Raw genomic sequence first — 72,089 nt, forward strand, 5'->3', positions numbered from 1 at the left:
TCCCAGCCGCGATATCCCCGGCTTGACGCAACTCCTCCTTCTTCGCTCTCATCGCAGAGCGGGTGTCTTTGGTCGCCATCGTGGCCTTTTCCAGGTCCGTCGCCTTCGCCCGGTTTTCTTCTTCAAGAAGCTAGCAACAGTCGGCAGTGTCTTTTAACTTTACAGCCATCTTGGCCATTTTCTCTTTGCTCTCACAATGCACGGCCTTTTCGGCTCTTAACTCTTCGACCGCCTTTAAAGCGGCCGCGTTGCTACTCCTGGCTTGCTCCTTGGCTCGGGCAAGCTCCGTCCGAAGGGCCTCCACGGTGGCAACTCCATCTGCAGTCACAACATATTAAAGATACTGGCATCATGCTGCTCTTATTATGTGACGATCATAGGAAAAATCACTTACCCTGTGCCTCGTCAAGCCGCTTGTTGACAAGCACAATGTCGGCATCTGCCGCATCCAGTTGCTGCTTTAGTCCGGCTAGCCACCAGAGCTTCAACCACCTGCACATAAAGGCGGTCTGGTCATTACCTGGGACTACGATCCTCTGTTTGCCGCCGTTCTCGATGACAACCAGAGTCTCAGGGGCTACTATCTACACAGGGCACACCTTAAAATGTGCTGTACTGTCAAAAATGTACATCATTTCACGTACCTCAAGACCAGCCAGTAGACTCATAAAGGCTTCATGCAACCCGCTTTCGGCAGACGAAATCCTTTCAATCACCGTACCCATCAACGTACGGTGCTCTTCTGAGATAGTCGCTCGCTCTAGCAGATCCCTCAGTATGTCTGGCCGCATACCAGACGGTGCCAGACTCTTTCGGTGGCTCTCTTCAAGAGCCGGATACTAGGGACTTCGGGTGTCCATAGGACTGTCTTCTGGCCTCGCCGGATCCGGAGAGACCCTCCGCGACGACACTTCAAGGTCGCCCGCTTCTTGAGCTAGGGAGTCCGGGGGAGGCGTTTCGCTCTCCATCATCTCCAGAAGAAGATCCCCCGAAGATGAGCTCTGCTGGGAAGGGCTAAGATCTGAACTGCAAGATAAAGGCTTCGGTTATTTTCCTTAGAAGTAAGGTAGGATACCTTTACTATTAAGTACTTTTTGATTACTTACAACTCGTTAGAGGGCTGATCCCCGCGCGGACATTGTGCGGCAAGAGCACCCTCCGAGGCAGGACCCTTTGGTGGAGATTTCTTCTCCCGTTCGGAAACCCTGGTTTCCGGATCTTCAGAGGTAGTCCTCTTCCTTCCCCAGGGCGAGAGAATGTCAGATTCTTCCCCTGGGTTGTCCTCCCTCACGGAGACGCTCATTCCCTCGGTTGGAATAGGTAGTGGTGGAGGCCCGCTTTCGCCCTCTTTATTCCCCCTTCATCTTCCTTTGAGGGAACCAGGCAAGGTGCTGGCTCGAGCATCTTTTCCAGCACCGGATTAGCCAAGCCTTCAGGAAGGGGGGACGAACACCGGATCATCTTCGCCTTTGTTATCCAGTCCTGGTCAAAGAGCGATTCTTCAGAATGATGTCATGATAAAAAAAAAAGATAGTGTGTTCGGCCATGGGGTTACTTACTTGGGCCGCGGTGCGGTTGCTACTCAGGCCCACATCCTCGGTAGTGTCCGGACACTCTATTTGGGGTCCGAAGAACGATTTGTACATCTCCTCATGCGTCAGGCCGAGGAAATTCTGAATAGTGCGCGGTCCTTCCGGGTTGAATTCCCACATGCGGAGGGGCCGGCGTTTGCAAGGCTGGACTCGACGAACTAGCATGACTTGCATTACCATAACCAGACTAAAATCTCCCTCGAAGAGATATCGGATGCGGCTCTGCAGTATGGGCACGTCCTTGGCCAGGCCCCAGCTCAGCCCCCTGCTGATCCATGACATTAGTTGTGGTGGAGGGCCCGAGCGGAAGGTGGGGGCGGCTACCCACTTGGCACTTTGGGGAGCTGTGACGTAAAACCACCCCCGTTGCCACAATCCGGACACCTATGGAAAGGAGCCCTTCGGCCATGGAGAGCAGCAATTTTGCTTATTAGAGCACCTCCGCACGCTGTGTACTGCCCCTCGACCATCTTCGGCTTCACGTCAAAGGTCTTGAGCCACAGGCCTAAGTGAGGGTTAATGCGGAGGAAGGCCTCACAAACGACAATAAATGACAAGATGTGAAGGAGGGAATCCGGGGCTAGGTCGTGAAAATCCAGCCCGTAATAGAACATAAGACCCCTAACAAAGGGATCCAGAGCGAGGCCTAGTCCTCGGAGGAAGTGGGAGACGAACACAATGCTCTCGTTGGGTTCAGGAGTAGGGATGACCTGCCCTCGGGCGGGCAGCCTATGCGAAATTTTGGCGGTCAGGTATCTGGCCTCCCTCAACTTCTTGATATCCTCCTCCGTGACAGAGGAAGGCATCCACCGGCCTTGAAGGCTGGATCCGGACATGATTGAAGGTCTGAAGCACCTAACCTAGGCTTTGGGTGTTAGAACTCGAGGCGGGGGAAGGATTCCAATGAGCACAGGAGGGAAGAAGTAAAAGCCTTGTCCCTTTATAAAGAGGGTGAATATCAAGCGTCCTCCTCATGGCCGTTTGGGACTTGCCTAAAATCTAGGAGTCCTAGGCACGGTTGGGTTACCCACGTCAGTATTGATGAGAATCCCATAATAAGGGGAACACGATCTCTGCTTTGACAAGACGTGTCAAGAAACCACCTCGCGTTATGTGCGGGGCTGGTTAAAGAAAAACGGTTTGAATAATTACCGGGCCATGGCATAATGACATGCTGCCAAAACGTGTCAGCAGATTGGATTTGTGGAAATATTATTCTCTCTACGGTGGTATGTGGAACTTATTTTGCAGGGTCGGACACTATCCTTGTATTCAAACTCTTCTGTGGTGTATTCGGAGGAGGAACCCGCCTTGCAATGCCGAAGACAACACTGCACGCCGGACTCATCATCATTGAAGCCTGGTTCAGGGGCTACTGAGGGAGTCCTGGACTAGGGGGTCTCCAGACAGCCGGACTATATCCTTTGGCCGGACTGTTGGACTATGAAGATACAAGATTGAAGACTTCGTCCTGTGTCCGGATGGGACTCTACTTGGCGTGGAAGGCAAGCTAGGAAATACGGATATGTATATCTCCTCCTTTGTAACCGACCTTGTGTAACCCTAGCCCCCTCCGGTGTCTATATAAACCAGAGGGTTTTAGTCCATAGGACAACAGACAATCATACCATAGGCTAGCTTCTAGGGTTTAACCTCTCCGATCTCGTGGTAGATCAACTCTTGTACTACTCATATTATCAAGAATAATCAAGCAGGACGTAGGGTTTTACCTCCATCAAGAGGGCCCGAACCTGGGTAAAACATCGTGTCCCCTGCCTCCTGTTACCATCCGCCTTAGACGCACAGTTCGGGACCCCCTACCCGAGATCCACCGGTTTTGACACCGACAGCCATCTATTCGGACGTGACAAACCTAATCACGCCCGGGCCGAATGCCGCAGACGGACTCCATCCGAGCTATGTCGCGATATGGCCCGATATAGAGGCGCCGCACACCCTCTTTGCTTCACTGATGAAGTAATGGGGCATGAATTCCCCGAAGGGTTTAAACCCGTGAACATCAAATCATATGATGGAACAACAGACCCCACGGTATGGATTGAAGATTTTCTTCTCCATATTCATATGGCCCGCGGTGATGGCCTTCATGCCATCAAATACCTCTAGCTAAAACTCAAAGGGCTAGCTCGACACTGGTTAAACAGTCTGCCTGAAAACTCTATTGGCAGTTGGGAGGACTTGGAAGACGCCTTCCGCGACAACTTCCAAGGTACATACGTACGACCTCCGGATGTGGACGACTTAAGTTACATAGTTCAACAACCCGAAGAGTCAGCTAGGAAATTTTGGACCAGGTTCTTAACTAAAAAGAACCAAATCGTCGACTGTCCGGATGCCGAAGCCCTAGCGGCCTTTAAGCATAGCATTCGCGAGGAATGGCTAGCCCGTCACCTTGTCCAAGAAAAGCCGAAGTTCATGGCAGCCCTCATGGCACTCATTGTAACGCCCTCGATGCGGCTATATCTCCCACGTGTCGAAGCACGACTTAGAGGCATAACCGCATTGAAAGCAATGTCGCAAGTGAGGTAATCTTCACACAACCCATGTAATACATAAGGGAAAGAGATACATAGTTGGCTTACAATCGCCACTTCAGACAATACATGAATAAAGCATTACATCATACAGATACAATCAAGGTCCGACTATGGAACCAAAATAAAAGAAGAACCCCAAATGCGACACGGTCCCCGATCGACCCCAACTGGGCTCCACTACTGATCAACTAGAACGAAACAACACAAAGGACAAGATCTTCATCGAGCTCCTCCTGAGCTTGGTTGCGTCATCTGCACGGACTCATCGGCACCTGCAAGCTAGTTTTGGAAGTATCTATGAGCCACGGGGACTCAGCAATCTCGCACCCTCGCGATCAAGACTATTTAAGCTTATGGGTAAGGTAAAGGTATGAGATGGAGCTACAGCAAGCGACTAGCATATATGGTGGCTAAACATACGCAAAAGAGAGCGAGAAGAGAAGGCAAAGCACGATTGAGAAACTATGATCAAGAAGTGATCCTAGAACAACCTACGTCAAGCATAAATCCAACACCGTGTTCACTTCCCGGACTCCGCCGGAAAGAGACCATCACAGTTACACACGCGGTTGATGCATTTTAATTGAGTTAAGGTTCACGTTATCTACAACCGGACATTAACAAATTCCCATCTGCCCATAACCACGGGCACGGCTTTCGAAAGTTCAAATCCCTTCAGGGGTGTCCCAACTTAGCCCATGACAAGCTCTCACGGTCAACGAAGGAATAGACCTCCTCCCGAGACATTCCGATCAGACTCGGTATCCTGGTTCTTCAAGACATCCTCGACAATGGTAAAACAAGTCCAGCAAAGCCGCCCGATGCGCCGGCATCCTGATGGGAGCTGCACATATCTCGTTCTCAGGGCAACACCGGATAGGTCAAGCTACGAGTAACACCAGCCCTCAAGTTTCCCCGAGGTGGCCCCGCAGGCTGCCCATTTCGGACCAACACTTAGACAAGCACTGGCCCGGGGGGTTAAAATAAAGATGACCCTCAGGATGCGCGACTCCCAAGGGAAAAAGGCTAGCTGGCGAATGGTAAAACCAAGGTTGGGCCTTGCTGGAGGAGTTTTATTCAAAGCGAACTGTCAAAGGGTTCCCATTATAACCCAACCGCGTAAGGAACTCAAAATCCGGGAACATAACACCGATATGACGGAAACTAGGACGGCAAAGAGTGGAACAAAACTCCAGGCATAAGGCCGAGCCTTCCACCCTTTACCAAGTATATAGATGCATTAATTAAATAAGATATAATGTGATATCCTAACAAGTAAACATGTTCCAACAAGGAACAACATCTCCATGTTCCAACAAGGAACAAACTTCAATCTTCACCTGCAACTAACAACGCTATAAGAGGGGCTGAGCAAAGCGGTAACATAGCCAATCAACAGTTTGCTAGGACAAGGTGGGTTAGAGGCTTGGCTCAACAATTCGGGAGGCATGATAAGCAAGTGGTAGGTATCACAGCATAGGCATAGCAAAAGAGCGAGCAACTAAGCAAGCAAAGATAGAAGTGATTTCGAGGGTATGATCATCTTGCCTGAGATCCCGCAAGGAAGAAGAACAAGTCCATGAAGAAGACAAACGGACGTAGAAGAACGGTTCCTCACAAACACGACGTTATCGGAACCAACTCGAAGAAGCAACACCGGAAAGAAGCAAACAACAAAGTAAACAACCATCACATAATCACGGCATGATGCACAATCAAGTATGATGCATGTCCGATTTAATTATGCATGGCATGGCAAAGTGCACAAGCAAAACTACAAGTTAACTGGAGCTCAATATGCAATGAGTTGCATATTGACGAAACACCTCAACAATTATTTAGTTCTCTCCCATTTGTGTACCCAACAATATTAAATGTTGATTAACATGGCAAGGGGTGAAGCACAACAAAACTACGCAAGTAGGCAAGTTTAAATGAGGCCAGGACAACAAACAACAAGTCTGGAAACTCCTCATGTGCATATTTTAGGTTTTGGTACTGTTCTTCCCTAAACATTATTTTAGAGTTGCTAAACATGCAAGATGAGTGCACCAAGTAAATCTAGGCATTTTTCTACGCCATTTACATATAAAGATTATTTAATTCGGAGCTACGGTTATTTAGTTATGAAATAAAGCATTTTAGCAAGTTATTTAAACAAATTTAAACAAACAACATTTTAAACATTTTAAACATGGATGAAAGTGGCATATTATGAAACTAGATAAAATTCTAAGCAAGTTTCATATATTAAGTTTTTACATGTGATGCTTAGTTTGTGAGTTAAAACATGCATGAAGTTCAAGGGTGTTTCTGCAAAACTGTTTTACTCGAATAAAAGATAAATTCGCAGAAACTGAGAAAAAAATGTAGAAGCGGGCTGAATCTGGGACAAGCCCAACAGCAGGAAGAAAAAAAAGGTGGGGCGCTGGGTGGCCTCACCCATGGGCCTTGGCCCATCTTCAGAGCAGCCGGCATAGGGACAGCGGGGGTGGGCCTCCCAGGCCGATCGAAGCAGGGGGGCGCTGAGTCTGTGCGTCGCGGTCAACGGGCGCCGCGCACGTTCTCATCGCGTGGTCGAAGCAGAAGGGGCCGGGGCGAAGCAGAACAACGCGGCAGGCGCCGGTGACCGGGATCGGAACTCCGGCGAGCGGGACGAAGGGGCGGATCCGGGTGCTGGATGGCGTTGAAGGCCGACGGAGGGGAGTGCAGGCAGGGTCGAGGCAGAGGCGGCGTCCTCTGTCTGGACTGCTGCCGTTCGATGCAGCGGAAGCATAGGAGCGGCGACGGTGGGCTATCGATGGGAACGTGGCCGGAGAAGGTCGTGGGGGTCGGGAAAAAGGCGCGGCGGCGGTGATCCCCTCCAGATCCGGCACGGCTTGGGGCTTGGCAAGCTCGCACAAGGTCGGAACTAGAGAACGACGACTCCTGTCCATGGCGTCGGGGCAGAGCTCCTTTGGGTTCCTGTGGAAGCCAGAGAAGGGGAGAGAGGGGGGATTAGAGCAGAGGAGGGAGGAGAAGGAAGGAAAAAAGAAGAAGGGCGCAGGTGAGGGCGATGGCCTGGCCATGGTCGTCGGCGTGATGAGGTCTTGGGCGCGAGGGGACTGGCGAGCGGCGCTGGTTGGTTGCGTACAGAAAAAGAGAGGTGGGTTGGATGGATCCCGAGGGAGAAGGGACAAGAGTGGCGGCAGCGCTAGGAATTAGGGAGTATGTGACAGCTCTCCTCAATTTTAGGGTTGGTCTGATTATATAGCAGACGGAAGGGGTTTTTAGGTGCGTCTGATTGTCATCGGACGGCTCCGGGTCAAATGGGTAGTCAAAAGAAGAAACGAAAGAAGTATCGTGGTATTTCAGGGTTGATCCGGACTCAACTGTTACGACTGAGCGGGCCGGGTTAGGGGGTATCTCGTCCCTCCGATTAAAATCGGACGTCGCGAAAAAATATATATATTAGGAAGTCCAATTAACAAAACGGAGACGTTTTGTAGATGTTTAGGGATGATCCGGACACGACGGTAGCGACAGTCCAGGTCGGGTCCGGGACAGCTTTCGGGCGCGCGAGGGGGTCGATGCACCGTGCAAAGAGGGTCTGATGGACAAGGTCAAGTGTGTGGTTGGACTGCGAAGAAAAAAGGAAAGCAACCCGGCAACCGTTTCCGGAGACCGAAAACGTCCGACGTTAGACCAGCTATATTGTCGCTATGGTTAACCGTTGGGGCATCAAACGATCTCCGAATGCGATGAAACTTGGCGGGCGACCTACTAACACTAAAACAACACCACATGCCAACTTTCACCCCAATCCGAGAACATTTTCCGGCCACTTATAAAATAATATTTCGAAGGTGCCGCGGGCGCGTGCAAGAGTGTCTGGGCTCAGAACAAACAACGGGCGGAACTGGGGAACCCAGATGGATGCAAGTTTTGAAAACATGATGATGCAATGCACATGATGACATGACAAGATGCAATACGCAAGCAAATGACATGGCAACAACAGCGAATAACAGGAAGACACCTGGCACATTGGTCCGGGGCGTTACACTCATGGCCTATTTTTGCGCGGGCGAGATAGCTGGCTAGCCCGTAGCAAAAGCACTGCAAGCGAGGCTGGCACCTCTGAGACCAAAAATAGCAACGGCAAGCCCCGACGCAACAGGCACAAGCGTCGAAGCAACGGTGACAATACCGACGACACGGCGGTCAACACCGGATTGAGTGGCTCCAAGTCCGTCCAGCGGAAGAAGCCATATAAAAGAAACAATCAGGGCCCATCCAGCTTGGACCGCATACTCGGTCGTCCATGCCAGATCCATGGCACCCCAGACAAAGCAGCCAATCATACCAACAGAGACTGCTCGGTTTTTAAACAGGCCGACAAATTAAATGCCGAGAACAAGGAGAAGGGGTTGCAAAGCAAGGACGATGACGAGGAGTCCCGTCCACCGAACACAGGGGGACAGAAGAAGTCCCCCCCCCCCCAAGTTAAAGCAGTGAACATGATATACGCTACCCATATCCCCAAGAGGGAGCGCAAACGCATGCTCAGGGACGTCTACATGATGGAGCCAGTCGCCCCAAAGTTCAACCCATGGTCTTCATGCCCGATCACTTTCGATAGCAGGGACCATCCGACCAGTATCCCTCATGGTGGTTCAGCCGCACTGGTCCTTGACCCAATCATTGATGGATTCCATCTCACGCGAGTCCTCATGGATGGTGGCAGCAGCCTGAACCTGCTCTATCAGGATACAGTGCGCAAAATGGGCATTAATCCCTCAAGGATGAAGCCCACAAAGACTAACTTTAAAGGAGTCATACCATGTGTAGAGGCCCGCTGTATGGGCACAATCACACTAGAGGTTGTCTTCCGATCCCCAGACAACTTCCGAAGCGAAGAGTTGATCTTCGAAATCGTCCCCTTCTGCAATGGCTATCACGCACTGCTCGGACGAGCCACATTTGCTCGATTCAACGCGGTGCCACACTATGCTTATCTCAACCTCAAGATGACCGGACCACGCAGTGTCATAACAGTCAATGGAAACACGGAACGCTCCCTCCGTACCGAGGAGCACACTGCCGCTTTATGATAATCCCCAAGTGCAAGGAATCATCGTAGAAATTTCCAAAGGTGGAAGTGATAAGTATGGAGTGTCGAACCCACAAGGAGCTAAAGGTAAGATCAATATTCTCTCAAGCCCTATCTGCCACTGATACGACTCTACATACACCGAACATTTGCTTCCAACTAGAAACGAGAAATAAAACTATGTTGTGGGTATGAAGTGGATAACTTTATATGATATCGGAGAGCTAAAATATGAAAGTAGGTGCTGTTATCATGAAGTTAGAATATATTACTAAATATTGTAAATAGCGAGTGTGGAATAATGGTGGATCGATGTGTGGAATTGTCCTAGGCAATCGTTAACAAGACCGGTAATCACTATTGCAGTTTCATATGAGGGAGAGGCATAAGCTAACATACTTTCTCTACTTGGATCATATGCACTTATGATTGGAACTCTAGCAAGCATCCGCAACTACTAAAGATCATTAAGGTAAAACCCAACCATAGCATTAAAACATCAAGTCCTCTTTATTCCCATACGCAACAACCCCCTTACTCGGGTTTGTGTTTCAGTCACTCACCAACCCACTATAAGCGAATCATGAACGTATTGCAACACCCTACAGCAGGAATCCCTCACGCTTGCGCGACACGGAGGGCACCATAGGACAGCACCAAAGTAAAACATACAACTCATACCAATCTAGATCATCAATCAACCCAAAGACAAAAGATATCTACTCAAAACATCATAGGATGGCAACACATCATTGGATCATAATATGTGGCATAAAGCACCATGTTCAAGTAGGGATTACAGTGGGGTGCAGGAGAGTGGACCGCATAAAAGAGATGAGGATGGTGATGATGATGGTGATGTTGATGAAGACGATCACCGCGGTGATGATTCCCCTCTCGATGGCACTCCGGTGCCACCAAGAGAGAGGAGGTGAGGTTCTCCCCCTTGTGCTTCCTCCTCCATGGCCTCCCCCTAGATGGGGAGAGGTTCTCCCTCTGGTCCTTGGCCTTCATGGTGATGATGGCCCCTTCGAGATCCTCCTCCATGCCCTCCGGTGATGATGGCCCTCTCCGGCAGGGTGCCGAAGAGGGTCTGGATTGGTTTTCGATTGCTACGAAGGCTTCTGGCAGCGGAACTCCCGATCTAGGTTAATTTTCCGAGGTTTATGTATTTATAGGAATTTTTGGCATCGGTCTCACGTCAAGGAGGTGCCCGAGGCGTCCATGAGTCAGGCCCATGCGCCTGGGGGGGGCCCACCCTCGTGGATGCCCCGGGACTCTCCTGGCCCAACTATTTTACTCCGGGGTCTTCTTTTGGTCCGTAAAAAATCTTCAAAAATTGGCACGTCAATTGGACTCCGTTTGATATACTTTTTCTGTAAAACTCAAAAACAAGGGAAAAACAGAAACTGGCACTAGGCACTAGGTTAATAGGTTTGTCCCAAAAATCATATAAAATAGCATATAAATGCATATAAAACATCCAAGGTTGATAATATAATAGCATGAATACTTCATAAATTATAGATACGTTGGAGACGTATCAGCATCCCCAAGCTTAATTCCTGCTCGTCCTCGAGTAGGTAAATGATAAAAGAAATAATTTATGAAGTGTGAATGCTAGCAAGTGCATAAGTTTCATCAATGATAGTTCCAATCACTTTTTCTAGCATCATATATATCATAACAGTAGCTCATTTTCATAAAACTTTTCATGATCAATTAACAAGCTATTCACATGTTAAAGTATAGATCATAAACTCTCTTGAAACCAACAAACTATATTCTCAGTCATCAAACAATTGCAAGTCATCTTATTTTTAGGAAGGGTCTATGTCAGAGCTTTGATTTAGCAAACTCCACATACTCAACTATCATTTAGTCTTTCACAATTGCTAACACTCACATGATATTTATGGATTCAAAGTTTTAATCGGACACAGAGAAAGATAGGGGCTTATAGATTCGCCTCCCAACTTTTACCTCAAGGGTAATGTCAACAATAATAGTTCATGATAACTTACATCCAATTGGATATATATATATCATGATCTTTGCAACACAATGTTCTTGCTAAAGGATAAAATGTAAAAAGGAAAGATGAAGATCACCATGACTCTTGCATAAGGTAGAAGAGAAAAGTAAAAGATAGGCCCTTCGCAGAGGGAAGCGGAGGTTGTCATGCGCTTTTATGGTTGGATGCACAAAATCTTAATGCAAAAGAACGTCACTTTATATTGCCACTTGTGATATGGACCTTTATTATGCAATCCGTCGCTTCTATTTATTCCACATCACAAGATCGTGTAAAGCTTATTTTCTCCACATTAATAGATCATACATATTTAGAGGGCAATTTTTATTGCATGCACCGATGACAACTTACTTGAAGGATCTTACTCAATCCATAGGTAGGTATGGTGGACTCTCATGGCAAAACTGGTTTAAGGAATGTTTGGAAGCACAAGTAGTATCTCTACTTGGTGCAAATAATTTGGCTAGCATGAGGGGGAAAAGCAAGCTCAACATGTTGGATGATCCAAGACAATATACTTTATTTCAGATATAAGAAAACATAACCATTTGAAGGATCGAAAGTATGTCTAGAGGGGGGTGATTAGACTACTTGACCAAATAAAAACTTAACCTTTTCCCAATTTTAGTTCTTGGCAAATTTTAGCTAATTTTGGACAAGTCAAGCAATCATCACACAATTCAAGCAAGCATGCAAAGAGTATATAGGCAGCGGAAAGTAAAGCATGCAACTTGCAAGAATGTAAAGGGAAGGGTTTGGAGAATTCAAACGCAATTGGAGACACGGATGTTTTTCCCGTGGTTCGGATAGGTGGTGCTATCCTACATCCACGTTGATGGAGACTTCAACCCACGAAGGGTAACGGTTGCGCGAGTCCACACAGGGCTCCACCCAAGGGTAACGGTTGCGCGAGTCCACACAGGGCTCCACCCACGAAGGGTCCACGAAGAAGCAACCACCCACAAAGGGTCCACGAAGAAGCAACCTTGTCTATCCCACCATGGCCATCGCCCACACAGGACTTGCCTCACTAGCGGTAGATCTTCACGAAGTAGGCGATCTCCTTGCCCTTACAAACTCCTTGGTTCAACTCCACAATCTTGTCGGAGGCTCCCAAGTGACACCTAGCCAATCTAGGAGACACCACTCTCCAAGAAGTAACAAATGGTGTGTAGGTAATGAACTCCTTGCTCTTGTGCTTCAAATGATAGTCTCCCCAACACTCAACTCTCTCTCATAGGATTTGGATTTGGTGGAAAGAAGATTTGAGTGGAAAGCAACTTGGGAAGGCTAGAGATCAAGATTCATATGGTAGGAATGGAATGTCTTGGTCTCAACACATGAGTAGGTGGTTCTCTCTCAGAATATATGAGTTGGAATGGTGTGTGTGTTCTGATGGCTCTCTCATCGAATGAGAAGGAGGTGGAGGGGTATATATAGCCTCCACACAAAATCCAACCGTTACACAGTTTTCCAATCTCGGTGGGACCGAATCAATAAACTCGGTCGGACCGAAAATGTAAACCTAGTGACCGTTAGAGATTTTCGGTGGGACTGATATGCAACTCGGTAGGACCGATATGGTTAGGGTTTGGGCATAACGTAATCTCGGTGAGACCGATTACACAAACTCGGTGAGACCGAATTTGGTAATTAGCTAACCAGAGAGTTGGTCAGGCAAACTTGGTGGGACCGATTTGCTCTTTCGGTGAGACCGAGTGGAACTCGGTGAGACCGAAAAGTTACAAAGGGGAAACACTGAGTTTACATTGCAATCTCAGTGGGACCGATTCGCTCTTTCGGTGAGACCGAAAAGTTATGAAAGGGAAACAGAGAGTTTGCAACCCCATCTCGGTGAGACCGAGATCCCTATCGGCAGGACCGAATTGCTAGGGTTTGGCAGTGGCTAATGACAAGTGAAACTCGGTGGTGCCGGATAGGAAGAATCGGTAGGACCGAGTTTGGCTTAGGGTTTAGGTCATATGTGGATATGGGAAAGTAGTTGAGGGTTTTGGAGCATATCACTAAGCACATGAAGCAAGAGGCTCATTAAGCAACACCTCATCCCTCCTTGATAGTATTGGCTTTTCCTAAAGACTCAATGTGATCTTGGATCACTAAAATATAAAATGAAGAGTCTTGAGCTTTTGATCTTGAGCCAATCCTTTGTCCTTAGCATTTTGAGGGTTCCACTTTCACATCCATGCCATGCCAATCATTGAGCTTTCCTGAAATAATCATCTTGGAATAGCATTAGCTCAGTGAGCTATATGTTGTTATGAATTACCAAAACTACCTAGGGATAGTTGCACTTTCAATCTCCCCCTTTTTGGTAATTGATGAAAACATATAGATCAAAGCTTCGACAAATGATAATAAGCATGAAATATATCGTCGCTTTGAGAAGTATGTGATAAGTAAGAGCTCCCCCTAAATTTGTGCATATTTAAAATTTGCTTTGGACTGCAAATGCACAAAGAGTTAGGGTCATGGGTTACTCTTCCATGTCAGATACATCTTGGTGGAGCGCTCAAAATGATAAGAATGAAATACATGCACTCATCACCAAGAATAGTGAATGATCACACAAGATAGATAGGATAATAGTATTAAGCAAGCATTAAGTGTAGCTTATGATCAAACACATGATCATCAATGTCTCACAAATAATGACGTAGTATCTCAAGCACTCAAAAGCAAACAAGTTAAAAAAACAACCACCAAATAAAGCAAGAGAGAAAAGCAACACTCTCTCTCTCGAAGCCTATGATCTATACATCTTCTCCCCCTTTGGCAACAAGTTACCAAAAAGTTCCTAGAAAATGCATAGTGCTAAAACGACGCTCAGGCTTGATCTTCTGGTTGTGGTGGAGTCCGGATCACTCCAAGGACGAAGGCTTCGGTAGATGCTGAAGTAGACGCTGGAGTTGGAGCTGAAGTAGATGCTGGAGCTGAGGCTGTAGCTGGTGCTGAAGTGGTGGCTCTGGTGTCAGCAACTGGCACGGCAGATGACCTCGGGCCTCGTGGCACTCTGGAAAAGGCATGAGTGGTAGTCCTGCCTCTCCTCTCCTGCATGTCCTCCTGGAGCTGCTCCACTGTAGACTGAACTTCCGTTACTTTGACATCTAAGTCATAGAACTTCTGTTCCATGATTCTCTCTAGGCTCTGCTGATTCTGAGTGAGGGTGGCCAGACTTTGCTCAATCCTCAGCGTGGATGCAATCAAGTAACCAAGCTGCTCTTGTTTAGTCTTCAAGAAATACTCAGATGCCTCCTCTTGAGTAGGCATCTTGGCAGCTTTCTCCTTCCTCGCCTTCTCCTTCTTTGCATATGCTTGGGCAGATGATGGCTCGTTCTCAGTCGTGACAACTTGATTGTCCTCGAAATCTGGACGGATGGGCAGGTGTTCCTTGTCCAATAGATATATGCCCGTGCCCATCTTGGAGTTGATGAGCTCCTGAATTTGAGGGGCATATCCGCAGCTCCTCTTCTGATCTGCTGCAGTCCTCTTGATAGTTTCCACTATAAGGCTCATCACCTTGAACTTCTGAGGCACATCAAACACATGTAGCAAGTTGATAGCATGGCCTCTGATCATCTTGTGATCTCCAGACTTGGGCAGTAAGGTGTGCCTTAGTATCCAATTGATCGTCGGGAGCCCTGACAGAAGGTAATGTACTGAGCCAAACTTGAAGATATCAAGTGCTTCATTTGGGATCTCCTTGTACATATTTGACATTGAGTTGTGGTCCATCTTCTTCTTGGCATAGATATCCAAGTCATCATCTTGCTCCTCTGGGGCATTAATGATCTGTGCCCACTCAGCAACTGTGGATTGGTACCTTGTACCCTCAGACATCCATGTGATCCTCCCATCTGGATAAAAGTGAGCTGTGGAGTAGAACTGCATGATGAGTTCCTCGTTCCACTTTGTGAGCTTCTGCCCAACAAAGTCAGCTACTCCACAAGCTATGAAGCTGTCTTGCACTCCAGGATAGTGCTCTTCGTTTTCCTTGATATATTCCCAGTCAACCCATCTCATATCACATACAATGGGCTTCTTATCTAGCAGCACAGTCTCATAGAAATCTTGCTGCTCCTTGGTGTGAAACATGTAGTCCACGGCTGTCCTTCTCCTTGAAGCATACGGATCTGCTTCTCTCCACTTCCTCAGCCCTGAATCTCTCCTGAGCTTCATATCCTCAGCCACAGGATGAGCATCGTTGTGGTCTGGGATCTTGGGCTTTAGCTTTCTCAGGACATTGTCTTCCTCATCTTCAGCAACAGTCTCAGGCACTGGGGAATGCTCCTTGTATTTCTCTTAGGCTTTGGCTTTGGAGCTAGCTTGGCCTTGGAAGCAGCTCCCCCTGATTTTATGGCATCTCCCATTAGCTTGGGTGCCTTGGGCGCTGGTGCAGCTGCCTCTTCTTCTTCTTCCTCTTCCATGATGGAAGCTTTGCGAAGCACTCTAGCCACAGTCTTCTTCACCCTTTCCTTTCTTTTCTTGCCCTCAGCTGCAACTGGCTCTATGGGCTTCTCAGTTGACATTCTGGCCTTTGACATTGGCTGCCTGCCTGCTGGCCTTTTGATTTTCAGACCTGGCTTAGTGCCTTGAGCTGGCTCAACTCTTTTGGAAGTGGCCTCTTCCTCTGCCACATAGTCCTCATCTTCAGAATCTGAAGTCCTCTTCTTCCTTTGTCTCGTGGCAGCCTTTGGCAAATTGCTAGGAGTGCTCCTGCTGCCTTCATCAGATGAACTGGAGGGACTAGTGCCCTCACTCATCACCACTTGCTGCTCTGACATATTTTGGCTATCACTTTGATCAGACATGCTGCAAACTGACTGCTGACCCTGTGAATAGATTATAGATGAGGTAGAAAGGATGAGCATCACAAAATGCAGAGATTTTTGCAAAAGAATGATCCAAAAACTTAGTTTTAGTTTCCCACTGAAATCATCTCGGATCTACCGATTTTCAAACTCGGTGATACCGAAGCAGTTTTGGAACCTAAACTAGTGAACTCGGTAGGACCGAGTCACAGTTCGGTGGCACCGAGACTGCTAGGGTTTCACAGAGTTCCAAAATCGGTCACACCGATAAGTAATTCTCGGTCAGACCGAGTCTCACTTGTGCAATGGCATAAGCCAAATCGGTGGGACCAAGTTTTTCAACTCGGTGGGTCTGAGATGGTTTCGGCGGAAACCTAAACCTAGAATTTTCGAATCAAACCTAATCTACGGGCGTTTTGACTGGATAGAAGTTTATCAAACGTGGCTAGAATCAATATGATCACAATGTGCTAGGAATCAGATTGAGGAGTAGCACAAAGATCAAGTCCATACCCTAGTTCGGCGGGGACTTGCTACGGCGGCAACGGCGGGGCAGAATTCCCATTGACAGCGACGGAGACCAGCGACTGGAGGCGGCTGGCGGCGAGAAGACGATCCAGAGACCACGAGGGCAGAGCAGGCTATCGCGCGGGCGAAGGGGTTCGGAGAAATTTCCAAATTTTGCCCGTGACTATATATAGCCCGACCCTGTTGGTGTGACTGAGTGGAACAACTCGGTGGCACCGAGATTCATAACTGCAAGCAGTTACTGAAACTCGGTGTGACCGAAATGTTCAAATCGGTTGCCCCGAGATCGAAAACCTAGATCAACTTAATGATCTTGGTAGGACCGAAAGTGGAGTATCGGTCAGACCGAGAATCATAAAGAGGTTTTGGAAGTTGAAATCTATGACGAATCGGGGACTCCGAGCGCTCCTCACACAGAGTGGTTCGAATCTGACTTGATCAAATTTTGTGATGCAGCATGAATAGAGTTTGAGACGAGAAAAGCATAGATAGCTAGAGGAGGTTCTTAGGCATTCTTGTCCATCCACTTGGCAAAAAGAAATAAAGCCGAACAATCAAAACAACAAGTGGATGTCCTCGAATGAGTAAAATATGCAACCAGCATGCTCACACAACAAGATGGCAATTGAAATATGTGGCAAGGCATGCACAACCAATTCTAGCATCTATCAAGCAATTTGCGATGACTAGGTCATCTATATATGAGTATATTGACTTAGGAGTCAAGTGAGATCACTTGATCATAGGTCATACTCATCGTTTAAGCTCAAGTGGGGTTACCACTTTTACATAAAGCATTGTTGTGTTCACATCTTTAGAGTTGCTTTAGCTCAAGTCTTAGAGTAAAGCTCCCCCTAGATGTGATATCCCCCCTAAGAGGGATGAACTAACCTTGGGTTTTGTCGATGATGACTTCATGTAGATATTGAAGATGTGGATGATCAATGTTGATGTAGATCTCTTGGAGCTATCCATTTGAGTGAATTGCACTTTTAATACCTACATGGGTTAGTCCCACAAGGAACAAACAAGGATATCCATAGACATAGAGTGATGCACACAAAGATGATGTCCATGAAAACTTTTAGGTTACCTTGTCCCTTGTCTTACCAACAAGAGGGTTTGTGACTCCTTGAACTAGTGCACGATGTGGAAGTTGATTGCACTTGTTCTTGCCAAAATGATAAGAGTGAAGTATGTTGGTGGAGTCACCCTCAAGAACTCTCTAGTTCTTCTTCTTTTGGATCCACATCATCTTGATGGGAATCCTTGGAGTTGTAGTCGTACTTGATGAAGTGGAACTTGAAGTAGTCTTGGGAATCCACTTGACTAAGGTCTTTGGAGCTTCTTCAAATGCATCAATTTCCTCTTGAAGCTTGTCCTTGCCTTTTTGCTTGTAGTCTTGTGGTAGAAGATCATCTTGAGCTTGTGTCCCCTTGAAAGAAGTATACTTCTCTTGTTGAGGGACAAACTTTGTCTTGGGGTATTGATTTTCTTCCCACTCAACTCCATTGGCATTGAACTTTCGTTCAAAACCAACACCTTGATTCTTCCGGTGCATTCCTTGCTTGCGCACAATTTCCTCGAATTGCTTACTCCCGGCAAGGCTTTTGTACACTCCTTTCTCTATAATTCCCTTCAATAAGCTATTTTCTTGCTCAAGTGTAACTTGGCTAAGAGAATCATTAGTGGAATCAAGAGAGCTACTAGAAGCAACAATATTGGATTTAGCTTGATCATTGTTACTACTAGAGGAAGAATCTTTCTTGTTCTTGTTACTAGACTTGACTTGAGGCATGTAAGTGGATAAGAGTAAACGCTTGGCAACATAAGAAGAACTTTTCTTGCGGAGATCATCATTGATTGCTTTTAAGAACTCATGCTCTTGCTCAAGATTGAGCTTTTCAAAGCGTAATTTCTCATGAGCTCTCAAAAGTTCTCGATGATCTTCGAAGATGGTTTCATGAGCTAACTTAAGAGTGTTTGGTTCTTTAGTTAGGGCCTCAATCTTCTCCTTATCATTTTCATTCATTTTATCTTGATTAGCATGTTTAATTGACCTTTCATCATAGTATTCATCACTAGAGTTGTCAACAAGCAAATAATCACCTAACAAGTCATCTTCATCACTATTGAAATCAACATACTCGGGGTGTGTTACCTTAGGACCTTTGGCCATGAAGCATCTTCCAATTCCTTCATTTGGCGAGTCAAATATGTCGTAGGAGTTGGTTGACACAAGTGCTAGACCGGCAACACCTTCATCTTGAGTATCTTCGGAGTCGGAGTAATAACTTCTCTCGGAGTGGCTGTCGGAGTCAGAGCCGGATACCCATTCACCAACATGAGCTTGATGTCTTCGTCTTGTGTAGCTCCTTGATGATTTTTCCTTCCTTTCCAAATCCTTGCTTCTCCGTGAGTATCTTCGTTCATAACGATCATCTCTACTCCTTCTCTCTCTTGGTGGTGATCCTTTGCTTCTTCTTTTTGGAGAATCCTCTCTTCTCTTGTAGGGAGCCGTACACTCATTGGAATAGTGTCCGGGTCTTCCACAATTGTAGCAGTTTCGCTCTCGACTAGAAGATCTTTTGTCATTGTAGGACCTTGACTTGGAATTTCTATCTTTGCTTCTACTCTTGTAGAACTTGTTGAAGTTCTTCACCATTAAGCTCAATTCTTCATTGAAGTCTTATTTCTCACTTGATGATGTAGGGGCTTCACATGAGGCTTTATAGGCACCACTTGATTTGTTGTGAAGTTCCTCTTTATCCTTAAGTGACATCTCATGAGCAACAATTCTTCCAATCACCTCCGTTGGCTTGAGATCTTTGTAATTGGGCATCATTTGGATCAATGTGCACACGGTATCATATTTTCCATCCAAGGCTCTTAGAATCTTCTTGATGATGAATTTATCGGTCATCTCTTCACTTCCTAAGCCGGCAATCTCATTTGTGATGAGAGCAAGCCTCGAGTACATTTCAGCGACACCTTCACCATCCTGCATCTTGAACTTGTCAAGTTGGCTTTGAAGCACATCCAACTTGGATTCCTTGACGGAGTCAGTACCTTCGTGCATATCAATCAAAGTGTCCCAAATTTCCTTTGCATTCTCAAGGTGGCTGATTTTGTTGAATTCTTCGGGGCACAATCCGTTGAAGAGAATATCACAAGCTTGAGCATTGTATTGCAACATCTTCAACTCATCCGCGGTAGCTTCACGGTTCGGTTCTCTCCCATCAAAGAAGTCACCTTGCAAACCAACACACACAATAGCCCAAACGGCGGGGTTATGTCCAAGAATATGCATTTTCATTTTATGCTTCCAACTAGCAAAATTAGTACCATCAAAGTAAGGACCTCTACGGTGATAATTTCCCTCACTAGACGCCATACTCTCCTAGGTTGTGAAACCAAGGCTATGACCACCAAAAGCTATGGAGATCAAGCAAATGGAGACCAAAGCTCTGATACCACTTGAAGGATCGAAAGTATGTCTAGAGGGGGGTGATTAGACTACTTGACCAAATAAAAACTTAACCTTTTCCCAATTTTAGTTCTTGGCAAATTTTAGCTAATTTTGGACAAGTCAAGAAATCATCACACAATTCAAGCAAGCATGCAAAGAGTATATAGGCAGCGGAAAGTAAAGCATGCAACTTGCAAGAATGTAAAGGGAAGGGTTTGGAGAATTCAAACGCAATTGGAGACACAGATGTTTTTCCCGTGGTTCGGATAGGTGGTGCTATCCTACATCCACGTTGATGGAGACTTCAACCCACGAAGGGTAACGGTTGCGCGAGTCCACACAGGGCTCCACCCAAGGGTAACGGTTGCGCGAGTCCACACAGGGCTCCACCCACGAAGGGTCCATGAAGAAGCAACCACCCACAAAGGGTCCACGAAGAAGCAACCTTGTCTATCCCACCATGGCCATCGCCCACACAGGACTTGCCTCACTAGCGGTAGATCTTCACGAAGTAGGCGATCTCCTTGCCCTTACAAACTCCTTGGTTCAACTCCACAATCTTGTCGGAGGCTCCCAAGTGACACCTAGCCAATCTAGGAGACACCACTCTCCAAGAAGTAACAAATGGTGTGTAGGTAATGAACTCCTTGCTCTTGTGCTTCAAATGATAGTCTCCCCAACACTCAACTCTCTCTCATAGGATTTGGATTTGGTGGAAAGAAAATTTGAGTGGAAAGCAACTTGGGAAGGCTAGAGATCAAGATTCATATGGTAGGAATGGAATGTCTTGGTCTCAACACATGAGTAGGTGGTTCTCTCTCAGAACATATGAGTTGGAATGGTGTGTGTGTTCTGATGGCTCTCTCATCGAATGAGAAGGAGGTGGAGGGGTATATATAGCCTCCACACAAAATCCAACCGTTACACAGTTTTCCAATCTCGGTGGGACCGAATCAATAAACTCGGTCGGACCGAAAATGTAAACCTAGTGACCGTTAGAGATTTTCGGTGGGACTGATATGCAACTCGGTAGGACCGATATGGTTAGGGTTTGGGCATAATGTAATCTCGGTGAGACCGATTACACAAACTCAGTGAGACCGAATTTGGTAATTAGCTAACCAGAGAGTTGGTCAGGCAAACTCGGTGGGACCGATTTGCTCTTTCGGTGAGACCGAGTGGAACTCGGTGAGACCGAAAAGTTACAAAGGGGAAACACTGAGTTTACATTGCAATCTCAGTGGGACCGATTCGCTCTTTCGGTGAGACCGAAAAGTTACGAAAGGGAAACAGAGAGTTTGCAACCCCATCTCGGTGAGACCGAGATCCCTATCGGCAGGACCGAATTGCTAGGGTTTGGCAGTGGCTAATGACAAGTGAAACTCAGCGGCGCCGGATAGGAAGAATCGGTAGGACCGAGTTTGGCTTAGGGTTTAGGTCATATGTGGATATGGGAAAGTAGTTGAGGGTTTTGGAGCATATCACTAAGCACATGAAGCAAGAGGCTCATTAAGCAACACCTCATCCCTCCTTGATAGTATTGGCTTTTCCTAAAGACTCAATGTGATCTTGGATCACTAAAATATAAAATGAAGAGTCTTGAGCTTTTGAGCTTGAGCCAATCCTTTGTCCTTAGCATTTTGAGGGTACCACTTTCACATCCATGCCATGCCAATCATTGAGCTTTCCTGAAATAATCATCTTGGAATAGCATTAGCTCAATGAGCTATATGTTGTTATGAATTACCAAAACCACCTAGGGATAGTTGCAATTTCACCATTACGTTGTCTTCCTTGTCCGACATCAACCTTTTAGCATGTCATATTTTAATGAGTGCTCACAATTACAAAAGATGTCCAAGATAGTATATTTATATGTGAAATCTCTCTTCCTTCAATATTCTTTCGTGAATTGTTCAAGTGACCAATTCTACGTTTGCTAACTTTCAATAAGTTTACTACCTATACTTATTCTATGTGAAGTCATTACTCCCCATGGTATAAGCATATGAAACATATATAAATTAAGATTTATGATATTCAATTATTCAACCATTTACTCATAGGATATACGCGAAGCACGTGAGTAAATGACAAACTACTCCAAAAGATAATAGTGAAGGACACTGAGTAGTCAAATAATTAACTAGCCATGGGAGGATTCTTTTTCATTTAATAATTCAGATCCAATGATTTTATTCAAACAGCAAGTAAAATTGAAAATACGCTCCAAGCAAAACACATATCATGTGACGAATAAAAATATAGCTCCGAGTAAGGTATACCGATAGTTTTGAAGACGAAAGAGGGGATGCCTTCCGGGGCATCCCCAAGCTTAGGTGCTTGAGTCTTCCTTGAATATTACCTTGGGGTGCCTCGGGCATCCCCAAGCTTAGGGTCTTTCCACTCCTTATTCTCCTCATATCGATATCTCACCCAAAGCTTGAAACCTTCAATCACACAAAACTTAATGGAACTTCGTGAGATAGGTTAGTATGATAAAGAGTAAACCATTCACTTTGGTACTGTCAAAGACAAGGTTCATAATTGTTCTCACACAATTCCTACTGTACCATATCATTTCTACAATTTATATTGAGAAATATAAGTCATAGAAACTAGAAAACAAGCAAACTATGCAATGAAAACAGAATCTGTCAGAAACATAACAGTCTGTAATGATCTGAACACTAACCATACTTCTGCTACTCAAAAAATTATGAAATAAATTGGTAGACGTGAGGAATTTGTCTATTAATCTTCTGCAAAAAGAATCAGCACCAAAGTACTATTCTGTAAAAAAATGGCAGCTAATCTCGTGAGCGCAAAGTTTCTGTTTTTTACAGCAGGATCACATTAACTTTCACCCAAGTCTTCCCAAAGGTCTTACTTGGCACTTTATTGAAACGAAAGCTATACAAAATGATTAATACAGTAGCTTAATCATGTTAACACACAAAAACAGTAAGGGTAAATATTGGGTTGTCTCCCAACAAGCGCTTTTCTTTAATGCCTTTTAGCTAGGCATGATGATTTCAATGATGCTCACATAAAAGATAAGAATTGAAACATAAAGAGAGCATCATGAAGAATATGACTAGAAAATTTAAATCTAACCCACTTCCTATTCCCAGGGATTTTGTGAGTACACAACTTATGGGAACAAGAATCAACTAGCATAGGAAGGAAAAACAAGGATAACTTCAAAACTTTAAGCACATAGAGAGGAAACTTGATATTATTGCAACTCCTACAAGCATATATTCCTCCCTCATAATAATTTTAAGTAGCATCATGAATTAATTAGACAACATAATCATCACATAAAGCATTCTTTTCATGATCTACAATCATAGAAATTTTTCTACTCTCCACATAAGCAAAATTCTTATTCGGAATAGTGGGATCACTAGTTCCTAGAGTTGACACTCTTCCAAACCCGCTTTAGATTATAGTATTATTCATACTCCAAAAGATATAAGTGAAGTTCATGGAGAATTCTACAATTAATATAAACTAACCAATGTCCAAGCTCAAAATGTATAAGTGAAGCACACGAAGCATTCTATAAAACCATACTCAAAAGATTTAAGTGAAGCACAAAGAGCAATTCTATAAGATCATACTTAAAAGATATAAGTGAAGCACATGAAGCATTATATAAATCAATGAAGGGCTATCTCATACTATCATGGTTCGTAAAGGAAGAACAAAAAACACAAAGGACACAAATCATGTGAACGAAACAAAAAACGAGGTATACCGATAATTGTTGAAGAAGAAAGATGGGATGCCAACCGGGGAATCCCCAAGCTTAGATGCTTGAGTATACTTAGAATATTTACTTGGGGTGCCTTGGGAATCCCCAAGATTGAGATCTTGACTCTCTTTATTCTTCTCACATCGGTAACTCCTCGTTCTTCGAACACTTCATCCACAAAAAACTTTAACAAAAACTTCGTGAGATCCGTTAGTATAATAAAGCAAATCAGTACCTTTAAGTACTGTTGCTAACTCATTCCAATTTCATATTATAACTATATCTACTGTATTCCAACTTCACCATGGTTCATACCCCCCGATACTACCCATAGATTCATCAAAATAAGCAAACAACACACGAAAAACAGAATCTGTCTAAAACAGGACAGTCTGTCGAAATCTGAAGGTTTAGTAAACTTATGTAACTCCAAAAATTATGAAATAAATTTTAAAATTTGAAAAATTTATACAGAAGTAATGTGCAAAAAGTTTTAGACCCATTTGACTTTCCAGTAAAAAAATGTGAAATCGCGCTACAGCCAAAGTTTCTGTTTTTGTACTGCACATAGTAAACAAGCAATCTAATCATTCCAAAACCAAAGCTTGGCACATTATTTTTATAATACAATGGATATATATAATGGGATAATTATTTACAGAGAAACTTGCATGAAAAATTCTACATTGTTTCCGTGAGCATGAACACGAGTGCTCAAGGTCGACCCTCACTTCTTCAATGCATAACTTTCCAATCACTTCTCTTTTTGAAAAACTTTTTTAGGCATGAGAGACAAGTAATTTTTTTTTGTATTTTCATTCTTTTATTTTTTTTTATGTTTCACCCACAACTAAACAGGAACAAAAAGGAAAAACAAATTCTACTTAGTGAAGAAAGCAAACAAGCACACACGAGAATATCAACCCCACGCTATTGCTCCCCGGCAACGGCGCCAGAAAAGAGCTTGATAATCCCCAAGTGCAAGGAATCATCGTAGCAATTTCCAAAGGTGGAAGTGATAAGTATGGAGTATCGAACCCACAAGGAGCTAAAGGTAAGATCAATATTCTCTCAAGCCCTATCTGCCACTGATACGACTCTATGTACACCGAACGTTTGCTTCCAACTAGAAACGAGAAATAAAACTATGTTGTGGGTATGAAGTGGATAACTTTGTATGATATCGGAGAGCTAAAATATGAAAGTAGGTGATGTTATCATGAAGTTAGATATATTACTAAATATTATAAATAGCGAGTGTGGAATAATGGTGGATCAGTGTGCAGAATTGTCCTAGGCAATCCTTAACAAGACCGGTGATACGTCTCCAACGTATCTATAATTTTTGATTTCTCCATGCTATATATCTTATGTTTGGACATTATTGGGATATATTATTCACTTTTATATTATTTTTGGGACTAACCTATTAACCGGAGGCCCACCCCAGAATTGCTATTTTTTTTTGCCTACTTCAGAGTTTCGCAGAAAAAGAATACCAAACAGAGTCCAAACAGAATGAAACCTTCGGGAATATGATTTTCGGAACGAACACGATCCAGGAGACTTGGACCCTACGTCAAGCAACCAACAGGGAAGCCACGAGGTAGGGGGAGCGCCTACCCCCAGGCGCGCCCTCCACTCTCGTGCCCCCCTGTTGCTCCACCGACGTACCCCTTCCTCCTATATATACCTACGTACCCCCAAACGATCAGAGATGGAGCCAAAACCCTAATTCCACCGCCACAACTTTCTGTATCCACGAGATCCCGTCTTGGGGCCTGTTCCAGAGCTCCACCGGAGGGGGCATCGATCACGGAGGGCTTCTACTTCAACACCATAGCCTCTCCGATGATGTGTGAGTAGTTTACCTCAGACCTTCAGTTCCATAGTTATTAGATAGATGGCTTCCTCTCTCTTTTTGGATCTCGATACAATGTTCTCCCCCCCTCTCGTGGAGATCTATTCGATGTAATCTTCTTTTGCGGTGTGTTTGTTGAGACCGATGAATTGTGCGTTTATGATCAAGTTTATCTATGAACAATATTTGGATTTTCTGAATTCTTTTATGTATGATTGGTTATCTTTGCAAGTCTCTTCGAATTATCAGTTTGGTTTGGCATACTAGATTGATCTTTCTTGCAATGGGAGAAGTGCTTAGCTTTGGGTTCAATCTTGCGGTGTCCTTTCCTAGTGACAGTAGGGGCAGCAAGGCACGTATTGTATTGTTGCCATCGAGGATAACAAGATGGTTTTTTTTATCATATTGCATGAATTTATCCCCCTACATCATGTCATCTTGCTTAAAGCGTTACTCTATTCTTATGAACTTAATACTCTAGATGCATGCTGGATAGCGGTTGATGTGTTTAGTAATAGTAGTAGATGCAGGTAGGAGTCGGTCTACTTGTCTCGGACGTGATGCCTATATACATGATCATACCTAGATATTCTCATAACTATGCTCAATTCTGTCAATTGCTCAATAGTAATTTGTTCACCCACCGTAAAATACTTATGCTCTCGAGAGAAGCCACTAGTGAAACCTATGGCCCCCGGGTCTATCTTCCATCATATTAATCTTCCAACACTTAGTTATTTTCATTGCCTTTTATTTTACTTTGCATCTTTATCATAAAAATACCAAAAATATTATCTTATCATATCTATCAGATCTCACTCTCGTAAGTGACCGTCTAGGGATTAACAACCCTTTATCGTGTTGGTTGCGAGGATTTATTTGTTTTGTGTAGGTGCGAGGGACTCGCGCGTAGCCTCCTACTGGATTGATACCTTGGTTCTCAAAAACCGAGGGAAATACTTATGCTACTTTGCTGCATCACCCTTTCCTCTTTAAGGGGAAACCAACGCAGTGCTCAAGAGGTAGCAAGAAGGATTTCTGGCGCTGTTGCCAGGGAGGTCTACAAAAAAGTCAACATACCAAGTACCCATCACAAATCCTTATCTCCCGCATTACATTATTTGCCATTTGCCTCTCGTTTTCCTCTCCCCCACTTCACCCTTGCCATTTTATTCGCCCTCTCTCTCTATCCTCCCTCTCTTTCTCTATTTGCCCATTCCTCGTTTGCTTGTGTGTTGGATTGCTTGCTTGTCACGATGGCTCAATATAACACTAAGTTGTGTGACTTTACCAATACCAACAACAATGATTTTATTAGCACTCCGATTGCTCCTCTTACCGATGCTGAATCTTGTGAAATTAATGCTGCCTTGCTGAATCTTGTCATGAAAGATTTGATTTCCGGCCTTCCTAGTGAAGATGCTGCTACCCATCTAAATAGCTTCGTTGATTTGTGTGATATGCAAAAGGAGAAAGATGTGGACAATGATATTGTTAAATTTAAGCTATTTCCTTTTTCGCTTAGAGATCGTGCTAAAGCTTGGTTTTCGTCTTTGCCTAAAAATAGTATTGATTCTTCGAATAAGTGCAAAGATGCTTTTATCTCTAAGTATTTTCCTCCCGCTAAGATCATCTCTCTTAGAAACGATATTATGAATTTTAAGCAACTTGATCATGAACATGTTGCACAAGCTTGGGAGAGGATGAAATTAATGATACGTAATTGCCCAACACATGGTTTGAATTTGTGGATGATTATACAAAATTTTTATTCCGGATTGAATTTTGCTTCTAGAAATATTTTAGATTCGGCCGCAGGAGGCACTTTTATGGAAATCACTTTAGGAGAAGCTACTAAACTCCTAGATAATATTATGGTTAATTATTCTGAATGGCAGACTGAAAGATCTACTAATAAAAAAGTGCATGCGATAGAAGAAATTAATGTTTTGAGTGGAAAGTTGGATGAACTTATGAAATTATTTGCAACTAAGAGTGTTTCTTCTGATCCTAATGATATGCCTTTGTCTACTTTGATTGAGAATAATAATGAATCTATGGATGTGAATTTTGTTGGTAGGAATAATTTTGGTAACAACACGTATAGAGGAAACTTTAATCCTAGGCCTTATCCCAGTAATTCCTCTAATAATTATGGTAATTCCTACGACAATTCTTATGGAAATTTTAATAAGATGCCCTCTGAATTTGAGACTAGTGTTAAGGAATTTATGAATTCACAAAAGAATTTCAATGCTTTGCTTGAAGAGAAATTGCTTAAAGTTGATGATTTGGCTAGGAACGTTGATAGAATTTCTCTTGATGTTGATTATTTAAAACTTAGATCTATTCCTCCTAAGCATGATATCAATGAGTCTCTCAAAGCCATGAGAATTTCCATTGATGAGTGCAAAGAAAGAACCACTAGGATGCGTGCTAAGAAAGATTCCTTTATAAGAACGTGTTCTTCTAGTTTACATGATAATAAAGATGAAGACCTAAAAGTTATTGATGTGTCCCCTATTAAATCTTAGTTTTGCAATATGAATCTTGATAATGATGGGACTGAATATGATCCACCTTTACCTAGAAGGCATTCCAAAAATTCAGAGTTTTTAGATCTTGATGCTAAATTTGATAAAAGTGGGATTGAAGAGATCAAAACTCTAGATGTTAATGAACCTACTATTTTGGATTTCAAGGAATTTAATTATGATAGCTGCTCTTTGATAGATTGTATTTCCTTGTTGCAATCCGTGCTAAATTCTCCTCATGCTCATAGCCAAAATAAAGCTTTTACCAAACATATCGTTGATGCTTCGATGCAATCTTATGAAGAAAAACTTGAGTTGGAAGTTTCTATCGCTAGAAAACTTTATGATGAGTGGGAACCAACTATTAAAATTGAAATTAAAGATCATGAATGCTATGCTTTGTGTGATTTGGGTGCTAGTGTTTCCACGATTCCAAAGACTTTGTGTGATCTGTTAGGTTTCCGTGATTTTGATGATTGCTCTTTAAACTTGCACCTTGCGGATTCCACTATTAAGAAACCTATGGGAAGAATTAATGATGTTCTTATTGTTGCAAATAGGAACTATGTGCCCGTAGATTTTATTGTTCTTGACATAGATTGCAATCCTTCATTTCCTATTATTCTTGGTAGACCTTTCCTTAGAACGATTGGTGCAATTATTGATATGAAGGAAGGAAATATTAGATTCCAATTTCCGTTAAGGAAAGGCATGGAACAATTTCCTAGAAAGAAAATTAAATTACCTTATGAATCTATTATGAGAGCCACTTATGGATTGCCTACCAAAGATGGCAATACCTAGATCTATCCTTGCTTTTTATGCCTAGGTAGGGGCGTTAAACGATAGCGCTTGTTGGGAGGCAACCTAATTTTATTTTTATTCCTTGATTTTTGCTCCAGTTTAGTAATAAATAATTTATCTAGACTCTATTTTGGTTGTGTTTTTTGTGTTTGGTTTGTGCCAAGTAGAACCGTTGGGAAGACTTGGGGAAAGTCTTGTTAATCTTGCTGTAAAAAGCAGAAACTTTAGCGCTCACGAGAACTGCTGCCATTTTTATTTGGAAAGTGATATTTAGTTAATTCTTTTTGAATATGATTAATAGATAAATTCCTCACGTCCAGAAGTTTATTTTAGAATTTTTGGGGTTCCAGATCTTGCTCTAGCTACAGATTACTAGAGACTGTTCTGTTTTTGACAGATTCTGTTTTTCGTGTGTTGTTTGCTTATTTTGATGAATCTATGGCTAATAATAGTTTATAAAGCATAGAGAAGTTGGAATACAGTAGGTTTAACACCAATATAAATAAATAATGAGTTCATTACAGTACCTTTAAGTGGTGTTTTGTTTTCTTTCGCTAACGGAGCTCACGAGATTTTCTACTGTAAGTTTGGTGTTGTGAAGTCTTCAAGTTTTGGGTAAGGATTTGATGGATTATGGAACAAGGAGTGGCATGAGCCTAAGATTGGGGATGCCCATGGCACCCCCAAGATAATCTAAGGACACCAAAAATCAAAAGCTTGGGGATGCCCCGGAACGCATCCCCTCTTTCGTCTACTTCCATCGGTAACTTTACTTGGAGCTATATTTTTATTCACCACATGATATGTGTTTTGCTTGGAGCGTCTTATATGATTTGAGTCTTTGCTTTTTAGTTTACCACAATCATATTTTCTGTACACACTTTTTGAGAGAGACACACATGATTCGAAAATTATTAGAATACTCTATGTGCTTCACTTATATCTTTTGAGTTATATAGTTTTGCTGTAGTACTTCACTTATATCTTTTAGAGCACGGTGGTGGATTTGTTTTATAGAAACTATTGATCTCTCATGCTTCACTTAGATTATTTTGAGATTCTTAAATAGCATGGTAATTTTCTTAAATAATCCTAATATGCTAGGTATTCAAGATTAGTAAAAACTTTCTTATGAGTGTTTTGAATACTAAGAGAAGTTTGATGCTTGATGATTGTTTTGAGATATGGAGGTAGTGATATTAAAGTTGTGCTAGTTGAGTAGTTGTGAATTTGAGAAATACTTGTGTTGAAGTTTGCAAGTCCCGTAGCATGCACGTATGGTAAACGTTATGTAACAAATTTGAAACATGAGGTGTTCTTTGATTGTCCTCCTAATGAGTGGCGCTCGGGGACGAGCGATGGTATTTTCCTAGCAATCTATCCCCCTAGGAGAATGCACATAGTGCTTGGTTTTTGATGACTTGTAGATTTTTGCAATAAGTATGTGAGTTCTTTATGACTAATGTTGAGTCCATGGATTATACGCGCTCTCACCTTTCCATCATTGCTAGCCTCTTCGGTACCATGCATTGCCCTTTCTCATGTTGAGAGTTGGTGCAAACTTCGCCGGTGCATCCAAACCCCGTGATATGATACGCTCTTTCGCACATAAACCTCCTTATATCTTCCTCAAAATAGCCACCATACCTACCTATTATGGCATTTCCATAGCCATTCCGAGATATATTGCCATGCAACTTTCCACCATCCCGTTTATGATGACACGTTCATCATTGTCATATTGTTTAGCATGATCATGTAGTTGACATAGTATTTGTGGCAAAGACACCGTTCATAATTCTTTCATACATGTCACTCTTGGTTCATTGCATATCTCGGTACACCGCCGGAGGCATTCATATAGAGTCATACCTTGTTCTAGTATCAAGTTGTAATCATTGAGTTGTAAATAAATAGAAGTGTGATGATCATCATTTAATAGAGCATTGTCCCAATAAAAAAAGAGAAAGGCCAAAAAAATAAGGCCCAAAATAAATGAAAAGGGACAATGCTACTGTCCTTTTTTCAACACTTGTGCTTCAAAGTAGCACCATGATCTTCATGATAGAGAGTCTCTTGTTTTGTCACTTTCATATACTAGCGGGAATGTTTCATTATAGAACTTGGCTTGTATATTCCAACAATGGGCCTCCTCAAGTGCCCTAGGTCTTCGTGAGCAAGCAAGCTGGATGCACACCCACTAGTTTCTTTTGTTGAGCTTTCATACATTTATAGCTCTAGTGCATCCGTTGCATGGCAATCCCTACTCCTTGCATTAACATCAATCGATGGGCATCTCCATAGCTCATTGATTAGCCTCGTTGATGTGAGACTTTCTCCCTTTTGTCTTCTCCACATAACCCCCATCATTATACTCTAATCCACCCATAGTGCTATATCCATGGCTCACACTCATGTATTGCGTGAAGGTTTATAAAGTTTGAGATTACTAAAGTATGAAACAATTGCTTGGCTTGTCATCGGGGTTGTGCATGATGAGAGCATTCTTGTGTGACGAAAATGGAGCATGACTAAACTATATGATTTTATAGGGATGAACTTTCTTTGGCCATGTTATTTTGAGAAGACATAATTGCTTAGTTAGTATGCTTGAAGTATTATTATTTATATGTCAATATTAAACTTTTATATTGAATCTTTCGGATCTGAATATTCATGCCACAATTAAGAAGAATTACATTGAAATTATGCCTAGTAGAATTCCACATCAAAAAATCTGTTTTTATCATTTACCTACTCGAGGACGAGCAGGAATTAAGCTTGGGGTTGCTTGATACGTCTCCAACGTATCTATAATTTTTGATTGCTCCATGCTATATTATCTTCTATTTTGGACATTATTGGGCTTTATTATTCACTTTTATATTATTTTTGGGACTAACCTATTAACCGGAGGCCCAGCCCAGAATTGCTGTTTTTTGCCTATTTCAGAATTTCGCAGAAAAAGAATATCAAACGGAGTCCAAACGGAATGAAACCTTCGGGAACGTGATTTTCAGAACGAACATGATCCAGGAGACTTGGACCCTATGTTAAGCAACCAACAGGGAAGCCATGAGGTAGGGGGGCGTGCCTACCCCCCAGGCGCGCCCTCCACCCTCATGGGCCCCCTGTTGCTCCACCGACGTACTCCTTCCTCCTATATATACCTACGTACCCCTAAACGATCCGAGATGGAGCCAAAACCTTCACTCCACCACCGTAACTTTCTGTATCCACAAGATCCCATCTTGGGGCCTGTTCAGGAGCTCCGCCGGAGGGGGCATCGATCACGGAGGGCTTCTACATCAACACTATAGCCTCTCCGATGATGTGTGAGTAGTTTACCTCAGACCTTCGGGTCCATAGTTATTAGCTAGATGGCTTCTTCTCTCTTTTTGGATCTCAATACAATGTTCTCCCCGCTCTCGTGGAGATCTATTCGATGTAATCTTGTTTTGCGGTGTGTTTGTTTAGACCGATGAATTGTGGGTTTATGATCAAGTTTATCTATGAACAATATTTGGATTTTCTAAATTCTTTTATGTATGATTGGTTATCTTTGCAAGTCTCTTTGAATTATCAGTTTGGTTTGGCCTACTAGATTGATCTTTCTTGCAATGGGAGAAGTGCTTAGCTTTGGGTTCAATCTTGCGGTGTCCTTTCCCAGTGACAGTAGGCGCAGCAAGGCACGCATTGTATTGTTGCCATCGAGGATAACAAGATGGTGTTTTACCATATTGCATGAATTTATCCCTCTACATCATGTCATCTTGCTTAAAGCGTTACTCTGTTCTTATGAACTTAATACTCTAGATGCATGCTGGATAGCGGTCGATGTGTGGAGTAATAGTAGTAGATGCAGGCAGGAGTCGGTCTACTTGTCTCGGACGTGATGCCTATATACATGATCATACCTAGATATTCTCATAACTATGCTCAATTCTGTCAATTGCTCAACAGTAATTTGTTCACCCACCGTAAAATACTTATGCTCTTGAGAGAAGCCACTAGTGAAACCTATGGCCCCCGGGTCTATCTTCCATCATATTAATCTTCCAACACTTAGTTATTTTCATTGCCTTTTATTTTACTTTACATATTTATCATAAAAATACCAAAAATATTATCTTATCATATCTATCAGATCTCTCTCTCGTAAGTGACCGTGTGTAGATTGACAACCCCTTATCGTGTTGGTTGCGAGGATTTATTTGTTTTGTGTAGGTGCGAGGGACTCACGCGTAGCCTCCTACTGGATTGATACCTTGGTTCTCAAAAACAGAGGGAAATACTTACGCTACTTTGCAGTATCACCCTTTCCTCTTCAAGGGAAAACCAATGCAGTGCTCAAGAGGTAGCAATCGGTAATCACTATTGCAGTTTCATATGAGGGAGAGGCATAAGCTAACATACTTTCTCTACTTGGATCATATGCACTTATGATTGGAACTCTAGCAAGCATCCCCAACTACTAAAGATCATTAAGGTAAAACCCAACCATAGAATTAAAGCATCAAGTCCTCTTTATTCCCATATGCAACAACCCCCTTACTCGGGTTTGTGTTTCAGTCACTCACCAACCCACTATAAGCGAATCATGAACGTATTGCAACACCCTACAGGGGGAACCCCTCACGCTTGCACGACACGGAGGGCACCATAGGACAGCACCAAAGTAAAACATACAACTCATACCAATCTAGATCATCAATCAACCCAAAGACAGAAGATATCTACTCAAAACATCATAGGATGGCAACACATCATTGGATCATAATATGTGGCATAAAGCACCATGTTCAAGTAGGGATTACAGCGGGGTGCAGGAGAGTGGACCGCATAAAAGAGATGGGGATGGTGATGATGATGGTGATGTTGATGAAGATGATCACCGTGGCGATGATTCCCCTCTCGATGGCACTCCGGTGCCACCAAGAGAGAGGAGGAGTGGTTCTCCCCCCTGTGCTTACTCCTCCATGGACCCCCCCTAGATGGGGAGAGGTTCTCCCTCTGGTCCTTGGCCTTCATGGAGATGATGGCCCCTCCGGGATCCTCCTCCATGTCGTCCGGTGATGATGGCCCCCTTCGGCAGGGTACCAGAGAGGTCCTAGATTGGTTTTCGGTGGCTACGGAGGCTTCTGGCGGCGGAACTCCTGATCTAGGTTAATTTTTCCGAGGTTTCTGTATTTATAGGAATTTTTGGCGTCGATCTCACGTCAAGGAGGTGCCTGAGGCATCCAGAAGGCAGGCCCACGCGCCTGGGGGGGGGGGTGGGCGTGCTACCCACCCTCGTGGACGCCCCGGGACTCTCCTGGCCCAACTCTTTTACTCCGGGGTCTTCTTTTGGTCCATAAAAAACGTCAAAAATTGGCATGTCAATTGGACTTTGTTTGATATTCTTTTTCTGTAAAACTCGAAAACAAGGGAAAAACAGAAACTGACACTGGGCACTAGGTTAATAGGTTAGTCCCAAAAATCATATAAAATAGCATATAAATGCATATGAAACATCCAAGGTTGATAATATAATAGCATGAATACTTCATAAATTATAGATATGTTGGAGACGTATCACTTTAGCAGCAGAAGTATAGAGTGGCCTCTTCAAGTAGAACCTCAATTCGGCGGCCGAGCTCCCGAGCACCGTCAAACGAGTCCGGACTACTCCGCAGCAGGACAGCCCAGCTCATCAAGAGCTCGACTAGCAATTCGGCCTCCGTCCCAGCCCCTACCAAGTGGCGGCATCCGTACCGCACGTACATAACTACGCACTCAAAATACCATGGGCATAGACGGAGGCAGAACTAGAGCGTGGTCCATAATACGGCTCGACCTCCCCTGGACAAACATACTTTCACTTTTTCTTTTCTTTTTTTCCTTTTCAGGTTTCTTTTCCACAGGCCCTTCCTGACGGCCTGACCACAGGTCCTTTCGAAAGGATAGATACACCAAGACGTCACAAGATACTGACGTATAAGGGAATTTCTAGGTGGTCTCTTTAACAATCACTCTACCTGTTTTCAGGACCTGCACACAACTCTCCCTTGGTTGTGGCATATTAAGTAGCCCTGTTGCTTATTGCACTACTTGTACAAATACGCTTTGACGTACTAGTCAAACTATAATGGGAATAGTTTGCAGCCCAACTCCTACGACACTAGCTTGCTCTTTTGATAATCATATCAAATCGCACCCGTACACTTTGGTACGTTTTAATCTGCCAGGGGCTTCATTGCACCCCATACTACGGCAACAAAGTCCAAACACTTTTTACAGTATAGTTCGGCACCCCAAATTTAGCATTATATGCATTGGCTCCGAATCATGTCTTTGGTCAATAGTTGGGTTGCCCGGCTCCTGTGCTTACTACCTTACGTTCCACTATATCGGCTAGGGTAGTAAAGGGAGAACTACTGCGACTGTGTCCTGGTTTATCCGGATGAGCACCTCAGTAGAGAAAGCCAAAAACTGACTATCATGGTGCGGCGTGAGCCGGTCAGCTCTTCGGAGGTTTCAAATCTTTAGCCATTTTTTACGCATTATGCGATGAATCGTTTCTTATCCGATCAGGTGTTTACAACACCCTAGTTCGGATACTAGGGGCTGCGCCTAAATTTTTATTGTCAAACTCCTATGGCTAAGTGAGGGTGGTAAAGCCACATAGTCCGATTGCCTCGTTCGTTGCGCTAAACACCTCTTTCAAGGGAAAAAATTCGTGGATAAAGAGTGTTTAGATTCATCCCGAACACCCCCGTACTACCTACGTGGGGGCTGAAGCTGACGACTGGCCAACTCTCAGACTTGATAAAACGGCCACACAGGAGGTAAAACTTTAAATAATAAACAACATAGCATTATATTACATATCAGCATTGTTTTCATCATACATGATGGGATAACATGAATGTATTCATTCAAAAATAATGTCCTTAGCACATTGCTCCGCTACAATGCGGGATCCCTTCAGAACATCTTCAAAATACCGCTTGGGCATGCGGTGCTCCTTGCTCGCGGCCGGTCCTTCAGTCGCGAGCTTGACGGCATCCATCTTCGCCCATTGTATCTTGACACGGGTGAAGGCCATCCACGCACCTTCTATGCAGACTGACCGCTTGATGGCGTCAAGCCAAGGACATGCATTGACCAGCCGCTTCACGAGTCCGGAGTAGCTGCCGGGTATATTTTTTGCAGGCCACAGCCGGATTATTAAATCCTTCATGGCTAGTTCGGCCACCCTATTCAGCTCGACCAACTGTTTTAGCTGGTCGCTAAAGGGCACCGGATGTTCTGGCGCAAGGTATTGCGACCATAACAACTTCTCCGTTGAGCTCCCCTCTTCAGCTTAGAAGAATTCCGTAGCGTCAGAAACACTGCGCGGCAAATCCGCAAACGCCCTCGGAGAACTCCAAATCCAGTTCAGTAAGAGATACCTCTTCCTCACATACTTGCTTTGCATAATAAAAGCCTTACCCGCCGTGATCTTCTTGGCCTCTTGGACCTCCCAGAGGGCAGCCTTAGGCTTTGACCTGGGCCTCTTGCGCACTTTGGCGGGCCTTAGCGAGTTCGGACTCTTGGTCCGCATTCTGGCGCTCCAAGGACTCGTATTTCTTCACGACATCCTGGAGCTCCTGCTGGACCTCACCAACCCTGGCCTCATGCTTTTCTTGGGCGGCCTTTTCCTTTACCACTCTCTCCTCGGCCTTGGCCAGCGCCTTCTTGAGGGCCTCCACCCCGGTCGCCGCCCCTACGAAAATATCATGGCACTATGGTCAGCGCAAAAACATTCATACTTTCTGGACAAGCATAAAATGATTGAATACCTTGATTGTCCTCCAGCTGTTTTTCACATGAACGAGCTCTTCCTCGGTCTGCTCCAGCCTCTGCTTTAGTCTGGAGACTTCGGCAACATGAGAAGTCGCGGCTAACAACGACGCTTGCTTATTCACATAGACATATATGGTTAGTCCCCTGCGAAAAACTATTTGGTCCTCTGTTCGCCACTTCTTTCCGAACCCTGGACAGAGTCTCTGGGGCTACTGTCCACACTGTGACTTTCTTTTTACATAATTGTATTGCTTACCTCAAAGTCTGTTAGAAGGCTTGTGTAGGCTTCATTCAGTCTGCTCTTTGTGGACTGAATCTTCTCAATCACCGCACCCATGAGGGCATGATGTTCCTCAATGATGGAAGCGCTTCACAGCGCTTCCAGTAGAGTATCCAATGCGTCTGGTTGGACAGAGGTCACCGGCGCAATGGGCACACCTCCTTCCGACGAGGGAGGCTGCTCGCCGGACTCCGGAGCCGTATAGGTCTCCGGGACCGTATTCGGCCGAGGGCCAAATGGGACATGGACCCCATCGCCAGTCTCCATGGGGATCTGCTCCCCCATGTGTCCGGCGGACGAGGTCTCGCTCTCTGGTGCCGCCCCGATGGCCTCCTGCGTCTCTCCCTGGCCTGGGATCCTTCGGGACAACACCTCGGTGTCATCCATGGCCCTGGGAGAGGAGGCCGCGTGAAGGGACCCGCTGTCCATCACCTTCGGGTCCAGCGAGTTCCCTGAAGATGAGGATCGCTCGAGGGCGGAACGAGCCGGACTGCAAGTACATGATTCAACATGTTAAAATTATGAAGTAAAGAGGCTGATATATGAATGCATCACGGTCTTTGAATACTCACGATTCAGCCAGGGGCTTATCTCGGGGGTGCCGCTCTGGGCTGCTGTCGACGTCCCAAGCGGAGCTATCCGCGAGGGAGACCTTCCCCTTCTTGGATGCTCCGCCTCCAGATTTGTGGAGGCCGCCCTCTTCTTCATTCCCCGCTCAGGGTGGGGGGAGTTGCTTTATTCTTCCTCTTCCTCCTCCTCGGCATCTTCGGCGGCGGAGTGGGTTTCGGCGTCTTCGGACGCCACGTCTGAAGTACCCTTGGGACGAAGGCCACCTCTGGTCCCCTTGGCCTTCTTCTTGGCCTTCTTCTCCGATGCCTTGTAGGGCGCCGAAACCAGCATCTTCGTCAGAAGCGGGATGGCTGGGTCCTCGGGTAGCGGAGCCGGACACTGAATCTGCTCCGCCTTCTTCGTCCAACTCTGAAAAGACAAATATGGAAGTTCGGATATCCTCCTTGAGTAAGAAAGTAAGGGATACACTTTGAAACACGGAAAACTTACCGAACTGGCGGGATGGGCTAGGTCGTGCCCACGGTCCTCGGTCGTCTTCGGCCACGTCTCATTGGCCTTGAAGAGCACCTTCCATATATCTTCGTGCCTAGTTCCGAAGAACCATTGCAAGGTCTTGTGCTCGGCCGGATTGAACTCCCATAGGTGGCAAGCCCGGTTCTGGCATGGAAGGATCCGGTGAACTAGCATCACCTGAATCACATCGACAAGCTTGATGTTCTTGTCCATCATGCTCTTGATGCGTGTCTGGAGCGCGGTCAGCTCTTCCGACGAAGACCAATCTAGGCCTTTCTCTTGCCAGGAGGTAAGCCGCATTGGGGCCCTGGATTTGAATTCGGGAGCCGCGGCCCATGTAGTGTCGCGGGGCTCTGTGACGTAGAACCACAACTTCTGCCACCCCTTGACGGTCTCCATGAAGGTGCCTTTGGGCCACAGGACGTTGGGCATTTTGCTCACCAAGGCGCCCCGCACTTTGTGTGTTCTCCGCCCACCACCTTCGGCTTCACATTGAAGGTCTTCAGCCACAATCCAAAGTGGGGTTGGGTGCGGAGGAAAGCCTCACACACGACGATGAATGCCGAGATGGTGAGGAAGAAATTTGGGGCCAAATCATGGAAATCTAGCCCATAGTAGAACATGAGCCCGCGGACGAAGGGGTGGAGTGGAAATCCTAGCCTGCAGACGAAGTGGGGGATAAAAACTACCCTCTCATGGGGCTTCGGGGTAGGGACGATCTGTCCCTCGGTCGGAAGCTGATAGGCGACCTCCTTAGCCAAATATTCGGCCTCCCGAAGCTGGGCGATGTCCTTCTCCTTAACGGTGGAGGCCTGCTACGTCTTGAGCTTGCGTTGGTTTTCCCCGAAGAGGAAGGGATGATGCAGCAGAGTAGCATAAGTATTTCCCTCAGTTTTTGAGAACCAAGGTATCAATCCAGTAGGAGCCGACGTTCAAGTCCCTCGTACCTGCACAAAGCGATAGCTACTCGCAACCAACGCGATTAGGGGTTGTCAATCCCTTCACGGTCACTTACGAGAGTGAGATCTGATAGATATAATATTTTTGGTATTTTTGGTATAAAGATGCAAAGTAAAAAGTAAAAGCAAAATAAAAAGCAAAGCAAGATTAAAGTGATGGAGATTGATATGATGAGAATAGACCCGGGGGCCATAGGTTTCACTAGTGTCTTCTCTCAAGAGCATAAGTATTCTACGGTGGGTGAACAAATTACTATTGAGCAATTGACAGAATTGAGCATAGTTATGAGAATATCTAGGCATGATCATGTATATAGGCATCACGTCCGTGACAAGTAGATCAAAACGATTCTGCATCTACTACTATTACTCCACTCATCGACCGCTATCCAGCATGCATCTAGAGTATTAAGTTAAAAATAGAGTAACACCTTAAGCAAGATGACATGATGTAGAGAGATAAATTGATGCAATATGAAATAAACCCCATCTTGTTATCCTCGATGGAAACAATGCAATACGTGCCTTGCTGCCCCTTCTGTCACTGGGTAAGGACACCGCAAGATCGAACCCAAAGCTAAGCACTTCTCCCATGGCAAGAACTACCAATCTAGTTGGCCAAACCAAACGAATAATTCGAAGAGACTTGCAAAGATAACCAATCATACATAAAAGAATTCAGAGAAGATTCAAATATTATTCATAGATAGACTTGATCATAAACCCATAATTCATCGGTCTCAACAAACACATCGCAAAAAGAAGATTACATCGAATAGATCTCCACAAGAGAGGGGGAGAACTTTGTATTGAGATTCAAAGAGAGAGAAGAAGCTATCTAGCTACTAACTATGGACCCGAAGGTCTGAGGTAAACTACTCACACTTCATCGGAGAGGCTATGATGATGTAGAAGCCCTCCGTGATGACGGCCCTCTTCCGGCGGAGCTCCGGAACAGGCCCCAAGATGGGATCTCGTGGATACAGAAAGTTGCGGCAGTGGAATTAGGTTTTTGGCTCCTCCTCTGATCGTTTGGGCGTACGTGTGTATATATAGGAGGAAGAAGTACGTCGGAGGAGCAACGAGGGGCCCACGAGGCAGGGGGCACGCCCTAGGGGGGGCGCCACCCACCCTCGTGACCGCCTCTTTTGTTCCTTGGAGCAGGGTCCAAGTCTCCTGGATTACGTTCGGTGAGAAAATCACGTTCCCGAAGATTTTATTCTGTTTGGACTCCGTTTGATATTCCGTTTCTTCGAAACACTGAAATAGGCAAAAAAACAGCAATTCTGGGCTGGGCCTCCAGTTAATAGGTTAGTCCCAAAAATAATATAAAAGTGGAAAATAAAGCCCAATATAGTCCAAAACAGTAGATAATATAGCATGGAGCAATCAAAAATTATAGATACGTTGGAGACGTATCAAGACCATCCACTTGCCCTGCACTCCGGACATGGTCGGAGTGCTTTCTTGAGGCAGAAAAGATGAGAACTTGGGCACTAGAGCTCGAGAGTGGGTAGGCGGAAAGAGAGAAGGTGTGGGTGAAACAGGTGAATCCTTATCTCCTTATAAAGGCAGTGAATATCAAGCGGCTCCCCACTCGCCATAAAACTCGCCTATTTCCCAGGGGCTGTGCAGGTGGCACGTTGGATTACCCATACCCATATTGATGAGAATCCTGCAATAAGGGGACACAATCCCTGCTTTGACAAGACGTGCCAATAAAGCCGCATCTCGAAATATGGAGCGGCAAGCCGAAAAACGGTTCGAAATAATAATCGAGCAGGGACGTGATGTCACGTTACAAAAAAGTTGTCAGCAGATTGGCCTCGTGAAATATTATACTCTCTGTGGTGGTGTGTGGTACTTGTTTTGCAGATCCGGACATGTTCATTGTGTTCGAAGACTGTGTTGGAGTATTCGGAGGAGGAACCCGCCTTGCAATGCAGAAGACAATCTGCGCACCGAACACCTTGTCATTGAAGCCTGGTTTTGGGGCTACTGAGGGAGTCGTGGACTAAGGGGTCCTCAGGCGTCCGGCCTGTTGGACATGGGCCGGACTGATGGGCTATGGAGATACAAGACCGAAGACTCTCACCCGTGTCCGGATGGGATTCTCCTCGGCGTGGATGGCAAGTTTGGCGTTCGGATATGAAGATTCCTTTCTCTATAACTGACTTTGTATAACCCTAGTCCCCTTCGGTGTCTATATAAACCGGAGGGTTTAGTCCGTAGAGGCAGAGACGATCATAATCATATAGGCTAGACTTCGAGGGATTTAGCCATTACGATCTCGTGGTAGATCAACTCTTGTAATACTCATATTCTTCAAGATCAATCAAGCAGGAAGTAGGGTATTACCTCCATAGAGAGGGCCCGGACCTGGGTAAACATCGTGTCCCCTGTCTCCTGTTACCATCAACCTTAGACGCACACTTAGGGACCCCCTACCCGAGATCCGCCAGTTTTGACACCGACAGTGACGTCCCTCGAACTCTTGATCTAGTTGAGGCCGAGGGAGATTTCCGTTAGCACGACAGCGTGGTGACGGTGATGATGAAGTTACTGGCGCAGGGCTTCACCTAAGTACTACGATGATATGATCGGGGTGTGTAACTTTGGAGAGGGGCACCACAGATGGCTAAGAGATTGTCTGTTGTGCAATTGGGGTGCCCCCTGGCCACGTATATAAAGGAGGGAGGGAGAGAGGAGGCCGGCCAGGTTGGGCGCGCCAAGGGGGGCGTCCTACTTGGACTCCTAGTCTAAGTAGGATTCGCCCCCCTTTTCCTTTCTTCCATTGGAGGGAAAGGGAAGGGAGAGAGAGGGCGAAGGAAAGAGGGGGCCCGCCCCCTCCCCTAGTCCAATTCGGTTTGGGCAAGGGGAGGGCGCGCCCCTCTCTTGTGGCCCTTTCTCCTCTCCTCCAATAAGGCCAACTAGACCCAATACTTCTCCCGAGGGGTTCCGGTAACCTCCCGGTACTCCGGAAAAATGCCCGAATCACTCGGAACCATTCCGATGTCCAAATGCAACCTTCCAATGTATCAATCTTTATGTCTCAACCATTTCGAGACTCCTCGTCATGTCCGTGATCTCATCCGGGACTCCAAACAAAGTTCGGTTGATCAAAACACAAAACTCATAATACAAACCGTCAACGAACGTTAAGTGTGCGGACCCTACGGGTTCAAGAACTATGTAGACATGACCGAGACACATCTCCGGTCAATAACCAATAGAGGAACCTGGATGCTCATATTGGCTCTTACATATTCTACGAAGATCTTTATCGGTCAAACCGCAGAACAACATAAGTTATCCCCTTTGTCATCGGTATGTTACTTGTCTGAGATTCGATCGTCGGTATCATCATACCTAGTTCAATCTCGTTACCGACAAGTCTCTTTACTCATTCCTTAAGGCATCATCCCACAACTAACTCATTAGTCACGTTGCTTGCAAGGCTTATAGTGATGTGCATTATCGACAGGGCCCAGAGATACCTCTCCGATACACGGAGTGACAAATCCTAATCTCGATCTATGCCAACCCAACAAACACCTTCGGAGACACCTGTGGAGCATCTTTATAATCACCCAGTTACGTTATGACGTTTGATAGCACACAAAGTGTTCCACCGGTATTCGGGAGTTGCATAATCTCATAGTCAGAGGAATATGTATTAGTCATGAAGAAAGCAGTAACAATAAAACTTAACGATCATTATGCTGAGCTAATGCTACCTCTTGAGCACTGCGTTGGTTTTCCCTCGAAGAGGAAAGGGTGATGCAGCAAAGTAGCGTAAGTATTTCCCTCAGTTTTTGAGAACCAAGGTATCAATCCAGTAGGAGACTACACGCAAGTCACATCGCACCTACACAAACAAATAAGAACCTCGCAACCAACGCGATAAAGGGGTTGTCAATCCCTTCACGGTCACTTACGAGAGTGAGATCTGATAGAGATAATCAGATAAATATTTTTGGTATTTTTATTATATAGATTGGAAAATAAAGATTGCAAAATAAAATAGATTGGAAACTTATATGATGGAAAATAGACCCGTGGGCCATAGGTTTCACTAGTGGCTTCTCTCAAGATAGCATAAGTAATACGGTGCATAAACAAATTACTGTTGAGCAATTGATAGAAAAGTGCATAATCATGAGAATATCTAGGCATGATCATGTATATAGTCATCACGTCTGCGTCAAGTAGACCGAAACGATTCTGCATCTACTACTATTACTCCACACATCGACCACTATCCAGTATGCATTTAGAGTATTAAGTTCATAAGAACAGAGTAACGCATTAGGCAAGATGACATGATGTAGAGGGATAAACTCAAGAAATATGATATAAACCCCATCTTTTTATCCTCGATGGCAACAATACAATACATGCCTTGTTGCCCCTGCTGTCACTGGGAAAGGACACCGCAAGATTGAACCCAATGCTAAGCACTTCTCCCATTGCAAGAAAGATCAATCTAGTAGGCCAAACCAAACTGATAATTCGAAGAGACTTGCAAAGATAACAAATCATACATAAAAGATTTCAGAGAAGAATCAAATATTGTTCATAGATAATCTTGATCATAAACCCACAATTCATCGGATCTTGACAAACACGCCGCAAAAAGAATTACATCAAATAGATCGCCAAGAAGATCGAGGAGAACTTTGTATTGAGATCCAAAGAGAGAGAAGAAGCCATCTAGCTAATAACTATGGACCCAAAGGTCTGTGGTAAACTACTCACACATCATCGGAGAGGCTATGGTGTTGATGTAGAAGCCCTCCGTGATCGATTCCCCCTCCGGCGGAGCTCCGAAAAAGGCCCCAAGATGGGATCTCTTGGGTACAGAAGGTTGCGGCGGTGGAAATAGGGTTTCGTGGTTCTCCTGGATGTTTTTGGGGTATATGGATATATATAGGAGGAAGAAGTAGATCGGTGGAGCTGCGAGAGGCCCACAAGGATGGGGGGCTCGCCCAGGGGGAAGGCACGCCTCCCTGCCCCGTGGCCACCTCGCTCCTGTCTTGACGTCTACCCCAAGTCCCCTGGATCATGTTTGTTCCAAAATAACTCTGCCGAAGGTTTCATTCCGTTTGGATTCCGTTTGATATTCCTTTTCTGCGAAACACTGAAATAGGCAAAAAAAAAGCAATTTGCACTGGGCCTTGGGTTAGTAGGTTGGTCCCAAAAATAATATAAAAGTGTATAATAAAGCCCATTAAACATACACAACAGATAATATAATAGCATGGAACAATAAAAAATTGTAGATACGTTGGAGACGTATCAAGCATCCCCAAGCTTAATTCCTGCTCGTCGTCGAGTAGGTAAATGATAAAAATAGAATTCGTGATGTGGAATGCTACCTAGCATAATTCTCAATGTAATTTTCTTTATTGTGGGATGAATATTCAGATCCGGAAGATTCAAGACAAAAGTTCAGTATTGACATAAAAATAATAATATTTCAAGCATACTATCTAAGCAATCATGTCTTCTCAAAATAACATGGCCAAAGAAAGTTCATCCCTACAAAATCATATAGTTTAGTCATGCTCCATTTTCGTCACACAAGAATGCTCTCATCATGCACAACCCCGATGACAAGCCAAGCAATTGTTTCATAATGTAGTAATCTCAAACTTTTTTCAATTTTCACTCTATACATGAGCGTGAGCCATGGATATAGCACTATGGGTGGAATAGAATATAATGATGGGGGTTATGTGGAGAAGACAAAAAAGGAGAAAGCCTCACATCGACGCGGCTAATCAACGGGCTAGGGAGATGCCCATCAATTGATGTCAATGCAAGGAGTAGGGATTGCCATGCAACGGATGCACTAGAGCTATAAATGTATGAAAGCTCAACAAAAGAAACTAAGTGGGTGTGCATCCAACTTGCTTGCTCACGAAGACCTAGGGCACTTGAGGAGGCCCATTGTTGGAATATACAAGCCAAGTTCTATAATGAAAAATTACAACTAGTATATGAAAGTGACAAAACAAGAGACTCTCTATCATCACGATCATGGTGGTACTTTGAAGCAGAAGTGTGGAAAAAAAGTATAGTAGCATTGTCCCTTTTTATTTCTCTTTTTTGGGGCCTTTTCTTTTTTTGGCCTCCCCCTTCTCTTAATTTGGGATAGTGCTCTATTAATTATGATCATCACACTTCTATTTATTTACAACTCAATGATTACAACTCGATACTAGAACAAAATATGACTCTATATGAATGCCTCCGGCAGTGTACCGGGAAGGGCAATGAATCAAGAGTGACATGTATGATAAATTATGCATGGTGTCTTCGCCACAAATACTATAAAAGATTTCAGAGAAGAATCAAATATTTTTCATAGATAATCTTGATCATAAACCCACAATTCATCGGATCTTGACAAACACGCCGCAAAAAGAATTACATCAAATAGATCGCCAAGAAGATCGAGGAGAACTTTGTATTGAGATCCAAAGAGAGAGAAGAAGCCATCTAGCTAATAACTATGGACCCGAAGGTCTGTGGTAAACTACTCACACATCATCGGAGAGGCTATGGTGTTGATGTAGAAGCCCTCCGTGATCGATTCCCCCTCCGGCGGAGCTCCGGAAAAGGCCCCAAGATGGGATCTCTTGGGTACAGAAGGTTGCGGCGGTGGAAATAGGGTTTCGTGGTTCTCCTGGATGTTTTTGGGGTATATGGATATATATAGGAGGAAGAAGTAGGTCGGTGGAGCTGCGAGAGGCCCGCAAGGATGGGGGGCTCGCCCAGGGGGGCAGGCGCGCCTCCCTGCCTCGTGGCCACCTTGCTCTTTTCTTGACGTCTACTCCAAGTCCCCTGGATAATGTTTGTTCCAAAAATAACTCTCCCGAAGGTTTCATTCCGTTTGGATTCCGTTTGATATTCCTTTTCTGCGAAACGCTGAAATAGGCAAAAAAATAGCAATTTGCACTGGGCCTTGGGTTAGTAGGTTGGTCCCAAAAATAATATAAAAGTGTATAATAAAGCCCATTAAACATCCAAAACAGATAATATAATAGCATGGAACAATCAAAAATTATAGATACGTTGGAGACGTATCAGCTAACGGATGGGTCTTGTCAATCACATCATTCTCCTAATGATGTGATCCCGTTCATCAAATGACAACACATGTCTATGATCAGGAAACTTAACCATCTTTGATTAACGAGCTAGTCAAGTAGAGGCATACTAGGGACACTTTGTTTTGTCTATGTATCCACACAAGTATCAAGTTTCCGGTTAATACAATTCTAGAATAAATAATAAACAATTTATCATGATATAAGGAAATATAAATAACAACTTTAGTATTGCCTCTAGGGCATATTTCCTTCAGTCTCCCACTTGCACTAGAGTCAATAATCTAGTTCACATCGTCATGTGATTTAACACCAATAGTTCACATCTTTATGTGATTAGTTCACATCGCCATGTGACTCACACCCAAAGGGTTTACTAGAGTCAATAATCAAGTTCGCATCACTATGTGATTAACACCCGAAGAGTACTAAGGTGTGATCATGTTTTGCTTGTGAGAGAATTTTAGTCAACGGGTCTATCATATTCAGAGCCCTATGTACACTAGTAGAAAAAGGGCCTATTGTCCCGGTTCGTAAGTGCCTTTTGTCCCGGTTCCTGAACCGGGACTAAAGGGTCAGTACTAATGCCCTGTCCCTTTAGTCCCGGTTCAATCCAGAACTGGGACAGATGGGCCTCCACGTGGCCTGTGCATGGAGCCCAGGTAGGAGGGCCTTTGGTCCCGGTTGGTGGCACCAGCCGGGACCAATAGGCATCCACGCGTCAGCATTTCTGTGGTTGGGGTTTTTGTTTTTTTGAAGGGGGCGGGGCGGGGGGGTTGGGGGTTTTGGGGGGTTAATTTAGGTGTTTCATATATTGTGTTAGCTAGCTATAATTAATAGAGAGAAGTGTCCTCTCTTATGTCCGTGCTTGGTCGACGCTACGTACTATACATACATATAGAGAGGACTAGACACGCTAGCTAGCTAGTAAGCAAACGAAGGAAACAGAAGATCGTCATGAACATATATGCATACAGAGAGAAGTGATATCGACCACCTCTCCTTCTCCGAGAGATTGGTCGAACAACAAGTTCTCGTATATCTATCCGACACTACCGGCTACATATATACAATAATTATCTCTTACAAATATAATCTCCTAACATACGGACTCATGGTCCACATAGTATTCTCCATCTTCAGCGATCACGTGGTCAAGAAAGAATGCCACCAATTCCTCTTGAATTGCTCGCATGCAAGCTGGTGTTAGGAGTTCATCCCGCTTCCGAAACATCTAATTTGAAGAAGGGGGTCAATACATATATATATGAATGAATGAAACTCAACACAAATGATGGTAATAAAATAAAATTGTGAATGTTGTTATTTACGCACTTCATATTGTTCGTCAGAGTAGCCCCGCTCACAGGTCGTGTGGCGGATGGACTCGCAAACGTAGTATCCATAGAAATCATTCCCTTGTTCCTGCCACAAACACTTTACAAGAAATAGAGGTCAATCAAACTGATAAGCAAGAATGCCAAATGGTATTGAAGAAACTAGCGCTTGAATCAATAGGAGATGCGCGGAACATGCTACTATAATACTTACTTTCGGGTGTCTAAATTGCAGCTTCTTCGGGAGTCCCGGAGCTTTTTTGGTGTATTTTTTCCAAACCCTGCCAGACAAAGAAAACAATTACTTGATATATCAGGAAATGAACAAACTTGCTGATATGGTGGATAATGATCGATTTAACTTACTTCTCGAGCATTTCAGTCATGTCCGCATAGTCCTGGGGATCTTTTCATCTTGAGTCTAAGACGGTTACTAGTCCCTGCTCAAGCTTAATCTCTAGGAGAATATAGTGGAAACTGCACACGCATGCATAACTCAACAATTACATTACTATAACCTTGACTAATATATAAGGGAAACCGAATATGCACAAGACAGTAACACTCACTTGAAGTTGTAAGGAAAGAGTATTATATCTTTGTTTTCATTTATTACCAACGATCGTAGCAAGTTGGCCTCGGTATCTGCGGCATGAAATTTAACCTCAGTTGCATCTATGAGATATGTGTTAATGAACCCAATATCACCGACTTGTCTTTTCTTCAATTCGACGATCTTCAATCTACATAATATAGTCAGGATAATTATAAATACATGCAATGAAAGAGCTGAGCTATATAGAGAGACTTAATGACAGAAGTAGTACTACTTATAGACAGTAGCAGGTGACCGTTGCTTTATCGAGGGCCAATTGATTGAAAAACTGAAAGAACTCCTCAAATGGAACAGAAAACAGGTCAATTCCAATGAGGTCGTGCTCCTTTTTAACTCTCACATACAAAGTACTCCTCCCCCAGACTCTCTGCAGATTTTCAAGTACCAATCATGCAATCTTCGCATCATCATTGATAGAGATCTTTCATCTTTGACGAGAGGCTTCCCGCACTCGTATCTTTGTATCTGCACCTCCAAGAAATCATAATGTACATCGTCGGGCAGGTAATCTCCAAGATTGCTATAACCGGGCACCATCCTCGGATCATTAGCAATGATGTCACTAGGCACCTTGAGCGGGGGGCACGATTGCTTCGCTTGTTCGCCGAGCTAGGAAATTTGTTTCCCAGCTCGTCGTTCTTTCAGCCTTTGATCACTGGCAGTACTTCCCGACCGCTCCGCTTCAGCAAATTCCTTTCCAATAATGCGCTCATAGTTTCCTTTCGGCGGAGACTTGGGTGGTTTTGTCAGGGCAGCCAGAGTGCGCTTCGCTTTCACCGGATCTACCTTCTCCTCCGGAGGTGGATGTTTCTTTGCTTTCACCCCTTCAAAGAAGTTCCTCACTTCTTCTCGCGCGATCTCGGTGTTCTCCTCCGGGGTCCTCTCGTATGGTAACTTCTCTGGAGTCTTCAAAGAAGGACCGAATCTGTATGTCCTCCCGCCTCTGGTTGTACTGCTAGACGCCGGCAGAGCAGACGGAGCGGTTGTCTTCTTTACTTGCTTACAAGGCAGAGGAGAAGGACTACGACGCGCTGGAGCAGCCGGAGCGGCGGTAGGTCTCTTCCGCCCTTGCTGACGAGGCGGAGAAGGAGGAGGCTGGCTACTCGGGCGTGCCGGCGCAGGCGGAGAAGGAGGCGGAGTGCCGCCACGCGCCGGAGAAGGAGCCGGACGAGTGCCCTGGTCGTAACTCGCCGGAGGAGGAGGCGGTGGAGGAGGCGGAGTGCCTTGACTCGCCGGAGGAGGAGGAGGAGACGGAGGCATCCAGTTCAGAAGGTTGATGACCTCCTTCCGCCATAGGCATGGAGTCTTCAGAGCAGAACCCAGCCGAGTCTCCCCTTCACTGATAGAGTGGTCAAGCTGGAGGTCCACAAATCCCTCCGTTATTTCATCCACCATCACCCTAGCATATCCTTCTGGAATCGGCCTGCAGTGAAAAGTTGCACCGGGTTCAGTAGGAAAAACAGAGCCAACAGCCGCCTTGACCTTCATATTAATCCATTGCGTTATAAGGTGGCAATTTTGAGACTCCGTGATAGCATCCACGGGATAGCTGGCAGGAGCCGTCAAGACATGCTCCGGCTGAAGCAGCTCGGTGGAAGCCATGCTGCTTCTCCGCTGAGATGGCGGGGTAGCTTCGGGGGAAGCTTCGGCAGTTCGTTTGCTGCAATTTGCTTCTCGTTCCTCTATCGCTTGTACCCTAGCGTGCAGCGCCTGCAGTTGGGTCTGCTCCACTTTCTTCCTCCTCTCGTGGAATTTGTAACCGCCTGCGTCCAGAAACGCAACCTTCCGTGGAATGGAGCCTGGCATGCCTCGTGTCCATCCAGGGTGCTCAGGATTCCCAAGGGCCATTGTGAGCTCGTCGTTCTCTCTATCTGGAATGAACATCCCTTGCTGCGCTGCTTCGATATACTGCCGAAGCTTCTTGACTGGTATGTCCATTTGATCGTTCGTCCAAATGCACTTCCCTGATACAGGGTCCAAGGTTCCGCCAGCCCCGAAGAACCAAGTCCGGCAACGGTCTGGCCAGTTAATTGTCTCTGGTTCGATCCCTTTATCAACCAGATCATTCTCAATCTTGGCCCACTTAGGCCAGGCTACGATGTAGCCACCTGACCCCATGCGATGGTGATGCTTCTTATTCGCAGCATTTTGCTTGTTTGTTGCCGACATCTTCTTACTCTTTTCCGATGTCTTGTGGGCCACAAATGCGGGCCAGTGATCTCTGATCTTCTCATATCTGCCCTTGAATTCTGGTGTCTCTTTATTTTCGACAAACTTATTCAGCTCTTTTTTCCACCTCTTGAATAGTTTTGCCATCCTCTTAAGAGCAAAAGACTTGATTAATTGCTCTTTAACTGGCTTCTCCGGATCATCCTCTGGCGGTAGGGTGAAATTTGCCTTCAGTTCAGTCCAAAGATCATTTTTCTGCATATCATTGACATAAGACACCTCAGGGTCATCTGTAGCCGGCTTTAACCATTGCTAGATGCTGATCGGGCTCTTGTCCCTAACCAAAACCCCGCACTGAGCAACAAATGCGCTCTTTGTCCGGAGGGGTTCAATCGGTTGGCCGTCGGGCACGATTGCTATGATCTCAAACTTTTCATCCGAGCTCAACTTTTTCTTCGGGCCTCGTCTCTTTACCGAAGTTGTGCTCGATCCGGAGGGCTAGAAAAAAGAACAAAGACTTAATTAATATGTGTACATACCAAAACAATGAATGCATCAATTAGCTAGTCAGCAGAAGCTTAACTAATATATATACCTGGCCGGACTCGGTTCGGTCACCGGAGACGTCATCACGGTCTCCTTCTTGCACCGACATTGGGTCACCGGAGCCGTCCTCACGGTCTCCTTTTTGCACCGGCATTATGTCACCGGAGCCATCATAATCATAGCCAGCTGCTTCCAGACCATCGGTGTCATTGAGAAACAATGAGCAGACGGCATCACTTCCTCGTGCGATTATGTCCCTCAACAACTCTTCTTGTACTTCATCTCGGGCGGTGTCCATAGTTTCTACAAATATTTACAACATGGCAATTATTATTCAAACATGACAGATGGATATATTAGTGGCAAACGTAGAACTAATATTAATTAGTGGCCTCGACGCTGCTTCTCTAGGGTTTGGGGTGGCCTTGACGCTGCTCTCTAGGGTTTGGGGTGGCCTCGACAACACTTCAAGGATAAAAAAAGAAGATGAAGAAGAAAAAAAATAGGAGAAGAAAGAATAGAGGTGTAAGAACTCCTCTATTCTTTCTTCTCCTCTTTTTTTTCTTCTTCTTCCTCTTTTTTTATTGGGAACGAGGGTCGTCGAGGGTCGCCGAGCGGTAGAGGAAACCCTAAATAGCAAGTATCGTGGGTGTGAGATACATGTGGCCGTCGGTGTCAGACACTACATCCACGTCCCACAAGTGATGTGGGCGTCAAAGCCCGCATCACTTGTGGGACGTGGATGTAGTGTCCGACATCGATGGCCACATGTATCTCACATCGACGATACTTGCTATTTAGGGTTTCCTCTACCGCTCAGCGACCCTGACCCTCGACGACCCTCGTTCCCGATAAAAAAAGAGGAAGAAGAAGAAAAAAAGAGGAGAAGAAAGAATCAGGGTTGCCGAGCGGTAGAGGAAACCCTAAATAGCAAGTATCGTGGGTGTGAGATACATGTGGCCGTCGGTGTCGGATAGTACATCCACGTCCCACAAGTGACGCGGGCGTCGTGTATCTCACACCGACGATACTTGCTATTTAGGGTATATCGAACCCCCCTCGTGTTGAAGTTATCGGGAGGTGGTATATATATCGACCCCCCCTCGTATTGAAATTATCGGGAGGGGGTATATCGACCCCCCTCGTGTTGAAGTTATCGGGAGGGGGTATATCGACCCCCCCTTGTGTTGAAGTTATCGGGAGGGGGTATATCGACCCCCCCTCGTGTTGAAGTTATCGGGAGGGGTATATCGATGACGACAGGCCCGATAAAACATAAGAATATGAAGAAGAAGTAAAAAGAGGAGAAGAAGAAAGGAATAGAGGAGAAGATCGAAGAAAAAAAGAAGAAAAAAAGAGGAGAAGAAGAAAGGAATAGAGGAGAAGAAGAAAAAATAGACTTCTCCTCTTCCTTTTCTTCCTCTCCTCTTCTTCTCCTCTTCCTTTTCTTCCTCTCCTCTTCTTCTCCTTTTTCCTCTTCTTATTTTCCTTTTTCCTCTCCTAAATATATAAAACTTTTCTAGAAATTAAACTTACCTAAAATGTACTAAATCAGAGAACATATATAGATAATCCTTTTCTAAATATTTAAATCTAACTTTTGCATATATGAACATATATACACAGAGAACATACAAACATATATACATTTTTATAAAAAAGCAAAATACAAAATACAAACATATATATATGAAAAAAATCTTAAAAGAAGCAATATACACAATATATATACTGACATATATACATAATATACACAAAGAAGCAATATACACAATATACACAAGCATATAATATATGAAAAAAACAGGGGAGGGGCGCCGGCCGGGCCAACGGACGGGCAGGGCGACGGTGACGGGCGGGCCGGGGCGACGGCGGCGGGCAGGGCAGGGGAGACGGCGACGGGCGGGGCAGGGCGACGACGACGGGTAGGCCGGGGCGCGCGACGCGCGTCGGGGCAGGGCGGCGAGCGGGGAGCGGCGTCGGGCGAGAGCACGACCGACGGCGAGCGGGCGGCGACGGCGACCTCGGGCGGCTAGGGGAGGAGACGGCGACGTCGGGGCAGGGGCCGGCGTCGAGGAGCAGCGCAGAAGCCTGGCGGCGTTGGAGAAGAATGGCGGGTGGGGGGAAATTTCCCAAGTGTTTGGTTATATAGGAAAGGTTTTGGTCCCGCTTCATGGCACAAACCGGGACCAATGCCCCCCTTTAGTCCCGGTTGGTGCCACCAACCAGGACCAAAGGCCTGCGCCTGTCAAAGCCGCGGTGCGGTGGGATGTTTAGTCCCACCTCGCTAGCTGAGGAGCGGCCGCACCTGTTTATAAGCGCTGCCCCGCCCTCTCCATCGAACTCCTCAGAACTGCAGGCCTCTGGGCCTAATCTCACACCGCTATGCCTATGGGCCTGCTGGGCCTTTTGCGGGCCTGAATCCTGGCCCATGGATGGGCTTCTAGTCGTATTCAGGCCGTGGTGGCCCAGTAGGTGGCATTTTTTACTATTTATTTTTTCATTTCTACTTAGAACTAAATACTTATAGTTTTTAGTGAATTTTTTTCTTTTAGGTCACAAAAATTATAAACTTTCTGTTAGTGCCATTAGTTTTAAAATTTGAATAGTTTAAATCTGAATTTTTAAAATTTGTGTGAATCACTAGTTTATGAAAAACTTTACTATAAAAATTGATTTTTGAGTCATTCTTTTTCCTGCTATTTAATATTACTGTGTTTTATCATTATACTTAATTTGGTAATTTTAGTTAGTCATAACAAATATTATAGTCATTTTTTTCTTTTTTGCTATTTATTTTTTCATTTCTACTTAGAACAAAATACTCATAGTTTTTTAGTGATTTCTTTTTTCTTTTAGGTCACAAAAATTATAAACTTTCTGTTAGTGCCATTAGTTTTCAAATTTGAAAACAATTTTTTTGTTTTTTTTTGGTTTTAGTGCCTATTTTTTTCCAGTTTTTTTGTTTTGTTTTCTGCATTATTTATTTTCTTTTGTTTTTTGCTTTATTTTTTAATTCTTTTTGCTTTTAGTTTTAGAAAAATTATAAACTTTCTGTTAGTGCCATTAGTTTTCAAATTTGAAAACACTTTTTAGTTTTTTTGTTTTCTTTGTTGCTTTATTTATTTTATTTTGTTTCTACATACAATAAAATACTTATTGTTGCTATTTTTATTTTTTTATTTTTTTGTTTTGTTTTCTATATTATTTATTTTCTTTTGTTTTTTGCTTTATTTTTAATTCTTTTTTGCTTTTAGGTCAGCAAAATTATAAACTTTCTGTTAGTGCCATTAGTTTTAGAAAAATTATAAACTTTCTGTTAGTGCCATTAGTTTTCAAATTTGAATAGTTAAAATTTGAATTCTTTGAAATTTGTGTGAATCACAAGTTTGTGATTAACTTTACTAAAAGGTGAACATAGATGCACCTATAGAGAAAATTTGACCTAAATTCATAGTTTTCAAATGAACTCTGAAAAAGTTGGCATAGCATACTCGTGTGTTACAAAGTTGGCATGGTATCATCATAATAGTTGCGGGAGAAAGTCTTCACTTTTTCTTCGCTTGTGTCATTTGCTTATTGCGCCGTGACCATGGATAATCTTCATCGTTTATCAGGATGCTTGGGTCAGCCTTGACATTGAAGGGAGGAATTTCATGAAACTTTTCATAATCTTCAGACATGTCTGTCTTGCCCTCCACTCCCAGGATATCCCTTTTTCCTGAAAGAACTATGTGGTGCTTTGGCTCATCGTATGATGTATTCGCTTCCTTATCTTTTCTTTTTCTCGGTTTGGTAGACATGTCCTTCACATAGATAACCTGTGCCACATCATTGGCTAGGACGAACGGTTCGTCAGTGTACCCAAGATTTTTTAGATCCACTATTGTCATTCCGTACTGTGGGTCTACCTGTACCCCGCCGCCTGACAGATTGACCCATTTGCACTTAAACAAAGGGACCTTAAAATCATGTCCGTAGTCAAGTTCCCATATGTCCACTACGTAACCATAATATGTGTCCTTTCCGCTCTCGGTTGCTGCATCAAAGCGGACACCGCTGTTTTGGTTGGTGCTCTTTTGATCTTGGGCGATCGTGTAAAATGTATTCCCATTTATCTCGTATCCTTTGTAAGTCAATACAGTCAAAGATGGTCCCCTGGACAACAAGTACAGCTCATCACAAACAGTGTTTTGACCTCTGAGATGTGTTTCCAACCAACTGCTAAAAGTCCTGATGTGTTCACATGTAATCCAGTCGTCGCAATGCTCCGGGTGTTTGGAGCGCAGACTGTTCTTGTGTTCATCGACATACGGGGTCACCAAGGTAGAGTTTTGTAGAACTGTGTACTGTGCTTGAGACCAAGAATATCCGTCCCTGCGTATTATTGAGTCACTTCCAAGAGTGCCTTTTCCAGTCAGTCTCCCCTCATACCGCGATTTAGGGAGACCTATCTTCTTAAGGCCAGGAATGAAGTCAACACAAAACCCGATAACATCCTCTGTTTGATGGCCCATGGAGATGCTTCCTTCTGGCCTAGCGCGGTTACAGACATATTTCTTTAGGACTCCCATGAACCTCTCAAAGGGGAACATATTGTGTAGAAATACGGGCCCCAGGATGACAATCTCGTTGACTAGATGAACTAGGACGTGCGTCATGATATTGAAGAAGGATGGTGGGAACACCAGCTCGAAACTGACAAGACATTGCGCCACATCACTCCTTAGCCTTGGTACGATTTCTGGATTGATCACCTTCTGAGAGATTGCATTGAGGAATGCACATAGCTTCACAATGGCTAATCGTACGTTTTCCGGTAGAAGCCCCCTCAATGCAACCGGAATTAGTTGCGTCATAATCACATGGCAGTCATGAGACATTAGGTTCTAAAACTTTTTCTCTGGCATATTTATTATTCCCTTTATATTCGACGAGAAGCCAGTCGTGACCTTCATACTGAGCAGGCATTCACAGAAGATTTCTTTCTCTTCTTTCGTAAGAGCGTAGCTGGCAGGACCTTTATACTGCTTTGGAGGCATGCCGTCTTTTTCGTGCAAATGTTGCAGGTCCTCCCGTGCCTCAGGTGTATCTTTTGTCTTCCCATACACGCCCAAGAAGCCTAGCAGGTTCACGCAAAGGTTCTTCGTCACATGCATCACGTCGATTGAAGAGTGGACCTCTAGGTCTTTCCAGTAGGGTAGGTCCCAAAATATAGATTTCTTCTTCCACATGGGTGTGTGTCCCTCAACGTCATTCGAAGCAGCTAGTCCATCGGGACCCGTTCCAAAGATTACGTGTAAATCATTGACCATAGCAAGTACGTGATCACCGGTATGCATGGCGGGCTTCTTCCGGTGATCTGCCTCGCCTTTGAAATGCTTGCCTTTCTTTCGACATTGATGGTTGGTCGGAAGAAATCAACAATGGCCCAGGTACACATTCTTCCTGCATTTGTCCAGGTATATACTTTCAGTTTCATCTAAACAGTGCATGCATGCGTGGTATCCTTTGTTTGTCTGTCCTGAAAGGTTACTGAGAGCGGGCCAATCGTTGATGGTCACGAACAGCAACGCCTTTAGGTTAAATTCCTCTTGTCTGTGCTCATCCCACGTACGTACACCGTTTCTATTCCACAGCTGTAAAAGTTCTTCAACTAATGGCCTTAGGTACACATCAATGTCGTTGCCGGGTTGCTTAGGGCCTTGGATGAGAACTGGCATCATAATGAACTTCTGCTTCATGCACATCCAAGGAGGAAGGTTATACATACATAGAGTCACGGGCCAGGTGCTGTGATTGCTGCTCTGCTCCCCGAAAGGATTAATGCCATCCGTGCTAAAAGCAAACCATACATTCCTTGGGTCCTTTGCAAACTCATCCCAGTACTTTCTCTCGATTTTTCTCCACTGCGACCCGTCAGCGGGTGCTCTCAACTTCCCGTCTTTCTTCCGGCCCTCACTGTGCCATCACATCAACTTGGCATGCTCTTCGTTTCTGAACAGATGTTTGAACCGTGGTATTATAGGAGCATACCACATCACCTTCACAGGAACCCTCTTCCTGGGGGGCTCGCCGTCAACATCACCAGGGTCATCTCGTCTGATCTTATACCGCAATGCACCACATACCGGGCATGCGTTCAGATCCTTGTATGCACCGCGGTAGAGGATGCAGTCATTAGGGCATGCATGTATCTTCTCCACCTCCAATCCTAGAGGGCATATGACCTTCTTTGCTGCGTATGTACTGTCGGGCAATTCGTTATCCTTTGGAAGCTTCTTCTTCAATATTTTTAGTAGCTTCTCAAATCCTTTGTCAGCCACAGCATTCTCTGCCTTCCACTGCAGCAATTCCAATACGGTACCGAGCTTTGTGTTGCCATCTTCGCAATTGGGGTACAACCCTTTTTTGTGATCCTCTAACATGCAATCGAACTTCAGCTTCTCCTTTTGACTTTCGCATTGCGTCCTTGCATCGACAATGACTCGGCGGAGATCATCATCATCGGGCACATCGTCTGGTTCCTCTTGATCTTCAGCAGCTTCACCCGTTGCAGCATCATTGGGCACATCGTCTGGTTCCTCTTGATCTTCACCAGCTCCCCCCGTTGCAGCATCACCGTATTCAGGGGGCACATAGTTGTCATCATACTCTTTTTCTTCGCCGTCTTCCATCATAATCCCTATTTCTCTGTGCCTCGTCCAAACATTATAGTGTGGCATGAAACCCTTGTAAAGCAGGTGGGAGTGAAGGATTTTCCGGTTAGAGTAAGACCTCGTATTCCCACATTCAGTGCGTGGACAACACATAAAACCATTCTGCTTGTTTGCCTCAGCCACATCGAGAAACTCATGCACACCCTTAATGTACTCGGAGGTGTGTCTGTCACCGTACATTCATTGCCGGTTCATCTGCGTGCGTTATATATAATTAAGTGTCCAAATTAATAGAAGTTCATCATCACATTAAAACCAAAGTACATACATAGTTCTCATCTAACAACATATAGCTCTCCAGAGCATCTAATTAATTAAAACCATACATTGAAACTATGTAAACCATTTCAATGCGAAAACAAATGCGATCATAATCGCAACCAAGGTAACAATTGATCCAACGGCATAATGATACCAAGCCTCGGTATGAATGGCATATTTTCTAATCTTTCTAATCTTCAAGCGCATTGCATCCATCTTGATCTTGTGATCATCGATGACATCCGCAACATGCAACTCCAATATCATCTTCTCCTCCTCAATTTTTTTATTTTTTCCTTCAACAAATTGTTTTCTTCTTCAACTAAATTTAACCTCTCGACAATAGGGTCGGTTGGAATTTCTGATTCACATACATCCTACATAAATAAAATCTATGTCACGTTGGTCGGCATAATTTTCATAAACAATAAATGAACCAATAGTTGTAAAGATAATATATATACCACATCCGAATCATAGACAGGATGAGGGCCGACGGGGGCGGATACCAAAACCATCGCACTATATAAGATGCAATAATAAAAGGAAGAAAATAATACAAGTATCTATGTAAACATACAAGTAAGAATATTTTTTCCTTTCAAAAATAAGATAAGAACAAGAGGCTCACCACGGTGGTGCCGGCGATGAGCTCGACGCAGGTGATCGACGGCGGTGAAGACGGGGACGGGGCGTGACGGACCGCTAAACCTAGACAAATATTGTGGAAAATGGAGCTTGAAGGTCAAGCTTGGAGAGGAGAAAGCTTAAGTACTGTGGCTCGGGCATTCGATCGAACACCTTGTGTGCATAGGAGGTGAGCTAGAGCACCACCAAGCCCTCTCCCCCTCGGCCAGAAAAAAACAGAGCAGTGTGCTCTGCTCTTACGCGAGGGGGTATATATAGGCACCTCATTGGTCCCGTTTGGTGGCATGAACCGGGACCAAAGGGGAGCCTTTGGTCCCGGTTCAAGCCACCAACCGGGACCAATGGTGGTGGGCTAGGAGCGAGGCCATTGGTCCCGGTTCGTCCCACCAACCAGGACCAAAAGGTCCAGACGAACCGGGACCAATTGCCCACGTGGCCCGGCCGGCCCCCTGGGCTCGCGAACCGGGTCCAATGCCCCCATGGGTCCCGGTTCTAGACTGAACCGGGACTAATGGGCTGACCCGGCCTGGACCGTTGCCCCCTTTTCTACTAGTGGTATTTTGCAAATTTTCTATGTCTACAATGCTCTGCATGGAGCTACTCTAGCTAATTGCTCCCACTTTCAATATGTATCCAGATTGAGACCCAGAGTCATCCAGATCGGTGTAAAAGCTTGCATCTACGTAACTCTTTACGACGAACTCTTTGTTACCTCCATAACCGAGAAATATTTCCTTAGTCCTCTTAGGTAACTAAGGATAACTTTGACCACTGTCAAGTGATCCACTCCTGGATCACTATCGTACCCCTTTGCCAAACTCATGGCAAGGCACACAATAGGTCTAGTACACAACATAGCATACTTTATAGAACCTATGGCTGAGGCATAGGGAATGACTTTCATTCTCTTTCTATTTTCTGCCGTGGTTAGGTTTTGAGTCTTACTCAACTTCATACCTTACAACTTAGGCAAGAACTCCCTCTTTGACTGATCCATTTTGAACTCCTTCAAAATCTTATCAAGGTATGTACTCATCGAAAGTCTTATCAAGCATTTTGATCTATCTTTATAGATCTTGATGCCCAATATGTAAGTAGCTTCACTGAGGCCCTTCATTGAAAAATTCTTATTCAAGTATCCTTTTATGCTATCCAGAAATTCTGTATTATTTCCAATCAACAGTATGGCATCCACATATAATATCAGAAATGCTACGGAGCTCCCACTCACTTTCTTGTAAATACGAACTTCTCTAAAAGTCTGTATAAAACCATATGCTTTGATCACACTATCAAAGCATACATTCAAACTCCGAGATGCTTGCACCAGTCCATAAATGGATCACTGGAGCTTACACACTTTGTTAGCACCTTTAGGATTGAAAAAACCTTCTGGTTGCATCATATACAACTCTTCTTTAGGAAATCCATTAAGGAATGCAGTTTTGACATCCATTTGCCAAATTTCATAATCATGAAATGTGGCAATTGCTAACATGATTCAGACAGATTTTAAGCATAGATACGAGTGAGAAACTCTCATCGTAGTCAACACCTTGAACTTGTCAAAAACTTTTTACGACAATTCGAGCTTTGTAGATAGTAACACTACTATCAACGCCCGTCTTCCTCTTGAAGATCCATTTAATCTCAACGGTTCGCCGATCATTGATACGTCTCCAACGTATCTACCTTTCCCAACACTTTTCCTCTTGTTTTGGACTCTAATTTGCATGATTTGAATGAAACTACCCCCGGACTGACACTGTTTTCAGCAGAACTACCATGGTGTTGTTTTTGTGCAGAAATATAAGTTCTCGGAATAGAATGAAACTTTGCGAGGAATTTTTATATAATATATAAGAATTTCTGGAGCCAAGACCTACTGGACAAGGGCCCGTGGGTGGGCGCGCCCCCCTTTCCTGGCGCGACCAGGTGGGTTGTCCCCACCTGGTGGCCCCGCAAACCCTGAAACCAACGCTATAAATTCCTATTTTCGGAGAAAAAATCAAGGAAAAAGAATTATTGTGTTCCACGAGATGGAGCCGCCGCCAAGCCATCTTCTTCCCCGGGAGGGCAGATCTGGAGTCCGTTTGGGGCTCTAGAGAGGGGGATCTTCGTTCTTCGTCATCACCAACCCTTCTCCATCGCCAATTCCCTGATGCTCCCCATCGGGAGTGAGTAATTCCTTCGTGGGCTCTTTGGTTGGTGAGGAGTTGGATGAGATTCATCATGTAATTGAGTTAGTTTTGTTAGGGCTTGATCCCTAGTATCCACTATGTTCTTAGATTGATGTTGCTATGACTTTGCCATGCTTAATGCTTGTCACTTTGGGCCCAGTGCCATGATTTCAGATCTGAACCATTTATGTTATCATCATTATATCCATGTTCTAGATCCGATCTTGCAATTTATAGTCACCTACTACGTGTTATGATCCGGTAAGCCCGGAGTGACAATAACCGGGACTTCTTCCGGTGATTACCGTAGTTTGAGGAGTTCATGTATTCACTATGTGTTAATGCTTTGTTCCGGTTCTCTATTAAAAGGAGGCCTTAATATCCCTTAGTTTCCAATATGGACGCCGCTGCCACGAGAGTGTAGGACAAAACATGTCATGCAAGTTCTTTTAATAAAGCACATATGACTATTTACGGAATACATGCCTACATTATGTCGATGAACTGGAGCTAGTGCCTAATAGCCCTAGGTTATAACTATCACATGATGAATATCATCCAACAAGTCACCGATCCAATGCCTACAAATTTATCTTATATTGTTTCTGCTAAGTTACTATTGCTATCATGATTGTTACACTTGCTACAAAATTACTGCTATCACTGTTACTGTTACTATTGTTCCTGTCACTACTATCAAAACTATCAAACTACTCTGCTACTGATCACTTTATTGCAGATAATTAATCTCCAGGTGTGGTTGAATTGAGAACTCAGCTTCTAATACCTTCAAATATTCTTTGGCTCCCCTTGTGTCCAATCTATAAATTTGGGTTGAATACTCTACCCTCGAAAACTATTGCGATCCCCTATACTTGTGGGTTATCAAGACCTTTTTCTGGCGCTATTGCCGGGGACCATAGCTATATTTGTTGAGTCACTTGGTATTATTATCATATTATCACTATGAAGAATCTGAAGGATGCTAAGACTAAGATATTTCCCTCAAAGACGAGGGGAGGTAAGGAACTGCCATCCAGTTCTGCTTTAGATTCACCTTCTGTTATGAGTAAACTTGCAACACCACCACATGCTATCAATTCTAGTATGTCGCAAGTTATTGATGATGCTACTTCTATTATGAATGATGCTTATGATGATGCTAGTACCTTGCTTGTTAATGATGATGTGCCACTTGGTGAATTTCTTGATGAACAAATTGCTAGAGTAATACAACATGATGTTGTTGAATCTGATGATGAGCTTGAAACTGAATCTCTTGAAACACCTGTTAGAACTATCCCTCCTAGATATGAATTTCCTAAGGTACAGGAAGGTTATGTTATGAGTGAAGAAACAACTAGTGATATTCTTGTTTGTAATGATAGAGATGATCTAGAGAAATTACTACTCAAGTATAAAGAAAAATCTCTGAATGCTAGAATGAAATGTGATCCTAAGTTTGCTACTTCACCTATTTTTATTGATGATAAGGATTATGAATTCTCTGTCGACCCAGAGTTAATTACTTTGGTTGAATTTGATCCTTTCCATGGTTATGAAACTAAAACTATTGTGGCACATCTTACTAAGTTGAATGACATAGCCACCCTTTTTACTCATGATGAGAAAACTCGCTATTACTTTATTCTCAAATTATTTCCTTTCTCATTAAAGGGTGATGCTAAAGCTTGGTACAATACTCTTGCTCCCAGTTGTGTGCATAGCCCCCAGGATATGATTTATTACTTCTCTGTAAAATATTTCCCTGCTCATAAGAAACAAGCTGCCTTGCAGGAAATATTTAACTTTGTGCAAACTAAAGAAGAGAGTCTCCCACAAGCTTGGGGGAGGCTTTGCCAGTTACTTAATGCTTTGCCTGATCATCCTCTTAAGAAAAATGAAATACTTGATATCTTCTATAATGGACTAACTGATGCTTCTAGGGATTTCCTAGATAGTTGTGCTGGTTGTGTTTTCAGGGAACAAAATGTTGGACAAGTTTAGGAATTGTTGAATAACATATTGGAAAATTATGATGATCGGACTATTCCCGAACCACCGCCTAAACCCACTCCGAAGAAAAGGGGTATATTATATCTCAGTCCTGAAGATATGCAAGAGGCAAAGAAATCTATGAAAGAAATATGTATTAAAGCTGAGGATGTTAAAAATTTACCTCCTATTGAAGAAATACATGGGCTTAATACACCACCACTGCATAAGGTGGTAGAGGTAAATTCTTTAATGAAGTTAAATGATAATGATAATCCTCACAATATGCATCCTAGTCAATGCCTTTATGAGTTTGTAAACTATATTAGCAAGATCACTTCAATGCAAATGTTATGAAACAATTGAAATATAATTCTGATATGATTGCTCGCTTGAGTGACTTGTTATTGAGAATATCAAATGATGTTAGAGGTGTGGGAAAACATGCTTCTATGGTTCAAACTCAGTTAGAACAAGTTGCTAAATCTCAAAGAGAATTGCTTGATGAAATGAATAATAATATGCATGACTTTGCTGTTAGAGTTGCAACTAGAGGAGGTAAAATGTCCGTCGGTGTCAAAACTGGCAGATCTCGGGGTAGGGGGTCCCGAGCTGTGGATTCTCGGATCAATGGTAACAGGAACGAAGGAGACTATGTTTTACCCAGGTTCGGGCCCTCTTGATGGAGGTAAAACCCTACGTCCAACTCTTGTTTATATTGATGAAGTATCAAGTACAGAGTTGATCTACCTCGAGATCATATGTTATGGTCGAAGACCTAGAGGTATGATGAATAATTTCATAATGATCTATCGATTAGACTGGCTTTGGCTTATATAATGCACCGGAGGCCTAGGATAACAAGAGTCCTAGTCGAATACGATGGTGGAGAGTAGTCCTTGTCTTGATCATCAAGCCTTGTGGAATCTTCCTCATGTGCGGCATGGGCTGCCCGAAGTGGCCCATGAGTGAACTGCCATGGGGCTCCTCTGCCCGATCCAGCTGGTCGGGAGACGATGTGGTGAGCACCCCCTAGTCCAGGACACCGTCAGTAGCCCCCTGAACTGGTCTTCAAGTTGGGGACGCTCCTTGATTCTTCTGAACTGTTCTTCATCTTTGGTCGTCGGTCTTGAAAACTGGTTCAACAAATCATCTTATCTTTGATCTTGAGGATCACCGAAGTAAATCCGAAGAGTTTACACGATGGGTATCCGAGGAGCCCCTTTAAGTTATCGGCCGTTATCAATGCCTTGTTATTTTTACGCCCACCTTGGATTTGAAGTGTTTCCCGTGCGGTGTTGTCCTCTCTCGTCCGAGCTCCAACACCGGACTGCACTCGAGGTATCTTTTGCAGCCGAGCACCAACGCCGGACCGCTTCTGAGCTCCAACGCCGGAATGTATCTTAGGTCCAACGCCGGACTGTATCTGAGGTGTCATAGATTACCTTGGTCTTGAAAAAGTTAAAAGGGTTCAAACGAGCTTAATGCCGGAGATGCCCTCTATGGAGCCAGCCACTTGCAACCGAGCTTTATTCCAGACTGCTTCCGAGATATCTTTTGCGGTCAAGCACCAACACCAGACTGTATCCGAGGTGGTGCACCACCCCGGCCATGGGCTGATTGTTTTGAATTCGATTCCGAATTGTGCAATGTATTCTCTGCCGAGATGTATAGCCAGTAGCCCTCAAGGTGTGTGTTGGCCTAATATCCAGGATACACCTGAAGGATAAAATCAAACCGCTGACCCTAGTAGCCCCTGAGACTCGGGTCGATTCGTAAAATTAGCCTGAGGATCAATTCCTAGCTCGACAGCATACTTAGGAACACGGTGTAATATATTAGAGGAAATAGTGATCAGCAGACGGGCCCTTGAGAGAGGGTCTTGAGAAGAACACTTGAGCACTTTGACTTTTCTGCATTGAATAGGCAATGCAGTAGCCCCCGAGCCACTGGTCGGGTGGCAACACTAGATCAGGGGATCAATGTGCCCCTTTAATATTTATAAATATTGAGCGCGAAGCCCAGTATCCCCCGAGCCTTAATGTGGGCACAGGTGGCCAAATTAAGGATCGATATCCGTTTGACAGAAAAATTTGTTATGTTTAACACAAACTTCTCAAGAAGATAATAAGATCTCTTAAAGGAGGTTAGAGTTGGCGAAATCAGAGCTCGCCAAGGTAGGCCCCAAGGGGTTTAAAAGATGGGTTGCAGTAAATGGATTTTACTCGCAATTTTTATGTGTAATGATTCTATGTATCCAAGTACTTTACATTATTAATGCTCGGATCTGCATTGAACAAAACTTTGTTGACCGACCATCGGCTTCAATCTCCTCGGCCAGTAGCTGGGGAGTGTTTGTCCTACTTTATAAAGCCGTTATAAGGGCAAAGATTTATGGAAAACAAGGCAATCTGGCCATACGGTTTTATAAACAAAGGTACGTAGAGAGATATGAAAACATCTTCCAAAGAAAATAATCCCGCTATCGGTTCCTTCCTTTGGGTTGTCATGCTGATCATGATCATGAAATCCCACCTCCAATCAAAGTGGGAGGAAAATATTGAGGATTTAGTTCGGGGAAAGTTCCCGAACTCTATGGTATTAATGAACCAAAATTTTCACTTCCGTCGTTGCCGGCCAATTATATCCTTTAAGATCGCTAGCTATCGGCTTCACCCAGTCTGAGGTACTAACTCGGATGACCCGGTAGTAACAATCACATAGGGGCTCCCTTTACCGCCTAGCCGAATAGTCGGGTACGTAGGGGTAAGCACAAGAGCCGAGCAACCCAGCTTGGCCAAAATCTTAAGTCAAATTGATGCATATTTATGGCTTTATAACAATGTCTATGGAAGGCAGACCTCGTATATTAAATACAAACACCGATGATATGTTTATTTTGACTCCGTTGAGACCGTTTATCAGTTGAAAGTGGCCCATAGTCGGCTTCCACCCCCTTGTAGATGCTATGCAGGGTGTTTTCACGATAACAAAACAACCCTTAGCCTACGTCTCAGTGCCCGAAGGCAGTTCTGTTAGCAGAAATGAGGCAATCAGATATGCGGGCTTTATAACTTTCACTTAGTCATGGGAGCTTAAAATTGGGAGGCCAGTAACTAGCCCCCGGTTAGTGTTCGACGACAGTCAATGTCAAGCCGTAAACACGTCGGCCAATGTTATGAATGTCGTCATTTAACACGGGGTGACCTCTATCGATCTTATAGTTTAATACAGTCATCGGATCGCTGACCAGTTTACGCTTATTGTGACAGTCAGTTTTTGGCTTTCTCCACTGAGGCGCTTAACCATGCTAGTTGGAAGCACAATCGCAGTGGTTCTCCCTTTGCACACCTAGACGAACAAGGCAGAACATAGGAGGCAAGCACAGGAGCCGGGCAACCCAACTATTGACTGAAGACACAATTCAAAACTGATGCATATAAAGCAATATCCGAGAACATTTTGCCGAGGACTCCTCGGAGTACCTTGGTGTTTGGTGGGTTCGGCTCAAGTTGCAGCCCCCCGTTGATATTGTCGATGCTTAAAAAGTGTCCGGCAGTGTACTGTGGGATTTATGCTTGGACCCAACACCGAGGTGCGGGTCGGTAGGAAAAATGCCGAACTATGGGTCGAAAAAGATTTCACAAGCTAGATTATTACGCAAGGTACCTGGTCAAGAGGATGTCCCGCCTCATAAAAGAAAACACACAAATAGATCAAAAGTGCCATAAGCTTAAAAAACCAAAAACTTATGCGGAGACTTTACATCCGAACTAAATCAAATTTTTTGGTGCCAATCCGAAAATTGGTCTTAAAATTAGTTTGTGCTTCCATCGTGCTTTAACATGACACATTTGATCTCAAGATGTCGAGTGGGTCAGCCTATGGCTTCAACCTCCTATCCCAAAGGCGGAGTACTTCTCGTTAGGCCAGTTTAGCGAACTAAACTCGAGCGGTCATTAGAGAGAAAATAGGCTATCCAGCTATTGACCACACATTTGCGTCGAAAAAGGAGTGATAGAAAAAGATTTTGCAACGACTAGGAAGAAAACACATTTAGTATAAAACGACTCATATAAATTTAAGAGCCCCCAGTTAACTTGGGTAAGAGAAGTGTTTTTAACAAATAACGTATGCGAGCATGGTCGAACCAAACACAAATTAAACATTTAAAACTTTGAGCATAAAAGCGACTTAGCTGGTTAATGTGTTCGGCATTGATGATGCAGTCCGAGCTTGCGACGGGATGAGGTCCCAGCCCCCAAGCCAGTCCCGAGGTGGCAGAACGAAGAGCTCGACGCTCCAAAGTGGCGACATAGCACGGCCGATGCAGACCGACAGTGTGACGCCGAAGTACCCGGCGTGGGTTAATGAAGTGATGACGATGCCCCCGGTCCAGCCGAGGTGGCGTGGTATGTCGATACGCCGAGGTGACAGCGCTACCAAATCCTGATCATTTACCTATGCACAGTAGATAGTGCAAGCCGGAGATAATAGTAATAATAATAAACATTAAAAAAAAGTTGCATGATTAATAATTTATGCAAAGTGAGTAATAAAAGAAATATGGCCCGTGCGCCGAACACCCGACGAGGTAGAACCCTCTTGATGATGCCGAAGTCCTCGAGGCAACCGAACATGTCAGTATGGCAATTCAATCAACAAGGTGATCATGCGAGCCGATTTATGCCAATTGGGACGACGACGTTGGCTTGTCGAAGTGACCGCGTGACGCAGTCGAAGTCAATCACCTACACACATAAAATAATGTGGTCCAAAAATAATAATATAAATATATATAAAATCCTTGGATAATTGCTTTTCACAAAAATAATTTATTTAAAGAGATGTGGCCTAGTGCCGAAGTCAATGTTGATGCAGGGCGTCGGTGTGACATGGTGAAGGCGTGGCAAAGCCTGAATTCACAGGCCGGTCCGAGTTCCAGATTCGGCGTTCGCCGAACTATATACGGAAACTAATTGAACCACCACGCGACCGTCGTTAATGCGGCCACTATTTGAAAGACCTATGTACAGATGATGGAACAAATCAGAGTAATAATTCCTCGGAAAAAATCAACCCAAGCAAGAAAAAATTACTAGGATCAATAGCACCTGGTTTATCTGTTGTAGCAATATGAAGAAAGATTACTCCCAAAATTAGGACTCGATCCGCACACCCATTGCCTAATGGGAGATGAAGCAACGACATGGCGATGGTGGCAAAGGTTGGCTCGCCGAGGCAAAGCCCCCGATCCAGCTAATGTGACGAAGCTGGTCAGCTAGTGACGCCGAAGTCTCCGGAGTAGGCTGATGAAGAGATGGCGAAGCCCACAGTCTAGGCCGAGGTAACGGAGCGGGTCGGTAAGGAGACGCTGCAACTGCCATGTCAGCAGAGGTATTGAAGCAGTTCGGTGTGATGGACATGTGCTTGAATAGGCAATAGTGCGGCCATGCCGACGCTGGTCATAACTTGTGACGCGGTCAAAGCCAGATTGATGAAGTGACCGAGCAGCGATGTCGGCACGCCTGACCCATGCAATCCATGGGGCGATGGTGTTGGTGATAATCTAGTCTTCGTGATGTCGAACTCTTGTTCGGCTTGCCGAGTTGATGATCCGATAAGGTTGGGCTTGTCTCGATGAAGCGACAATCTGTCTAGCGCAGGTCGGCAAACATGGAGTAAAGGCTGGTTTGACACCGGCATGGCATCGAAGATTACCTTCGAAAAGTTGAAAAATTTGTGAGCATGTGTTCGTAAACAAAACACAATACCCTACAAAGAGATTCTTTCAAAAAAGTTGTCCAATATCCCGTTCATGAAGAAAGATGAACTCGGGCCGGATTCATATTCGCGCAGAAAACAGATCCGAAAAGTGATGCACTAATCAGAAGGTTTCCGGAGTTTGGACGGTCAGATCGAGCTGAAATTTTAAGAGGTGGTAGATATAGGAATTCCACAGCCGATCAACGGCTGGATCTTCCAAAAGACGTCCGAGCTAGATGATGGACACCACGCTCCAAACTCGTCCAGATTCCCGTCCAGATTCGACAGGGCTCCAGTATATCGGATATCGGTGGAGATTGCTCCATCAGAACGCGACGAAATTTTACAGTTTTGTTGTAGACTCTATTCCGCACAATTCTACTGAAGGAATCGTCAAAGTGATACTCGGGGAGGTGGTGGTAGCGGATACAAGTTCATTGTTTGAAAAAATAGCACGGTCGCCCGAGGGCAATGTTGACGTTGAGCCCCACAGCTCCATGGATGATTCCTCCATTATCGTGATAGAGATCGGAGTTGATGTTGATGAAGGCCCTCGTCCGAACATGACAATTGGAGGTAGGGCACATTCCTTGGTCAAGTCAAGGTGACCAGTCGAGCCGGCGACGAAGACGCCGACATCGAAGTTGATCTGCATGCGAGCCATTGATCTTTTGCAGATCACACAGCGGAACTCTCAATGAAAGCACCATTGTCGGTGTCACAACCGGCAGATCTCGGTGTAGGGGGTCCCGAGCTGTGGATTCCCAGATCAATGGTAACAGGAACGAAGGAGACTATGTTTTACCCAGGTTCGGGCCCTCTTGATGGAGGTAAAACCCTACGTCCTGCTCTTGTTTATATTGATGAAGTATCGAGTATAGAGTTGCTCTACCTCGAGATGATATGTTACGGTCTAAGCCCTAGAGGTATGATGAATAATGTCATAATTATCTATCGACTAGCCTGGCTTTGGCTTATATAATGCACCCGAGGCCTAGGATAACCAGAGTCCTAGTCGAATACGTTGGTGGAGAGGAGTCCTTGTCTTGATCATCAAGCCTCGTGGAATCTTCCTCGTGTGCGGCATGGGCTGCCTGAAGTGGCCCATGCGTGAACCGCCATGGGGGTCCTCGGCCCGATCCAGCTGGTCGGGAGACGACATGGTGAGAACCCCCTAGTCCAGGACACCGTCAATGACTGAGGAACCACTTTATCCAGAGGGACACCCTAAAAGAATAGAACAAGATTCACAAAGAGCTAACACTAGTGCACCTAGTTCTTCTAGAAAGAAAAATAAAAAGAAAAATGATAGGACTTTACATGCTCCTAGTGAACCTGAAATAGAAAAACCTCCTGACAATGATAATGAAGCTTCTTTCTCTGATGCTGAAACTCAATATGGTAATGAACACTCACCTACTGTTAATGAAACAGATAATGATGAGGTTCATGAAGACACTCAACCAAACAATGATAAAGAACCAGATAATGATGTTGAGATAGAACCACCAGTTGATCTTGATAACCCACAAGCTAAGAATAAAAGATATGACAAAAGAGACTTTGTTTCTAGAAAACACGGTAAAGAAGGAAAACCGTGGGTTCAAAAACCTATGCATTTTCCACGCAAGTCAACTAAAAGGAAAGATGATGAGGAGTTTGAACGCTTTGCTGAGATGCTCAGGCTAGTCTTTTTGCGTACTCGCTTGACTGATATCTTGAAAATACGTCCTTATGCAAAGTATATGAAAGACATCATCACAAATAATAGAAAATACCGGAAGCTGAAATCTCCACTATGCTTGCTAATTACACTTTTAAAGATGGAGTACCTAAAAAACTTGGAAATCCGGGAATACCAACTATACCTTGCTCTATCAAAAAGAATTATGTGAAAACTGCTTTGTGTGACTTAGGAGCTGGTGTTAGTGTTGTGCCTTTCTCTTTATATGAAAGACTTGATTTGAATAAACTCACACCCACAAAAAAATCTTTGCAAATGGATGATAAGTCAGCTGCCGTACCTATCGGTATCTGTGAGGATGTGCCCGTTGTTGTTGCTAATGTTGCTATTTTGACTGACTTTGTTATACTTGAGATGCCTGAGGACGTCAACATGTCAATTATCCTTGGTAGACCCTTTTTGAATACTGCAGGGGCTGTTATTGATTGCAATAAAAGCAATGTCACTTTTCATATCAATGGTAATGAGCATACGGCGCACTTCTCGAAGAAACAATTCCAAGTGAATAGTATTAATGTTATTGAAAGATCTTCGACAATCACTATTGGAAGTGTTCAAATACCTCTACCTACTGCCAAAAAGAAATATGAAATACTTATTGTTGGGGAAATGCATATCCCCATTGAGGTAACTTAGTGATTTTACAAAAGTTCTTCGGTTTCATGCTAATCGGAAGTGGTTGTTAATAAGACCTAATCAACCTTATTAATGGATCATTTTTGAATGGTATGAAGTTGATGAATTTAGTAAGCACTACCTTCTATCCTTACCTTTTGTTTTCTGTCTTTATCAGTTAAATAAAATAAAATGCCATATTTTGTCTGTTTTCTGAATTTCCCGTGCAATAAAAGATGACCCAAAAATAAAAGTTCTCAGAATGCTCTGAAAATTTTACATGATTTTTTCTGAATATTTCTGAATTTCTGGTGCAAATAATACCAGAGGGAGGTGCACTAGGTGGGCACAACCCACCTGGGCGCGCCCTGACCCCCAGGCGCACCCTGATGGGTTGTGGTCCCCACGTGGGCCCCCTCACTTACCTCTTCATCCCACATCATGCCTACCTCCAAAAAAAATTCCATTGCTCTCTCTCCCGTGTTCTTGAGCTCAGACCCGCGGATTTCGATCTCTTTGCTCGAAGCTCCGTTTCCGATACTATTTCGGGGGATTGTAGCTTGGTACGTGACTCCACCATTTGTGCCATTAGTTTTTGCTTTAGTGGTTTATATTTTGAATAATTAGCTACTCTTGGTGCTGTTGTAGATGTGCTTGCATGTTAAATTCTTAGTGTTTTAAGTAGTTTGAATGCTTGCTATGGCTTCTATGCATCCCTATGAGTAGTTGCTATCAATTTTATAAAGTTTTGTTGACAAATTTTTGTCACCCCAAAATTTTTATTTTTAGAAAATTGTACGCGGAGATGATGAACCTATTTGGAAGGAGTTTTTCGAGGAGACGATCCTCGGGGGCATCTTCTAGTGACAGTTCTGCTCGCCGGTCTTATGTTGAACCAAGTGAAAGTTCCACGAGAGATGCCGCCACCAAAACATGCCTATGTGCTTGCGATGAGTATATGGTGCGTGTGATCATTAAGGAGGAATTTGAGCAATATGTTCACAATGCTGGTCTCGGTCCCTACCTTTCAGATAAGTGTGAACAACACCAAATTCTCATTGAATCATGTCAAAGGATTTAATTCTTTTCCACGTGAGTCTAGGGTGTCGTTTATGCTTTATCATAGTCCATTTACCATCTCACTAGAGAATTTTGCTTATCACTGCA

At 44.3% G+C, this 72,089-nt stretch overlaps 1 pseudogene; it reads right to left on the bottom strand.

Annotated features, from left to right (window-relative positions):
• Nucleotides 1-37,904: 37,904 nt before the first annotated feature.
• On the bottom strand, nucleotides 37,905-57,908 carry LOC147985701 (uncharacterized; annotated as a pseudogene).
• Nucleotides 57,909-72,089: the final 14,181 nt, after the last annotated feature.

This window comes from Triticum urartu, chromosome 2A, assembly GCF_056163025.1.
Source record: "Triticum urartu cultivar PI428250 chromosome 2A, HENAU_Tu73, whole genome shotgun sequence".
In the NCBI taxonomy this organism is placed as follows: Eukaryota; Viridiplantae; Streptophyta; class Magnoliopsida; order Poales; family Poaceae; genus Triticum; species Triticum urartu.